Below are 72,089 nucleotides of genomic sequence, written 5' to 3'. Positions count from 1 at the left end.
CACATCAACATAAGTCGGTAATTTCTTTAAAGCATGACAAGAGTTTAGTAAAATTCATCAATTTTAATGATTTAAAATGTACTTTAAAGTAAAACTTTTAATTTGATATTACTAATTGCACTTTTTAAAAGTGTACTTAAGTGTTACTTAAATGTACTTAAGTGTGTTCAAAAAAAAGTCATGAAAGTGTATCTCTTTAAGTGCACTTAAGTGGCCTTTTATTTAATTAAAATTATATTATCTGCAAGTACAGTTTTTATATATATATATATATATATATATATACTTTTAATACTACTATGTTGAAGTACACTACAAGTGCACATTCGGTACAATTAAGCACACTTGTTTTTTTCACAAGGGATTATTACAGATTTCATCCTCAAAGTTGTTCCATTCATAAAATGAGTGTTTCTTACTTCGTTCCAGATGTGAACGAGTGTGAAAATGAGCTTCAGTGCCCAGGAAAAGAGTGTGTGAACTCGGTCGGTTCCTTCAAGTGTGTCTCCTGTCAGACGGGCTTTGAGCTTCTTGACGGACACTGCCAAGGTATCACTTCATGTGGATCTCCACATATAACATTTACAATTAGCTTACAAAAGTGAAAAATAAAGGGGAAGTGGTTTCTTTTTTTAAGTCTCCATGCAATTATGAGACACAATTATCAATCAGTCAACTTTTATTTCTATAGCACATTTAAAAACAACACAAGCTGACCAAAATGCTTTGCACTACCAAAATGACCAAACAGACTTATATTGCGAGATATAGAGTCACAAGTTTTATTTCCAATGCTACAATTTTCTATGTCATCATCATTCATTTGTTAACAAACATGTATCCATTACATCAATGAGCTCATTGATTCTGCCTTAAATTATCACATTGTTTAAATAAATACATTTTTAGATAGCTGTGATTTGTATATGTAAAGCTGCTTTGAAACGATGTGTATTGTGAAAAGCGATATAGACATAAATGTGAATTGAATTGAATTCTGAGGTGGAAACGGGCCCTCTCTCCAAAAGTCAAGTCACATTTATTTGTATCGTGCTTTTCACAATACAGTATAGATTATTTTAAAGCAGCTTTACAGAATACCGGTATGCATGTTTGAATGTTACAGTGTGATAATGTCATAAAGTTTAAATGTTCTATGTTCTAGAAATGTTCTAGAAATGTCAAAAATGTTCTAACTGGCTGACTGACTCCCTTTACACTTTTTATTTGTATTGTAACTGAGTCTAGTTCTGTCACAGAGACAGTTGTAATATCTCAGTTCAATCATATGCTGTATGTCACTGATTAGGGACATTTTATGTGTTTGTTAAAATACAGTATGTATTCTGTACCATTTCTTGTATGATGGTTAAGATTTTAATCGGGTTATTATCGGTACTCAAAACTAAAACCATAAAAAAAAAAAAATCATTACTTGAAATAAAATTAAATGTATATATACAAATATTTTAGCTAGTTGTCAACATTTTAACTAAAAACTTTAACTAAAATTTAAATGAAAACCGAAAATATAAAATGCAATCTAATTCAAAATATTAACAAACACTATAATATGGTGCGTTCAAGTTCTCCTGGGAAATTCGTTTTTACGACTTGGAATTTTACAATACTATCGTTTTTTTGTACATGCAACTTAGATAGTTTTATTGTTAATAATAATAATAATCTAATTAATTTCAACAAATGCACCATCAATACAGACGCTGCATTCATTGCATGCTTCATGTTTTCTTATTGACACGCTCACAACTCTTTCATGTGCATAAAACCTTCTTTCTGACTTGATCACACCACTAGACGTCAGATTAGACCGCATATTGAATTTAACATGGATGAAAATAAGTGTTTTATCGTTCATCAGCTGAAAAAAATCATCCTGAAAGTGATTCCAATGATGTCTTTTCTCTGTGCCGTTATCATTATAGTTGTGGTGCAATTCTTTTATATTTAAGATGATTTTTAGAACTATATCATTATAGTTAGTGTCCTCGGTGTGAACGTGCCTGTACAGTCATTACAGTGGAAAACAAAAAGGATTTTTTGGGAGTTTTTCTCCACTGAAAGTTTTCTCAGAAAGACAATCAGATTGTTGTTAAACTCCGGTACTGTATTTCTATCCCTCAAAGTCTCGTTTTCATTCCTGTCAAAAATTAAATATGTGTTAGTGCTACTAATGTTACTAAGATAAGTCTGATTTGAATGCCTATTTTAATACATTTGTGTGTGTTCAGACACAGATGAATGTAGTCTCAACCCGACGCGCTGCACTAATGGCGAGTGTAGAAACACTCCCGGCAGCTTCAGATGTGTGTGTGCCGTGGGCTTCCAGCTACAGGACAGCGCTTGCACAGGTACGAGAACACACAGGGCTGTCAGTTCATCCTTTTATTTCACTTCATCCAGTAGCATTTACATAAGCTCTACATGTCTTCCTTTATTAGACATTGACGAGTGTTTGGACGCACTGCAGTGTCCCGGCCAGCAGTGCCTGAACTCTCCGGGCTCGTATAAGTGTGTTCCCTGCAGAGACGGGCACAGCATGCAGAACGGACGCTGCACAGGTTAGACGAGCTTAACCTCCAACCACAGGCGTTTCCGACATCTGACTCGCCATGTCGGGTTTAATCTTCGTTAATACTTGTTGTGCATACTTTCAAGTCATCTTGCAGTTCCCTGAGTGCAAACAGCTGCTTCTCACCGCACAAGTCAAGTCAAGTCAGCTTCATTTATACAGCGCTTTTAAAAATATAGATTGTTTTAAAACAGCTTTACAGTGATAATAGGAAATTATAGTAACAGAGATTGTTTGGGCTTTACAGCAGATCTAGAATAAAGTTATTGTCCAGCTAAAGTTTAGTTTTGATTGATTCACTTCCGTTGCAAAGATGATTGGTAACTTAGGGGCCGCAGAAAAACCCTTGGGGCCCTATCTTGCACCCAGCGCAATTGACTTTGTACAGCGACGCATGTATCATTCCTATTTTGCACCCGCGCACAGCGGACTTTTCCCTCCACAGACGCACGTTGGTAAACTAGGGAATGAACTTGCGCTCCCGGGGGCGGTTCAGTGAAAAGAGGAGGCGTGTTCCAGCGCAAACGTTCCCTGGTGCTATTTTGCAGTTTCAGAAAACAATTCCGCCACTGACCAGGAGAAACCTCATCTAAAGTCAGTGGCGAGTTGCGCATGTTATTCATATGCTATTTTAAGGGCTCATGCTTGGCCATAATGTAGCGTGTGCACAACGCGCATGCACTTTGCTTATCTCATCTACACACAGAAGCAGCAGTTCTCATTTTTGCAAATCATAGGCTACATTATTACAAGGAAAAATATTACCACACGAGGGAAATCATTGTTGTGTCCATGAAGATGTGAAAAATAGGCATAAATCTAGCTTACACATTTACCCAAATTATCATACGCCTGTTTAACCGAAGCTAATCTGGGTGTGTTTCTCCATCCCCAATGTCACTTCTCTGTGTTTTACGGGCCTGACGAGAACGTCGGTCTCCTCGGCTGTGAACCGCTCCTCGCGTGCGTCTGGCAAATCCGCCGTTATAATAGCAATCCGCCATGGAACAAGCGCGCCTGCTCTTAAAGGGAATGTGAGATGTCGCTCTGATTGGTTTATTTCACGTTACACCCAAACCACACCTATGAGTAATGACGCTACTTCAGACCAACACATTTTAGATTTGCATCGGGCGCAAGAGTTTATCCCGCCGGTATAATAGCAACAGAGATCCGTCCACAAAGTTATTTGCGTTTTGCGTTTGATACTTGTGTTTCAGATCGTTAAAATAGGGCCCCATATGCGATCCGGCTACTCATATGCACAAAACAGTGCCTGGTGGCTCGAGAACGCAAACCATGAAATAGGATCCAAGGTACGAGCCTTGAAAAATATAATACAACTTTTTTTTATCGCTTCCGCATAGCCACGCGAACCGGAATTATCCCGACAACGTTTTATCTGTACTGAGGTAAAGGGAAGGAGGCCTGTACAGGGAGAGACTAGCTGACACTTCAGCACTGCGTTGTCGTCATGTTCAGGCGCAGGTCCTTCATCAGATCTGGATACGGCCTGGATCCGGCGGACTGCGGTAAACCTCCGGATAAACAGAGAGACTAATATTAGCGTAGACACCATTCTTCTTATGATGTAACGAGTACATCAGGATTTATGGGGAGTGTTCCCAGTTCCTGCTGACCTGATCTATGCAGCCTAACATTGAATTACAGAAGTCTATAATGTGTTATGTGTATGGTAGGTTAAAGAGATGTGTTTTTAGTCTAGATTTGAACTGACAGAGTGTGTCTGCTTCCCGGACAATGGTAGGAAGACTGTTCCAGAGTTCTAGTGCTAAATAGGAGAAGGATCTACCGCCAGCAGTCGATTTTGATATTCTAGGTATTATCAACTGGCCGGAATTTTGAGATCGCAATAGACGTGACGGACTATAATGTGTTAAGAGCTCGCTCCAGTACTGCGGAGCTAAACCATTTAGTGCTTTGTAAGTAATCAGCAATATATTAAAATTGATGCGATGTTTAATAGGGAGCCAGTGCAGTGTTGACAGAACCGGGCTAATATGGTCATACTTCCTGGTTCTGGTAAGAACTCGAGCTGCTGCGTTTTGAACTAGCTGTAGTTTGTTTCTTAAGTTGTTTAACAAGTAAAGGATGATGTGCAGAAAGTTGGCTTTGGCAAATAACGGCATCATGTGTGTGAGAGCTTCATTCCTCCTTCATGGTCTATCTCTCTCTTCCTTCATCTCTCTCTGCGGTGTGAGAGGAGGCATGTGGCCTACAGATGGCAGGACTCAGATCTCAGCCACGTGTTCTGGCACAATTATCTACATCCGCCTCGATTGTGTGTTTGAATCATGTGGAGAGAGAGATAAAAAGTGGCCAGGTCGAGGGAGGGTTGATTCGACACATCTGTCTCTCAAAACCCTCTAAAACCTTCAAAACTATATTTATAATATTATATATACAAATTATATATATAGACTAGAGCACACTTGCATAGAAAAATTAAATATTAGTAATTAAGTAAAAAATATTTAATCAAAAATAAATCATGAAATGTCAATACAGTTTACAAATATTTTTTTCAATAAATAAAACGTTAATTAATAATTCAAACATGAAATGTTTCAATAAATAAATAAATAATAAAACATGATAAATATCCTCATAAATAAATACAACAGGCATTCAACAGGTGATGCCGACATTTACAGTATTTATCAAATTTCATTTGATTTGAGATTCATTTTATTGACAGATTTCATCATTTATTGATTTTTAAACATTTATTTCTGGTTACTGACATTGCATGATTTTTTTTTTAAAACATATGTATTTTTTTATTGAAACATTTCATGATTTATTTATTTTTTAAACATATTTATTTATTTTATTGACACATTTCATGATTTATTTATTTTTTAAACATATTTATTTATTTTATTGACACATTTCATGATTTATTTAAAACATTTATTTTATTGGCATTTAATTATTTGTTTATTTATTTATTTTTAAACATACTGTATATTTATTCATTTTATTGACATTTCATGATTTATTTATTTTTTAAACATATATTTATTTTATTGACACATTTCATGATTTATTTAAATATTCATTTTATTCACATATTTAATCATTTATTTATTTTTTTAAACATTTATTCATTTTATTGACACCTTTCATGATTTATTTGAAACATTTATTTTATTGGCATTTAATGATTTTTTTTTTTTTTAAACATACTGTATATGTATTTATTGTATTGACATTTCATGATTTATTATTTTTTTTTAAACATTTATTTTATTGACACATTTCATGATTTATTTAAATATTCATTTTATTCACAGATTTAATCATTTATTTATTTTTTAAACATATTTATTGATTTTATTGACACCTTTCATGATTTCTTTATTTTTTAAATATATATTTATTCATTTTATTGACACATATTATGATTTATTTATTTTTTTATTATTAAATTAAAAAATTATAAATTAAATTAAGTTATTAAAAACAATATTATTCCATTTAAATATTTACTATATCGGTTTTACCGAATTACCTTTTGACACTTCAAAATCTTTAAAATACCTTTATATGTAGTAAAATATAATTAAAACCTTTTGGATTCAGTAAAAGAGATCAAGTTGTACTACCTTACATACTTTGAATGTTATATATTTGTTTTTTTTATTATTATTAAGGCCTTAGGACAAAAAAATGACCCGTCACGTCATTGACCCATTTATTCATTTTATTGACATTTCAACATTGACATTGGGGGTGGTGGGTGGGGGGAGGGGGGAGGGGGGTCAGAGAGATGGGTTAAAATGGTCATTAAAACTAAATTATGACTATATTCTTGCAAAAAGCTTGATTGACATTAAAAAAGAGGCTGCAAGGAAGAAGATAAAGTATGATTTGATGATATGATGCTTAGCGTGGCAGACTCAAGCACATTAATACAAGCACAGCTTTTATGATTCTGCATTGTCACAAGCTGTTTGTTTCCCCTTCAGACATTGATGAGTGTGCGAGTCCTCGCGTGTGTGGGCCGGAGAGTGTGTGTGTGAACACGGACGGGTCGTATCGCTGCGACTGCTTGCCGGGGTACAGAACAGCTGGTCCACGGCGCCAGTGTCGAGGTCAGACACGATTCAAAGAAAACACTACATTCAATTCTCATTCAGTTCAAAGAAAAAAACACACACTTTCATGCTCTTTCTCGCTGCTTAGAATATGCTTTTCTCAAATATGAGTTTGTTTTTAACTCATTTCTCCCACTATGGCACGCTGTCATCCACTGGCTCAGACATTAACGAGTGTCTGGAAGGAGATTTCTGCTTCCCGAGCGGAGAGTGTGTGAACACAGACGGCTCGTTTAAGTGTGTTTGTGCGCGCGGCTACAAGAGCGCCGTTAACGGGACGTCCTGCCAAGGTATGACACCAGTCCTCATATATATATATAACCAACATCAAGCTGCCATTTTACATATAACGTGTCGGGAAATATAAAAGCTATAGCGTGACGAATGTTTTTCTTCCCGACCTTGGATTTGGATTGTTTTTCTGAATTCTTCAGTTGTCATTAGGGAGTTGTTTTAAAAGAAAATCTCTCAAGTGTGAAAAGTTACTTAACTCTTGGATGAATTGATTCTCATAACTGCATTACTCAAAAGCCTGAAGTAAACATTTCTCCTTTCGACACGTCCACCACACGCTCTATTAGATAAAATCAAGATGCAGGATAATTACGCAGCATGTGATAGAGGAAAACATCTGCACTCGACTCAAATCCTGTAGTCAACCTGATTATATATATCAGTTATTGTATGTATTGCATCATTGAAATGTATATTGTAAGTGCGTATAGTTTTAATTGCGTATTATGTTATTTTAAAGGTTCATAATTTTGTTTCCCAAACAGATTTATGTGCATCCAACGTCAAAAACCCTTTAATTTCCTCATAATATCCATCACAGCATCAGCTGTTTTCTCTCAGTGTCTGAAACGGTTCGATCAAGGATTCAGTCTCTCTAAACCCCGCCTCTCTGAGAGCTGCTCTGCTCTGATTGGTCAGATGGTCCAGTCTGCTGTGATTGGTCAGAAAGCAAACGCTCATTATCATATCTGAATCTCAGCTCTTGATCACAGTGATACGAACAGTAACGATGGCGTGGGTTTTACCGTATCAATCTCAGAAAACAGCGTCTTCTCGACATGAACAACACGAACCAAACTCTTCCAGTCTCAGATAAACTGCAGTGTTTGAGGGCGGAGCTAAGAGACATGGCTCAGCCAATCAAGATCATATATGGCTGGCATTATGCAAATTAGTTACAAACCTACACAGGTTCAGTGGGAAGAGAGACTGGAGTCACTGACGACTCGTTTCAGGCAGTTCAGAATCTTTGCAGAGCTTTACATTCACAAACAGCTTTTTTACACACTGAATCTCAGCACACTGACAGGGGTACAAATGTTTTGAGCCTGAGCATTACTGATGACGATGATGTCATGCTGGTGTGTGTGCATGTGTGTGTATGTGTGTGTCCAGATGTGGACGAGTGCAGTCAAGAGGGAGTTTGCCAGGACGGCCGCTGCGCCAACACTGAGGGATCGTTCCTGTGCCACTGCCAGACCGGCTTCACCACCAACCCAGAGAGAACCGCCTGCCTGGGTAAAACACACACACACACACACACACACACACACACACACACACACACACACACAAACTCACACACGTCTGGTTCACTATCTTTGTGGGGACTCTCCATAGACGTAATGGTTTTTATACCGTACAAACTGTACATTCTATCCCCTTACACTGCCCCTGCCCCTAAACCTGCCCATCACACACACACACACACACACACACACACACTGCCCCTGCCCCTAAACCTGCCCATCACAGGAAACATTCTGCATTTTTACTTTCTCAAAACAACTCATCCTGTGTGATTTATAAGCCTTTTGAAAAGTGGGGACCGCTGGCTGGTCCCCACAATGTAGGTGATCTGAGGTTTTATATTTCTAATGTAATATAAACAAGGGCACACACACACACACACACACATACACATGTGCTCATACACACTTACACTTAAGGCCTATTTATACTTCTGCCGCCGTAGCTACGTCGTAGGCTGTGTGTAGCGCGCGTACCCTTCGGCGTACCCTGACGTGCACCTCTCCAAAAATGTAACAACGCGCCAATTCTACGTGGACGCAAGCGCTGTGATTGGTCTGCCAGAACCCCTCCCTCGGGGTTTCACATGCTCCCTAAGTGCGCGTCAACGCGGACAACGACGCAGAAGTATAAATTAAAACCAACACGTTGCCTACGGCGTATAGGCTCTGGCGTATGTCCGACGCAGAAGTATAATGAGGCCTTTACACCCACACACTCACTCGCACACGCACACTCACACACGAACGAACACACACACATACACATGTGCTACACCCACACACTCACTCGCACACGCACACTCACACACGCACGCACACACACACATACACATGTGCTCATACACACATACATTCACACACACGCACACTCACACGGACACACACTCTCATACACATGTGCTCACACACACACACATTTTAATTTTACTTCTTTAATTGAATGTACAAAAAATGACCTTTAGCTCAGCTGCTCTCAGAATATGAAGTAAAATTAATTGTATTTCTGGTTGTTAAACTAATGTGGCCTGGCTCTTAATTAGCATAAAACTTTTTCTTTTTTTTAACAATGACAACAGTATTGGGGACAGTAAAATATAAAAAGAAAAAGAAAATTATTTGATTAAATTAAATTATTGAGATGGTCATATACAATACTAGACTTTATAACTCGCTATTGCGAGTTTATATCTTGCAATTCTTAGGAAAAAGTCACAAATTACCTTTTAGATTTGTTTATTCAGTGGCGGAAACAAGCGTCCATAGACTCATTACAGAGAAAGACATTGAAAAGTGTTTATGATGACACTTTACAATAAGGTTCATTAGTTAACATTAGTTAATGCATTAACTAACATGAACTAACAATGAGCAATACATTTGTTACAGTATTTATTAATTGTTGTTAATGTAAGTTAATAAAAATACAGCTGTTCATTGTTAGTTGGCTTTTTCATATCTAAGCCATGAAAGAATAAAAGCTTTTTGTATTTTTCTAAAAGCTAATTACTCGAGTGCCTTGGATTGTTTTTTCTTATAAGTGAAACCATCCCTACACCCAAAGAGCACGAGATACTGAAGTTACACCCCGTGAAGCACTTCTTGCATTTATTGTATTTATTAATTGTTTTTAGATCGTTTAAAGCTTTATTTGTGGATAAAATGTGAGGTTAACAGGAAAAGCACCCATACGGAGAGCTCAAAACAAGGCGAAGGCCTGACTCTGTCACAAGCGAGGACATCACGCATGGACGAGTGTGTGTGTGTGTAGGGCAGATCTCAGCTGAAGCGTTTCCTCCTGCAGATGTGAACGAGTGTATGGACTCAGAGAGGGGTGTGTGTGGATCTCAGCGCTGCGAGAACACCATCGGCTCGTTCCACTGTGTGGCGTCCTGCGACCCCGGATACCACATCACTGCCACAGGAGAGTGTGTGGGTGAGTCTGACAAAGATCACACACACTTAAAGGGATAGTTCACCCAAAAATGAAAATTAGCCCATGATTTACTCTCCCTTAAGCCATCCTAGGTGTATATGACATTCTTCTTTCAGACAAATACAATCAGAGTTGTATTGAAAAATGTCCTGTCTCTTCCAAGCTTTATAATGGCAGTGAATGGTGGTTTATGTTTTGAAGTCCATAAAAGTGCATCTATCCATCATACAAGTGCATCTATCCATCATAAGAAAGCATATATCCATCATAAAAGTGCATCTATCCATCATAAGTGCATCTATCCATCACAAAAGTGCATCTATCCATGATAAAAGTGCATCTATCCATCATAAGTGCATCTATCCATCACAAAAGTGCATCTATCCATCACAAAAGTGCATCTATCCATGATAAAAGTGCATCTATCATCATAAAAGTGCATCTATCCATCATAAAAGTGCATCTATCCATCATAAGAGTGCATCTATCCATCACAAAAGTGCATCTATCCATGATAAAAGTGCATCTATCCATCATAAGTGCATCTATCCATCACAAAAGTGCATCTATCCATGATAAAAGTGCATCTATCATCATAAAAGTGCATCTATCCATCACAAAAGTGCATCTATCCATGATAAAAGTGCATCTATCATCACAAAAGTGCATCTATCCATCATAAAAGTGCATCTATCATCATAAAAGTGCATCTATCCATCATAAAAGTGCATCTGTCCATGATAAAAGTGCATCTATCATTCATAAAAGTGCATCTATGATAAAAGTGCATCTATCCATCACAAAAGTGCATCTATCCATGATAAAAGTGCATCTATCCATCATAAGTGCATCTATCCATCACAAAAGTGCATCTATCCATGATAAAAGTGCATCTGTCATCATAAAAGTGCATCTATCCATCATAAAATTGCATCTATCCATCATAAAAGTGCATCTATCCATCATAAAAGTGCATATATCCATGATAAAAGTGCATCTATCCATCACAAAAGTGCATCTATCCATGATAAAAGTGCATCTATCATCATAAAAGTGCATCTATCATCATAAAAGTGCATCTATCCATCATAAAAGTGCATCTATCCATCATAAAAGTGCATCTATCCATCATAAAAGTGCATCTATCCATGATAAAAGTGCATCTATCCATCACAAAAGTGCATCTATCCATGATAAAAGTGCATCTATCCATCACAAAAGTGCATCTATCCATCATAAAAGTGCATCTATCATCATAAAAGTGCATCTATCCATCATAAAAGTGCATCTATCCATGATAAAAGTGCATCTATCATTCATAAAAGTGCATCTATCCATCATAAAAGTGCATCTATCATCATAAAAGTGCATCATGGATAGATGCACTTTTATGATGATAGATGCACTTTTATCATGGATAGATGCACTTTTATCATAGATGCACTTTTATGAATGATAGATGCACTTTTATGATGATAGATGCACTTTAATGAATGATGGATAGATGCACTTTAATGAATGATGGATAGATGCACTTTAATGAATGATGGATAGATGCACTTTTATGATGGATAGATGCACTTTTATCAGGGATAGATGCACTTTTATGATGGATACAGACACTTTTATGATGGATAGATGCCTTTGTATGATGGATAGATGCACTTTTATGATGGATACAGACACTTTTATGATGGATAGATGCACTTATGATGGATAGATGCACTTGTATGATGGACAGATGCACTTGTATGATGGATAGATGCACTTGTATGATGGACAGATGCACTTGTATGATGGATAGATGCACTTGTATGATGGACAGATGCACTTTTATGGACTTCAAAACATAAACAGCCATTCACTGCCATTATAAAGCTTGGAAGAGCCAGGACATTTTTCAATATAACTCTGATTGTATTCGTCTGAATTCGTCATATACACCTAGGATGGCTTCAACGTGAGTAAATCATGGGCTAATTTTCAATTTTGGGTGAACTATCCCTTTAACGAGACCCAGCAGTGAGTGACAGTGAGTTTCTCTCGCAGACATCAACGAGTGCACCAATGAGACGGTGTGTGGACTCCACGCTTTCTGCCAGAATCTGATCGGCACATATCAGTGTCTGTGTGACCAGGGCTACGAGTCCACCGGCGACGGACAGATGTGTGTGGGTGAGTTCAGCATAGAAGAGCTCTTTATTATGGAAATAATATACTTAACTGGGAGACAATTCATTTCATGTTATTTACATGTTATTAAGTTCAAATTGTAGTTTCAGTTTATTTTAAATGCAATTAGTTGAACTTATTAGTGACTTAAGTTGGACTTCAGTACATCTATATATGTAATTTAATAATTAAAGTGTGTAATAATTACTTCTATTGTCTTTGACCGGCGAAAACTGACAAGCATTTATGATGAACTAAAATAGACTTTAATGCCATTCCTATTGTCATGTATTTAAATATATTTGTAATTACTAGTGCTGTCAAATCGATTAATCACATCTAACATAAAAGTTTGTTTATATAATATGTGTTATATTCATACATATACATATATATTTGTGTACACACATATATATATTATATAAACACAAACTTGTATGTTAGATGCGATTAATCGATTTGACATCACTAGTAATTAGACATTTGTAATAAAAAAGTTGCCATTTAGAACATTTTAAATATATTAACTTTAAATGTAATATCAAATAACACACTGCAGTTCATATTATAATCAAGTACTTCACATGTGCTTTAGTATGTGAGTCAACACATCAACATAAGTGTACTTCTTTAAAGCACAACGTTAGATTATTAAGACTTAATGATTTAAAATGTACTTTAAAATTAAAAGTTTTAATTTGGCCTTACAAAGTGCACTTAAGTGTTTTAAGAAACATTTATAAAAATACACTTAATTGTACTTGAGTACATTAATATCATAATATCAGTTACAGTACCTCTACGATTTAAGTGCACATTCAGTACGATTAAGCGCACTTCTTGTTCGTGTTTTTACACTCCGCGTGTGTGTTTCTGCGCAGACATAAACGAGTGTGAGACGATGCAGGGCGTCTGCGGATCTGCACACTGCTGGAATGTGGAGGGATCGTTCACGTGTGAGTGTGAGAACGGACAGGAGGAATTCGACCCGCTCGCGAGGCAATGTGTGAGCAGAGAGAGCCCAGGTAACACACACACACACTCACACACACAACTCCAGCAGGAACATCATATCTCTGTTTCAGTGCTGCCCTCTACTGACAGTCCTACAATAACTGATAATAACAATAACAACTAGAATGTACATTTCCTGAAGCAAATGTGAGTGGTGCATGCAGTGGCAAAATTCGGCACGGTTGCTAGGGTGTTTCAAGTGGGTTGCTAAGGTGTTCTGGGTGGTTGCTAGGTGGTTACTAGGGTATGCAAGAGAACACTGACTTGCCTTTGGCAAACACCACTAATAATGGTGAAAATAATAACAGTATTAATACGTTTACTTCATGCTGCTCATAAAGGCGCTGAACATGAATGAGTGACTGAGTTTAACACTCTACATAGGCAGCGATTCTGTGTTGAACTAATAATGATTCTCATATAAAGAGATCCACATGCAAATATAAATAATCTACTTTTAGTTGGATTGAACTTTAGCGACACCTTTTGTTATCAAGAGTATTATCCCAAGTGAAAACTAAGGACACTTTAACACACTTTTTTTTTAGTAACACTTTATTTTACAGTATCATTGTTACATGTAATTACTGTAGTAATAACTATAAATTATGCATAATTACATGTGATTAACCCTAAACCAAACCCTCATCCAACCCTATAGTAAGTACATGTAGTTAATTATTAATACTGTAATACAGACACCTTCAAATAAAGTGTAACCTACTTTTTATACTTATATTTCATTGATATTATAGTATCAGCAAGTACAGTTTTTTTTTAAATATGCTTTTAAGATTTGAAGTACACTACAAGTGCACATTCAATACAATTAAGTGCACTTCTTATTCATAAGGGATTTTTAAAATGGGGATTTCTCTTGCTTTATCCTTCATCTCTGATGGCTTCTAGTTTTTCACTGCATTCTTGAGTTCTGAAAGTTTAATGATATTTATGTGTGTGTGTGTGTGTGTGTGTGTGTGTGTGTGTGTGTGTGTGTGTGTCCTGCAGGTCGCCCGAGGCCGTCTGGTGGATCCTCCTCGTCGTCGAGTCGTGGTTCGGGTGGCTTCTCCGGGTCCGTGTCTGGCTCTCTTCCACAGACTCGACCCGGAGAAATGAAGGAGTGTTACTACGGCGTATCCGAGCCGTACTCCTGCAAGATATTGTCTCGAAACACGACCCTGCAGGAGTGCTGCTGTACGGCGGGCCAGGGCTGGGGCCTCCTGTGCCAATACGACATCTGTCCTGAAGCTGGAACAGGTGAACACACACACACACACCAGCACTGAAGACATGCTGTGTCTAATGAGTTTACTCCTGTGAAAAACAAGTGTACTTATGCATACTTTTAACTCTTTCCCCGCCAGTGTTTTTTAAAAAAGCCCCAGAATATTTTGTTGTATGAATATCTAAACATGCAATATATCAAACGAAAGAACAGCGCCTCTACTTTTAAACAAACAAACAAACAAAAAAACACATTTTTTTCTAGCTTTATGCATTCTTTTTTTCCTCAACACTTGAATGTGGGCAAGTTTCATTAAAAAAAAACTGAGAAAATCGTGTTTTTGTCAAAGACTACATCTAGATCGGATTGAGAACGATGATCCAAACACACAGATGGAGTCGATCGAGTCCATCAACGCCACCAAAGCTTCACAGTCCTGTAGCTCGTCCTGGGTCGACACTTCATTCAGTAACATTAGGCAGTTTTGATTTATATGCTGTTTAATGTTGATGATCGCGTTGATGTACAAATGCACCTCCTTACATATGATATCGCTCTATATTGTTTCTGCTTCTTCTCCTGAGTTTTGATCAGGAGAGTCAGTACTCTTTCAGAAGATGTGTAATAGCGCCCCCTAACCCTATAACAGTGAAAACATGGAAATCCGGAAAATTTCATCAATGACGGGGAAAGAGTTAAAAGAGTGCTTATGGAAATAATTTACATGAAAATAATATACTTTAGTGTGAACTGAATGTAATGTTTTCGGACACTTAATTGCATGTAATATACAATTAAATTCAAGGTTATTATGGTTTAAGTTTATAATAGTTGAACTTTAGAGTGCTTTTGACCCACTTAAGTTGAACTTAAGTACATCTTATGTAATATCATAATTGTCTTGGTTGAATATGGTTAAAGTGTACTGAATGTATTGACAAGCATTTATGATAAACTAAAATATACTTTAATGCAATTTCTATTGAAACTTGTATGTCATATATTTTAAAATATATTTTACACATTTGTAATTTAGTCCATTTAAAATATATTAACTTTAAATGCAAATACTTAACGTGTGTTAGTATGTTAGTCAACACATCAAAACAAGTGTACTTTAAAGCATGACAAAAGATTATTAAATCATAATGATTTAAAAACACTTTAAAGTAAAATGTTTAATTTGGCATTACTACAAAATGCACTTTTTAAAAGGGCACTCAAGTGTTTAATAAACAGTCATGAAAATGTATCTCTTTAAAGGGATACTCCACTTTTTTTGGAAATAGGCTCATTTTACAACTCCCCCAGAGTTACACAGTTGAGTTTTACCGTTTTTGAATCCATTCAGCCGATCTCCGGGTCTGGCGGTACCACTTTTAGCATAGCTTAGCATAGATCATTGAATCGGACAGGACCATTAGCATCTCTCTCAAAAAAATGACCAAAGAGTTTCGATATTTTTCCTATTTAAAACTTGACTCTTCTGTAGTTACATCGTGCACTAAGACCGACGGAAAATGTAAAGTTGCGATTTTCTAGGCTGATATGGCTAGGAACTATACTCTCATTCCTGCGTAATAATCAAGAAACTTTGCTGCCGTACCATGAGTCCAGCAGGCGTAATGATATGAGTCCAGCAGGCGTAATGATATGACGCAGCGCCTGAAAATAGGTCTGATAGAAAGTGAGAAAGTGAAAGTGGTCTATTCACAGCTATATTCATATCTGAATACTTATAATATTTTAGATACATTCCAGTCAGGTTTTAGGACCTGTCATAGTACAGAATCGGCACTGCTCAAGGTTACTAATGATATATTATTATCGTTGGACTCTGGATCACATGTTGTTCTGGTTTTATTGGATCTGAGCGCTGCCTTTGATACAATAGATCATGAAATTCTTCTCAGTCGTCTGGAGTGTTGGGTTGGTGTGCAGGGTATAGCTCTTCAGTGGTTTGCTTCGTATTTAAAAGGCAGGACAGTTGCTGTGAATCTGGGAGACTTCTCTTCCACATTGGCCCCTTTAGTTTGTGGTGTCCCTCAGGGGTCGATTTTGGGACCGTTGCTGTTTTCGCTCTACATGCTTCCTTTAAGCAGTGTATTTCGAAAGTATAGCATTTCATATCATTGCTATGCAGACGATCTCCAATTCTACTTTCCTGTGAGGCTAGATAAAACCTGTTCGTTGGACAAAGCACAGGAATGTTACAGTGACATTAAACTCTGGCTATCTATCAGCTTTCTCCAATTAAATGAGAGTAAAACTGAGGTTTTGATTGTAGGCTCTCCCGTCTCATCTAGCTTTCCTGATCATTTGGGTTCTTTATCCCTAAAGACTGAGAATCATGTAAAGAGTTTAGGGGTAATCATGGACTCATCACTTAACTTTAAGAAACAGATTGGTGCCGTTGTCAAAGGAAGCTTTTTTAACCTGAGATCAATTGCTAAAGTAAAGCATTTTTTTATCCAGTAAGGATTTAGAAATTGTAGTTCATTCTTTTATTACATCTAAGCTTGATTACTGCAATTCTTTATATATCGGTCTCCCCCAGACTCTGCTTGTCCGCCTACAGTTAGTGCAGAATGCAACGGCAAGGCTTTTAACGGGGGTGCGAAAGAGAGAACATATTACTCCGGTACTGCAATCCCTACATTGGCTTCTGGTCAAATTTAGGATTGATTTTAAAATTCTCTTGTTTGTTTACAAGGCATTGTCAGGCCTTGCCCCCCAGTACATTAGTGATCTTATAGTTCCTTACTCTCCTTTTAGAGTTCTCAGGTCCTCCGATCAACGACTTTTAAAGGTACCTCGTTGTAATTTAAAATCAAAAGGAGATTGTGCTTTTTCCGTGGTGGGTCCCAAACTCTGGAATAGTCTCCCATTCCATGCGAGGTCAGCTCCATCGATTACAACTTTTAAGTCTTATTTAAAAACTTATTTATTTTCTTTAGCTTTTGAATAAAGTACGTTTGTTTTGTTGTATGACTTTCATGTTATTATTTTGGAAAGCACTTTGGGGCAACGTCTGTTGTTTAAAAAATGTGCTATATAAATAAAGTTGCTTGCTTGCTGATAGGTTAGACAAACTTAGTCCCGGTCACGTTGGAAGTTACCGAGCTGGGGACTATTTTCAGGCGCTGCGTCATATCATTACGCCTGCTGGACTCATATCATTACGCCTGCTGGACTCCTGGTACGGCAGCAAAGTTTCTTGATTATTACGCAGGAATGAGAGTATAGTTCCTAGCCATATCAGCCTAGAAAATCACAACTTTTCATTTTCCGTCGGTCTTAGTACACGATGTAACTACAGAAGAGTCAAGTTTTAAATAGGAAAAATATGGTCTTCTATATATCTTTGGTCATTTTTTTGAGAGAGATGCTAATGGTCCTGTCCGATTCAATGATCTATGCTAAGCTATGCTAAAAGTGGTACCGCCAGACCCGGAGATCGGCTGAATGGATTCGAAAACGGTAAAACTCAACTGTTTAACTCTGGGGGAGTTGTAAAATGAGCCTATTTCCAAAAAAAAGTGGAGTATCCCTTTAAATGGCATTTTTATTTAATTAATATTATAGTATTTATACATATAAGTACAGTTTTTAAACATACTTTTAAGATTTGAAGTATACACTGCAATTGCACATTCAACACAATTAAGAACACTTCTTTTCCCCTCCATCATCCATAACTCTCCATTTAGCCGAATTCCAATCACTGTGTCCCAGCGGAAAAGGGTACGTCACCATGGAAACGGGAGCATTCAGCTACAAGGGTAAAACAAAAAAAAATGCCACACAACAAAAAAAAAAAATTCCCATAAGTCTCTCAGTGTGTGTTGTTTCTAATCTGAGTGTGGTTGTTCCGGACAGATGTGGACGAGTGTAAGCTGTTCGATACGGAGGTGTGTAAAGGCGGTGTGTGTGTGAACAACATTCCCGGCTACGCCTGTTACTGTTCCAACGGATACTACTACGACATGGAGCTGCTGGAGTGCATCGGTCAGGACACACACTCATGCAGTGATGCTCGATGGGTAGAGCGTGATGTTGTGACACTGTCTCTGTGTCTCTGTAGATAATGATGAATGCCAGAGCGAGGACACCTGCGCTGGCGGTGTGTGTGTGAACACACTGGGATCGTTTTACTGTACGTGTGAGTCGCCGCTAGTGCTGGATGACACGCGGCGCAAGTGTGTCAATGCAAGTGGCCTCGCGGAGTGTAAGAGATGCAAAAACACACACACAACTATTCAAACACAGCATTTATTACCCAGACAGCAACATAGTGTCGGCCCGGATCCGGCCCACATCCGGAACAGGCGCGGTTCTAAGGTCAGTGGATATTCAGGGCTTTAGCCCAAACTTTAAAATAATTAATTAATTATAAAAGCGATTTAAGGGAATAAAGAAAAAGAAAGGCTTATTGTATTAGTGAAATAACTGTAACTATTTGCAAATAATATTTGGTTACACTTTATTTTAAGGTGTCATTGTTACAGTGTAATTATATATTTTAGTGCTGAGTAATAATAATTAACTACATGCACTTACTATAGGGTTAGGGTAGGATTAGTGTTTGGTTGAGGGTTAGTTGCATGTAATTATGCATAATTTAGTGTTATTACTATGGTAATTACATGTAACATATGTAACAAGGACACTGTAAAATAAAGTGTTACCTAATATTTTATTTTTAATTATGCATGCCTTCTCTCTAAATGAATCAAGGAAATTATAGCATATTTTCAATTCAAAAAGGCAAAATTTAATAAATAAATTTAAAAAAGTTGAGTAATTTGCGTCACCGGATACTGTCGCTAGTTGAACATTTCTATTGTAAAATAGTCAAATGTTAAATGTTTATCATTACATTTCACCAGGCATTCGTTCACTTCTTTAATCATTTTGACATTGATGAGCGAGACCGCTGAACTTTTAGTCTTCCTAACAACCAGTGTTGGGGAGTAACGGAATACATGTACCGGCGTTACGTATTCAGAATACATAATTAAAAGTTTTAATTTGGCCTTACAAAGTGCACTTAAGTGTTTTAAGAATCATTTGCTCTATGAGAAAGACAAGGTAACAAAACATTCGGGGCTTAAGCCCCCTTAGCCCAGCCCTAGCGCCGCCCCTGATCTGGAACATGTGAAATCCACGCGGATCTGGGCCGAACTCTTTTTATTTTAATATATATTTTTGTCCTTTTGATAAGGGAATTATGTTTTATTTTACTACTGTATATTTTTAAATAAATGATAGCCTATGTTAAGCTTCATTTTAAAGGGATTGTGGACTGTACAGCTCACTCAGGGGAGGAGCTAAGATAAAAGGGCGGAGTCCTCCAGCAGTCGTGGGCGGGGCTTGTGTAATGTGACATCACACATCACTCTTGTTCTGAGACACTGCTTATGATTTATGGGGATTAAAACAGAGGAGTGGGTGGATGTTTACCAGTATACTGGTGGTTGTGTACACACACTGCAGACACACATTTATGGTCAAACACCATGCAAAAGTGAATTTTGCATGTTAGGTCCCCTTTAAGAAATGTGCATAAAGTTTAATTATAATATCAGCAAGTCTCAAGCGATATGTCAGTAAATATGTTAATGGATTTGTAGTATACTCTGTATGTATTTTAAATACATTTTGCTATATGTTTTTTTTTATTTTTCCCCCACTATGGATGTCATCCCAAACACATGAGAATTTAATTTATCTTCGAAAAACACAAATGAAGATATTGTGAATGAATCCTGAGAGATTTCTGGCCCTCCATTAAAAGTCTATTTAACCAAAACTCTTACAGTAAAAAACCCCACAAAAAAAACCCCACATTTAATAGGTAATCCATATGAACCGAGCTGTTTAATCCGTGTGTTTTGAAGAAACACAATGGATTTACTTTTTTTTTTATTTAATTTAGGCTTTTATTCACCCATAATCATTGATAAACACATATATAGATTATAGCACTTGAGATATGTTGTTCAATGGAAGCTCAAGCATACTTGGGGTTTTAAAGACTATTAATATTCAGTAATATTATCATTTAGATGCACTGGCACTATTGAGTGAGAACAAAATTTGAACTGAATTGAGCTGAAATTGAATTTGTTTCATAATTTTATAACATTACCATTATTTTTCTGTTTATTAATGTAAAGCTGCTTTGAAACAATCTGTGTTGTATGAAGCACTATATAAGTAAATATGACTTGCCTTGCGTGACCTGCAACAACAAACCTCATTAGTTCTTGCGGAAGCATAAACATGATTGTGTCGTGCAAATTTAAGCTTCAGTTTCATTAAAAATATCTTCATATACAGTATGTATTAATAAATGAACTGAAGTCTTATCGGTTTGGAACGACATGAGGGTGAGTAAATAATGACAGAATGTTCATTTTTGGATGATCTATCCCTTTAAGAATGCCAAAAATGTTTTTACTAGATGTGTTAAATGACCACTTTTAATGTGTATCTTCCGTCTTTCTTTCTATTCATTTCTCAGACGAGAACTTGAACTTCTGTTGGCGTCACGTCACAGCTAGTCTGGAGTGTCAGAGTCCTATGATAGGATCTCGGCTGACCTTTACAGAGTGCTGTTGTTTGTTTGGTGAGGCTTGGGGTATCCATTGTGCCCTCTGCCCCCGCAGAGATGAAGGTACACACGCACACACACACACACACACACACACACACATGTGCCCAACGGTGATGCACACATTCAGCTTCACAGTTTAACTCCGTCATATGTGTTTTTGCCTCCTGATTAGAGGCGTACGAGGCTCTGTGTAATGAGCTGGGTCCTCCTCCTTACTCCCCGCGTTATTATGAGCGCTTCGGCCCGGGAGGAGGAGGAGGAGGAGGAGGAGGAGGAGGAGGAGGAGGAGGGGGAGGGTACCTGCCACCGTACGTGTACCCCGAAGCCCAGCCGGGACGCCCCGACTACATGCCCACTGATTACGATGACTACAGCCCAGGTGGAAGGAGGTCCGGGCTGAGAGAAAGACCCCCCGGTTCATACGGGCTCCCAGACGCCCCCTACAGGCCCGCCGGGTGAGGCTCTTCAACAATACTCTACTGACAGCAAAGACAATAGAAATTACAAATAAAGATGTATTGAAGTCTTACTTAGGCTCAACTAATTGCATTTAATTTAATATATTTTTAATATGTAATTTATACTATAATATAATACAATTTAATAGACATGCAATTAAGTGTCTGGAAACATTGCGTTCGGTTCACACTTATAGTCCCCCTACAGTCAATAATTGTATTCCTTAAAACTCATCTTTGATCACCAAAATGACATATTTAAAAGTTTTTTTCTTTGAAAAAAAATTTGTCATGCGTTAAAATAGCTTGAATGTAACTCGACCTATACCACATTTAGTATACGTGGTTCTATGAATATGCAAATGAGCCCCGCCTCCACTCACTCACTCAGCTCAGAGATCCACTGGTTGACGATCACACATTGATCTGATTGGTTACAAGGTAGTTTGTGACGTCAGAAACACCAGCGATTTCAAAGCGTGTTTTTGAGACTGTCTTTGGTTCACTGCAGTTTTAAGGAGGAAATACTCAGCAATGCTGTCGACTTATGAATTTACACATGGTTTGTCTTAAAGGGATACTCCACTTTTTTTGGAAATAGGCTCATTTTACAACTCCCCCAGAGTTAAACAGTTGAGTTTTACCGTTTTCGAATCCATTCAGCCGAGTTTCTGATATTTAGAAGAATATCAGTAACCAGACAGTTTCTGGTCTCATTGACTTCCATAGTATATTTTTTTTCCTACTATGGAAGTCAATGAGACCAGAAACTGTCTGGTTACTGATATTCTTCTAAATATCAGAAACTCGGCTGAATGGATTCGAAAACGGTAAAACTCAACTGTTTAACTCTGGGGGAGTTGTAAAATGAGCCTATTTCCAAAAAAAGTGGAGTATCCCTTTAAAGCGTATTAAAAACACAACATAGACACATAAACAACATTAAAAGCTGGATTCTCACCAAAGGGGGACTTTAAATATACTGTTTTATTTCTGTAGTAAGTACTCTTTTTAAAAGTATGCTGCTACTTTTTCACAATTTGTGTGTAATTCTACTCAACTCGTTTCTAGTGGAAGTCGTTACTATGAGGAGGATGATTATGAAAGCGCTCCCGGCCCTCCCTTCGGCCTCCCGGATCCTCGCGGCGAGCGAACGTTTGATGCCCGACCCCTGCCGCCCCGTCCTGACGGGCTTCCACTGAGTCTGGCTCCTATTCCCGAAAACTCCCGGTACCGCGAGAGTGAGGGGGAGGAGTCATGGAGAGCCCCGCCCCCTTTCCCAATGTTTCCTGACAGGCGGGAGGGGCCACGAAGAGTCTATGAGCGTGAGTCTGAGTGACTGAAAGTGAATGTAACTCTGCTGAAAAACACATCTGGTCTGTTGGCTGATTTTAGGAGGGTTTTTGTCCACTTAGATCATCTTAATCCGTGAAAATAAAAACAGAAAAAAAATAGCACTTGATATACTTTATGAGAAAACACTTTTAAAGAACTGAATGTAACGTTTTCAGAAACTTCACTGCATCTTATTCACAATTACATGAAAATGTATAATATTTAAAAAAAATTGTTTACAAGAGTATGTTTTTGACTCAATTAAAGTACATATTTATGTGTAATTTAATAATTACTAAGTATTTATTATGATGAACTAAAATATACTTTCAAGTTTCAATAGAAATGGCATTCATTTAAATAAAAATATATTTACACATTAGTAATGATGAAGTTGCAATTTAGCACATTTAAAATACAATAACTTTAAATGTAATATCAACTAACCCACTACAGTTAAAATTATAATCAAGTGCTTTACATGTGCTTTAGTATGTGAGTCAACACATCAAAATGAGTGTACTCCTTTAAATCATGACAAAACATAAAAAAAAATCTTTTTACATTATTACAGTGTACTTAAGTGTGTTAAAAACAGTCATGAACATGCTTTTTATTTCATTATTCATTATATCAAATCATATTATATGCAAGTACAGTTTTAAATATACCTACAGCTTTTAAGATTTGAAGTGCACTACAGGTACAATTAAGCGCACTTCTTTTTCACAAGGAAAGCATCTTGTAGCAAAGCAGAACCTGCGGCTCTTGTGTGTTTCAGGGAGATATGATTCATACGGCAGTCTGAGTTCGGAGGAGTGTGGGATCGTCCAGGGCTGTGAGAACGGGCGCTGTATTCGAGTCGAGGAAGGGTACACCTGCGACTGTTACGACGGATACCAGCTCGACATCACCACCATGACATGCATAGGTATCACTCCCTCCTTATTCCCATGCTTTTCTCTTTCTTAAAGGGGTGGTTGATTATGATTTGACTTTTCTAACTTTAGTTAGTGTGTAATGTTGCTGTTTGATCATAAACAACATCTGCAAAGTAACAACACTCAAAGTTCAGAGCAAAGGGAGATATTTGCTTTTAAAGAAATCGCTTTTTAAGGACTACAACAAACAGCTGGTAGAGACTACACCACATTCCTCCCGGGTTAGTGACATCACCAACCCTAAAATTTACATAAACCCCGCCCCCTGAACACGATTTATAGATTATCATGACAGAATATGCTAATCAATGACTATAAGATAACTACACATAAGCTACATAAATTCACCAACTAACGATTCAGAAATGTGCTGTTTCTTCTACATGTTGTCACTTCTTCTAGAGTCTCTCCATCATTGTCTGACTCCGGTTTGAGCATAATTGGCTAAAAGTTTTTGAAATTTTCAGTACATGTGTGTCTGAGGTAAAAGGACACCAGCTGTTGAAGCTCCGCCCCCTGTGCCGGGAGCAGCAGCTCATTTGCATTTAAAGGGACAGACACAAAAACTGGTGTTTTTGCTCACCCTCAAAAAGTGACAATTTTAACATGCAATATACTAATATCTGTGGGGTATTTTGAGCTTAAACTTCACACACACACTCTGGGGACATCAGAGACCTATTTTACATCTTGTGAAAAGGGCATTACACCACCCCTTTTAAAGATTAGTTCACTTCAGAATTAGAATTTCCTGATAATTTACTTAACCCCACATCATCCAAGATGTTCATGTCTTTCTTTCTTCAGTCGAAAAGAAATGAAGGTTTTTGAGGGAAACATTCCAGGATTTTTCTTCATATAGTGACTTCAATGGGGTCCAACTGCTTCAATGCAGCTTCATAGTCTCGACACGATCCCAGCCGAGGATTTGAGGAATAAGAGTCTTATCTAGCCAAACCATCGACTTATACTTTTGAACCACAAATGCTCGTCTTGCACGTCCACGACTTCACGCATTATATAATCATGTTGAAAGGTCACGCATGGTGTAAGCGGAAGTACAGATCTAGTGTTTACAAAGTGAACGTGCAAAGACCAAGTCAAACGCCCTTTACAAGAAAATAAAAATAAAATAAAAGGTGAAACAAAGATTTCAGACGATTTTGAAGTTAAAGGAGAAAATGAGATTTTCGCCCTACTCTACATTTTCCGCCTACGTCAAAAGTATATAAATGTTTATTTTTCTAAAAAAATGAGTGATGGTTTGTCTAGATAAGACTCTTATTCCTCGGCTGGATCGTGTCGAGACTTTGAAGCTGCACTGAAACTCACATTTGGACCTTTGATAATCATTGAAGTCACTATATTTAGAAAAATCCTGGAATGTTTTCCTCAAAAACCTTCATTTCTTTTTGACTGAAGACAGAAAGACAAGAACATCTTGGATTACGTGGGGGGAGAGTAAATGTTTATTCTGAAGTGAACTAATCCTTTATTAACCAATCACATGTGCTGTTGTATTAAAAAACAGAGCTGTTTAATTTTCCACACCAGCGATTAAAGATGCAGCTGTGTGTGTGTTTGCCTGTAGATGTGGATGAGTGTGAGGAGGAGGAAGACACACTCGACTGCATTAACGCTCGCTGCGTGAACACCGAGGGCTCGTACAGGTGTGTGTGTCTCAGGGGTTTCATCATGTCCCGAAGACCCAACCACTGCATCCTCGCTTGATCTCCATCGGTTCAGAGACTGAGAGACTTTTCCCGCCACATTGCTGTAAATTGTTGATTTTATGACTTTATTGACAATACCTGTGTGTATATCCAAAAGTCTAATACTGAAGCTTTACATGCTACACACACAAGACTCAATAATGTTGTGCTAAAAAGAAAAATGATATGCTAAATGTACCTGACCTGGTGTTTGTCATTGTTTGGCCTCGAACGCAGGCCAGATGAGCTTGAGTGTCCGTCATAAAGATCCACCAAACCACATAAACTAGTGCTTATTTTTTTAAATCTTCATATTTATACATCCATATCAATGAAGGCAACTCCATGTATACTATATATGAATATATTTACATGAATAATTTTTTGTCATATAACTGTCAGAGAATCTCACCATGTTACTATTTGATACTGTAAAATCTCTTTTTCTGCCGATCGTTTTCTTCTGTCTGTCACGTAACAAAATGCACTGTATCTGTGGGGGAAATGCGGTCCTGTGGGGTTTACACAACTGCTATTGTACAGTTTTAAGACATCTCAGATGTTTGTTACATATTTGTATGTGTACGTTTTTGATATCTTCTCTGACGAAGCTGTTTGAAAATATATTTGCACACATTCCATTTTAAGTGTTTCTTTGTTGCTGAGCTTCATCAGGCTTGTACTTCATTTGATTTTAAAGAGGATCTATTATGCTTTTTTTTCCCATGTTCATCTTTCTTTAGTGTGTAATGTTGCTGTTCGAGCAAAGTCCCTCCAGCGGGAGTTCTTCTCTATATCAGTGTCAGTGTTTCTGAACTCCCTGAAACGACTCCATTGTAGTCTTGAGTTTCTTCCGGGAACGAACACGTCGCAATATTCCTCATTTAAAGGGATACTTCACCTCTGCAAAGATGAATGTGTATTTAAAATTGGTCATTTATGTAGAAGAAATGTGAAATTATTTTTGAATTTGGAGCTTTCTAGACTGAGAAAATCCAGAAAATGTATTTTTGGCTTATGTGGATGAAAGACAACAACTCCCAGAATGCACTTGCTTCGCTGCCCTAGGAGGCCACACCCAAGCCACGCCTACCGGTAAGAGAGCGCAGTTTAAAACAACAAGTCTAGGCTACTAGTGAGTCTCCGTGACGAGTCTGCCCGAGATTTCGAGATCGCCCAAAATGTCCGGGATTCGGCTTTTGTGTTCTACAGTCGCCATTCATCATGTTTACTGTGGCGCGCAGGACGAGGCTAGGCTAAAACGGCGCGAGGCCGGTGGTGTGATTACTGTGAGACGCGCCGGTCTCGTATCTCTCACGGAGGAGCGGGAATTTTCTTAGCAATGTTAAAACGCACATCAACCGATCACTTGTTTAGCGTTCATGTAAACACTACATTCAGATTCACCAATCGGAATGAATTCAGTTAGATTGAAACAAAAGGTGTTCATGTAAACAATGAATGGCGACTGCAGAAAGCAAAAGCCGAATCCCGGACATTTTGGACGATCTCGACGGCCGGACATGTCCGGGATAAAGAGGATGGTAACCCCTACTACTCAGCTTTCTCCACAGAACAAGAGCCAGCTAGCTTAGCTTCCAAAGAAAGACGGCTGATACTATGTGTACATTCTGTGAGTGAGATCCCTCTATGGGCGGGTTGAACACATCCGGGACAGCTCCTCCTACTGGCTGTAGTCTCTCGCCTCTGGCCAAAAGATCCTCCAAAAGATTTAAAAAGGATTTAAATCTCTCGTCTCAGGGGGATATGAGGGTGGAAAGCACGGTAATTCGAAAATACTACAGGTTTTCTACTAATACAAAGCTTAATGCTAAATCCTGAAGTATCCCTTTAAATAATTCATACGCAGAATAAAGGGGCGGGGACTGGTTGAGTTAGTTAGTAGTGTGTTAAACTGGTGGTTATGGTAAGAGGCGGGACATTTCACAAACACACTCGAAGCACTCGACTAATTACAACACACTGCTCCAGCCGACCAATCAGAGCACAGTGTGCTTTTCAGAAGGAGGGGCTTCATAGAGACAGGAAGTAAACAGAGCGTTACTGACAGACTGTGAAGAGAGGAGCCGCAACAATGGAGAATATGAGGAAAATAATCAACATTCAAGCATGAAAAGATTGTGTAGAAGGACATAATATGGCCTCTTTAATTTCCAGCTGGAGAAAGATCAGTTTTCCTTGTCCAAGATTGAACCCTAAATATGTCTGACCCATTGTTGTTAATTTCTCAGGCAGTTTCTCTCTGCCTCCTCACATGCTTTGTTTGAGTAGGTTTGTAACCAGCTTATCTCTGCGTGGTCCTAATATGCCTAGTGTTTATATGAATCCAGCTCATAAGTCCTTTTATAGGCCAATCCGCCCACATCACACACCCAAGCCGATTAAAAGGGTTCACTTCGCTCCTAATGTACTTCGGTGGATTGCACTGACCAGCGGAATATCAGCTTTCACTTCTCAGTGGCTCAAGTTACAGCCAACAGTGTAGTGGAGGACTGCAGTTTTCCCCGTAAACTTCCTCTGATCCTCCTTTGTTGATAGTACTCCACTGTGTTCACTTTAAACACAGCCTGAACTGGACTGACATGAGTGCAAATCACTCACACACACACACACACACACACACACACACAGATGCCAAATCTGAATTGGCTGCCGAATGTTTATGGTGGAATTTTAGGTCAAAGTTCTTGGATTCAGTTAAGTTTCCACTGACGTCACCAAGCTGTGACACAACCATCGATTTACAAGCTGTGGTTTACTGTGATGGATAAATCTGATACGGGAGAATATTTAAGAAATGTCTGGGTCATAAGTAATAATAAAATAAAACACATATATACATATATGTATATATTCTATGTATGCATGTATATATATTTATATAATACCATTACCATTAAAAAACACTACCATGATGGGACAGTACTTCAATGTAAATAGTGTCACTTTTTTTATATATTTTTCAACAAAATGATGAAGCAGCACGAAAAAAAATAAAAACACTATATAGGCATAATTTAAAAAAGTAATAAAAGCTAATAAACTAAATAAAATTAACTACTAAACTAAAGCTTAATCAGAAATAAATGTATCTTGAGCATCAACTCATCATATTAGAGTGATTTCTGAAGGATCATGTGACACTGAAGACTGGAGTAATGATGCTGAAATACTGGATCACATTTTAAAACTAGAAAGTTTGTTGGGACAAACTCTTATGTTGGCCTGACAAAAGCCCAAAAGAAAGTTTTATAAGCTTCCTTCCCAGACAGCAACATAGTGTCGGCCCAGATCCGGCCCACATCTGGGACATGTGGAATCCACATCTGGGCCACAGCTGTGTCTGTCTGGGTGGCATGGTCATCATGTTGCACATCTTAGCATGTTTTAGCTCATTTTCTAGAATGATTTTGCAAGCATGTTTTATGTTTTTAGCATGTTGTTAGTTTTTTGCTAGCATGTTCCTAACATGTTTAGCTCATTGCTAGAATGATCCAACACCACTAGAAGTAGTAGATCATCCGGGGACTTTACAAATGTATTCGAACATAGGCTACTCTGTTTTTCGCATACTATATAGTAGGGAAGTATACGATTTCGTAACGCAGGATATTCTACATTGTTAACATATTATTATCATGTTTTAACATGCTGTTAACATGTTTAGTACATTGATAGCATGAATAAGCATGTTAAAAACTGCTATTGTAATAATATTACCCAGACAGTAACATAGTGTCGGCCCACATTTGGGACGTGTGGATTTTTTGATCAAATGAATACAGCCTTGGTGAGCAGAAGACATTTCCTTCAAAAAAAGTTAGCAAACTTTTGAACGTTGTGTAGCGCTATGGCGGTGAGAGGGTAATAGAATAGAGAAAGGTTTACCACACTTTGAACAGAAATGGCAATATATGATCGACTACGCCACCCCGGAAAACCAGGGAAATAGCCCTAAGGGCACAAAGGTTCGTTTTGAGTGGATGGGTGAGAGGACATGAGACATATATAGAAAAATAGAAAAGTTTATTTTGATCGTCAATGTTGAATGATAAATAGCTAGATATTTCAACGTTAAAAACTCACATTTGGCATTAATATAAATGAATACCATCAATTAGCATCTACTCATACACACAGTAAATAAACTCAATTTATAGAAACTCAACTAGGAGCAGAAAGATCTGGAGGTCCGGGCCAGCTGCCAAATTGGAAAACAAACCCGCCCAAATAATCCACTACAAATACCCACACACACACGTGAAGGGTTAAATGCCAGAAGACACACAGCACTAGGTGTGAACACACCACACAAATGGCAGCTTCGCCTTCACCCTCCAGAAACCCCCAGCTCCTGCAACAAAGAAAACAATGAGAAACACAAAACATGAATACAATCCAAGAAAATAAAACAAGTCAAATAATTCAAAGATATAAACCACTTGACATAATTAGGACTCAGTACCACATAAAAACAAGTTGACGTTGAAATAAACCAAATAATCAAACATACATTACCCACAGTTAAACATACATACAAGATGCTTCAAACCAATGGAATTCAATATAAGGTGGCCAGAGGAGACAACCAACCAGCTCGCACAGTCAGAGGAATACACAATACTCAATAGCAACTTGACAGAGTCACAGCAGTTAATAGTTGCTATTGTGATGAACGTCGAGGCAAAACAGCGACGCAGTCGCAATTATACGCAATCACAGTTCAGCATTGATACTCGATTCTCATGAATAGCCCAAGAGACCGTCAGTTACGCCGGGGGGCCTGCCGAGCAGAAAGATAATATTAAAAACAGAAGCAAATTATTAGCACACAAGACTAAAATCTTACATACCGCAGAATGATCCCGGCGCACAAACCGCTTCGCAGTCGCACACCATATTGCAGTACAGCAGCTCAGACAGGAACACATGCTATCAATGACATGCTATCAATGCCACCGAAAACAAAATGTAAGTAATCAGCCGCGGTCAATTTCTTCTTGTTATATAAAAAACGGCTACTCATACCTGTGAGGCGTGGGCAGCCAGCACACGAGGAAGCCAGCTTACAGTCCAAGCCTGCGGCAACCACGGATGACGTCACAAGGCCGATACCAAGACGCATGCCATGTGGCAAACACACATCCCTTATATCAAACAAGGGGCGGGGCTTAAATTAAGCACAGGTGAATGAAATCCCCATTAGTGGATTCAGTCACCCTGCTACAGTTGTATGATATGGTATTGCATATTATATCATATTTTTATCATAAATATATCACATCATCATAATTTCTTGTTTTGATTTCCGGCCTCTGCCATTTCTGGTCGGTTTCTGTGTTTATTGACCCGAGTTGAGTTTCAGTATGCGTGTGTTTCTCTTGTTGGAGAGTGTTTGAAGTGTGTGTGTTCCTGGTCGACACACTGGCACAGTCTGATCTCACACACACTGCCACGCTTCATCAACTGGAGACAGAAGCGCAGCGTCATTGATCCCGTGCATATGTGTGTGTGAGTGTGTGTGTGTGTGTGAAAACACTTGCACTATAGATGTTTGGAGACAGAAGTGCCGTGTCATTGATCTCGTACATGTGCATGATGTGCTATGGAAAGCGATCATGACGTGTGTGTGTGTGTGTGTGTGTGTGTGTGTGTGTGTGTGAAAACACTCGCACTATAGATGTTTGCCCAAACGACTGGTCTCCAATAGTTGCTGAGGAGGCCTTCCCTGGATTAAGGCCTGTGGGGAACGAGACAGGTGTTCCTCGCCGGCCTAGACGCTAATCCTCTCACCTGAGATGGACACCAGGCTTGCACTGGGTCAGTGTTCTGTAACACGGTGAAACAGGGTCATCACCTCACGCTCAAACAGGGTCAAGATCTCACTGCGTCTCACAGCGTAATATTTCTAGGAAGCGCTCTAATCCTCCTCAGCATACAGATATGAGTTATGAAAGTATAAAGATCACGGTCCTAGATGTTGTCGAAAGGACATGAAAATGCTGTAATCATTACGTAATGCATAATGTGCAGCTTTCAACCATCTGTGTATATTATCCCATGCTACTTAATAAATAATAATAATACATATTTAAATAATAATAAACAATCTACATGGAAGGGAAATATTGACTGCCGACAAATGAGATAAGAGCTATGCATAGTATAAGTGAGATACTGTTATAGTTTATATTAATATTTTCAAGAGAATTTTATCTTTTTTAATTAGATTTTAATATGTCTAAGTAGTTTTTATTTATTTTAGTTCAGTTTTAGTTATTTTAGAACATAAAGTTAAACTAAATTAAAATGAGAAATGTTTCCTTGGCAACTATTACATACATAAAAAGTTTAAGTTACACTTTATTTTAAGGTGTCCGTGTTGTAATTATACATTTAAGTACTGAGTAATAATAATTAACTTAATGTATAGAGTTATGGTTAAGGTATGATTTAGGGTTAGTTAAGCATGTGTCAGGGTTCCACCAGATTCACTCACTCCGCCCACCAGATTCACTCACTCCTCCCACCAGATTCACTCACTCCGCCCACCAGATTCACTCACTCCGCCCACCAGATTCACTCACTCCGCCCACCAGATTCACTCACTCCTCCCACCAGATTCACTCACTCCTCCCACCAGATTCACTCACTCCGCCCACCAGATTCACTCACTCCTCCCACTAGATTCACTCACTCCTCCCACCAGATTCACTCACTCCGCCCACCAGATTCACTCACTCCGCCCACCAGATTCACTCACTCCTCCCACCAGATTCACTCACTCCTCCCACCAGATTCACTCACTCCGCCCACCAGATTCACTCACTCCGCCCACCAGATTCACTCACTCCTCCCACCAGATTCACTCACTCCTCCCACCAGATTCACTCACTCCGCCCACCAGATTCACTCACTCCGCCCACCAGATTCACTCACTCCTCCCACCAGATTCACTCACTCCTCCCACCAGATTCACTCACTCCTCCCACCAGATTCACTCACTCCGCCCACCAGATTCACTCACTCTGCCCACCAGATTCACTCACTCAGATTCACTCACTCCGCCCACCAGATTCACTCACTCCGCCCACCAGAATCACTCACTCCGCCCACCAGATTCACTCACTCCTCCCACCAGATTCACTCACTCCGCCCACCAGATTCACTCACTCCTCCCACCAGATTCACTCACTCCGCCCACCAGATTCACTCACTCCGCCCACCAGATTCACTCACTCAGATTCACTCACTCCGCCCACCAGATTCACTCACTCCGCCCACCAGAATCACTCACTCCGCCCACCAGATTCACTCACTCCTCCCACCAGATTCACTCACTCCGCCCACCAGATTCACTCACTCAGATTCACTCACTCCGCCCACCAGATTCACTCACTCCGCCCACCAGAATCACTCACTCCGCCCACCAGATTCACTCACTCCTCCCACCAGATTCACTCACTCCTCCCACCCGATTTACTCACTCCGCCCACCAGATTCACTCACTCCTCCCATCAGATTCACTCATTTCTCCGACTCGCTCATCATCTCCGGAGTACTAATCATCTTCACCTGCATCTCATCATTCCACCACCCTTTAAATTCAGCTCCTCTTCTCACACTCATTGTCTGGTCTCGTCTCTACAAGACACACTGACTCTCTTACGCTACTTACCCGCTACTCACCTGAGATTCATCCGCCTTCCGTCTACATCCGAAGCTCCGTCTGCCTTCTTCAGTCTTCAGCCCTCTTCCTGAGATCTTCCAGCCGCCATCTGAAACAGAGACTCTGATTATTCTTCAGTTAAGTTCCTGTCTGATTATCATCTGCTTGCATACTCACCATATCTCCATCTGGTTCCGTGTTTCTGTTAATAAAGCTACATTTCACTTACCACCTGTCTGACTCCTGTTCCATCCGTGACAGCATGTAATTATGCTTAATTTATTTACTATGTAAAATGTAACAATGACACTGTGAAATAAAGTGTTACCAACGTTTTTTATATTTTATTTTGATGAAAGTTTTCGTTAACTATAAGTGGTCAGTTATGCATTGTATTAATGTGGTAATTGTATTAATGTTAATATTATTTATTTGTTGTATAGCATATTTTAACTTGTATAGCATTTTTTTATTTCATTGCAAGCATGTTTCTAGAATGTTTTAGCATTTTTCTACCATGATTTAACACATTGTTTACATTATTTTACATTTTGCTAGCATGTTTTAACATATTGCTATACTTATAATAGCATGTTGCTAGCACATTTCAAGCATGTTTTAGCATTTTGATAGCATTATCATAGCATGTTTCAACATGTTGCAAACATGTTTTACCATATTGCTAACATGAATTAGCATGTTGTAACACATTGGTAGCACAAATTAGCATGTTAGCACATTGCTAGCATGAATTAGCATGTTGCTAACACGTTTTTATCATGTTTTTAACACATTGAGAGAGAGATTTTTATTGAGTTTGTTTAGTAGTGTTTATGATTTTGATTTATTTATTGAATTTTAAATGAAAACATTTAAAACAAAGATTACCGTTATGCATCTTTTTGTCTATGAAGATTACAATGAATGATAAACATTTGCAATTCTAGGTCACTAATCAAATTGGTGGCACTGATCATGTGACTCTGCACGATCGTCAGCTTGTACACAAACGTGTGAAGTTCAATATTTCAACTTGTGCTGATATTATCATTTGAATATAGTAATGAAATTTGAAGAAAGGATCTCTAATAATGGAGTAATATTGTTCCTCGATACGAGTCTATTGCATCACAGAGACAGTAATAACACTCACAGTAGGTCAGTGTGTACGGTGTGTGTGCAGTGTGTGTGTGTGCAGCTGAACACAGAAGCTCAGCACTTTTACAGCATCAGTAATCGCCACAAATCCTGACCTACTGACCGAACATCCCACAGCTGCACTCAAACACACACGCATATCTGGAGAAATATCATATGCGTTCGTGTGGATTTAACGATGATTGACTCTCAGCTCTGACCAGAATGCAACAGATTAGCCATTATCTGAACAATAAGGTTTAATTTGTTAAAATGAGTTACTAATAATGCACAATACTTCTACAGTACTAATGTTTATTTTAATATTTAATAATACATTTTTAAAATCAACATTAGCAGTGCTATTTTAGTTTTAGTACTATTTTGAAATAGCTTTTATTTTTATATTTTTAGTTTTCATGTTCATTTTAGTTAGACATTATTTTATGTGCATTTTATTATTGTTTTATTATTATTATTTAATATTGCTGTTTAGGTTTCATTTATTTTTATTTCCATTTTAGGTAGTTTTAGTCTCTTTTTTCAGTTAATAATTTTAGTGTTTTTCTAAGTTTTTCAACTGATATTTATATTTTAATTTACTTCAGCCTTATAAATATTTTGGTAACACTTTATTTTACAGTGTCCTTGTTACATATGTTACATGTACTTACCATAGTAATAACAGTAAATTATGCATAATTACATGCAACTAACCCTCAACCAAATCCTAATCCTACCCTAACCCTATAGTAAGTACATGTAGTTACTTAGTATTACTCAGTACTTAAATATATAATTACACTGTAACAACGACACCTTAAAATAAAGTGTAACCAATATTTTTAATATTTTTAGTTAACGATCATAACCCTGAACATTAGTTAATGCACTGTGAACTAACATGAGCAAACAATTAACTGTATTTTTTATTAACTAACATTAAAAAAGATTAATAAATGCTATAAAAATATACACTGCATATTGTTAGTCCATGTGAGCTAATGCATTATCTAATGTTAACACTTTATTTTAGTGTCCTTGTTACATTATGTAACATGTAATTACCGTAGTACTAACAGTAAATTATGCATAATTACATGCAACTAACCCTAAACCAAACCCTAGTCCTACCCTAACCCTATAGTAAGTACATGTAGTTGCTTAATATTACTCATAACTTAAATATATAATTACACTGTAACAATGACACCTTAAAATAAAGTGTAACCTCCGTATTAAAGTGTAATTATGCATTTAAGTAATAATAATTAACTGCATGTACTTACCATAGAGTTAGAGTTAGGATTAGGGTTAGTTGCATGTAATTATGCATCATTTACTGTTATTACTACGGTAACTACATGTAACGTGTAACAATGACACTGTAAAATAAAGTATTACCAATAATTGAACTTTATTGTAGTAGCTGAATTAGCTGAAAAATTCTCTCCTTAACTTTACACCGACGTGGACTGAATTCAATCAATGAATGGAGTGGCGTGTGATTGGACTAAACCCGTCAGAGATCCTGTAATTCCAGTCGGAGAGCTCAAATTAGCGGCTGTTTTGAGGGTCAACAGTGGAAACAGGGAAATGAAGCAGACTTGATGTTGCGGGAGTGGTTTGTTGGTGTTTGCAGTCAACTGCAGAGAAGGAATGTCTTTATATGTATTTACACACAACACTGAGTATCTGAAAACTTCAGTGGACTACAAATGATGAAAATGTGCAATCACTGCTTTCATGATCGCATCTAAATAACTCTCCGTTAGAAGGCATCCTGTAAATGTGTTGTTTTGCAGAACAACTGGCCTTGATGGAGTGATTTGCAGTTGGCCTGCTTGTCGTTTTCGAGGATTTGACCTGTCAGTTATGAGAACCCATCAATAGGGTTTTAATCAGCATGCATCTGGATTAGACAGCTTGACTCCTCCCAGCCCGAGCATCACTTAAATAAACCTGCTCCCCCTGAGGTCCTGTTCAGTCTCTCTCAGTCTCATCCCGTTCAGATCTCGCTCACAGACGCTTCAAACGCACAATCCCTGGGGAAAATAGTGATGGACATGAAGGAGTTTTGCCTGAGTGAGAACTTCCAGTTTCTAAACCAGCACAAGTAAGTGTGGGACTATCATTGTTTCAAACTGAAATGTCTCTTTAAACCTGCGACACTGTAGAAAATGATTCATTATTATCTTTGTTTACGTGCGGTAAACTTCACAGTAATAATGCTTATAACTGTCACCATAATTTCAGCCTAAATTGAGTTTCATCTACATTTTTTCTTTTCATAATTTTCATAGTAATAGAGTTTTAAGAAGTGAAATGAACATGTGCAGGTTACCACTTTTGCAACTCTGATTTAACTGTAAAATGGCAGTAATTAAGCTTCAGTTTACTGTTTTAATGGGCTGAAATGTTTGTGGTGTGCTGTTTGAACATTGCATGTCATTACAAATATGTAAATAATGCTTCATTTTTCATTAGGTATCATACAATCACTATGCAATGCTTATGACAATTATTTGCTGTGACATGTATCTTAACTGTATACTGGCACGATAATGTTTGTTAGCGGTGCAATAATTCATTTCTAATAATTTTGTACTGACGCATTGATGCATCCTTTATGCATGTTTTAGCATAATTCAGTTGTTTAATTAATTCAGTTGGCATTATTCATAATTCATTTACACATTGTTGTGCCACTCTGATATAGCCTATATAAAGTGGCACAACTTTCATTTACGAAGGGTGTCATGATAGTCAATGATGACTAATCAAATATTTTGGTTACACTTTAGTAACACTATTTTACAGTGTACTTGTTACACATGTTGCATGTAGTAAAAACTACAAATGATGCATAATTACATACAATACTCTAAACCAAACCCTAATCCTAACTCTATAGTAAGTACATGTAGTTAATTATTAATATTCAGACCTTAAATCTATAATCAAACTGTAACTTGAACACCTTAAATAAAGTGTAACCGTGTTACACTGTAATTATACATTTAAGTGTCCTTACTCTAGGGTTAGGGTTTTGGTTTAGGGTTATTTGCATGTACTTATGCATAATTTTTAGTTATTACTAGGCCTATAGTGTGTAACATGTAACGTGTAACAAGAACACTGTAAAATAAAGTGTTACCGGTATTCTAGCCTCTTAGGTCATTACTTGGACGGTAACACTTTATTTTACAGTGTCCTTTGTTACATTACATGCACTTACCATAGTAATAACAGCAAATTATGCATAATTACATCCAACTAACCCTCAACCAAATCTTGATCCTACCCTAACCCTATACATGTAGTTGCTTAGGCCTATATATAATTACACTGTAACACTGACACCTTAAAATAAAGTGTACCCAAATGTAGTTCCAAACTAACACTTTAAACTCACTCCATCCTTGTCAGCCTCTTGGACCCGTCCACCTCTGATGACCCGCCGTCCCCGACCGATGCGCCGCTCAAAGCCGACCCGCTGAGCCCCTCGTTCGGCCTGGACAGCAGCGCGACCCCGTTCAGCCCCGGGAGCGCGTCGGACAGCAGCGGCTACAGCTTGTTCTCCCGCAACCCGTCTCTGAACCCGGACTCCCCGGTGAGCTCCAGCTCCATCTCCAGCACCAGCGCCCCGGCTCTCTTCCACCCGACGGGACACACAGAGTCTCTCCTCAGCGACTTCATCCCCTCGCTGAACCCCGGGCCCAAGCGCCTGTGTCTGGTGTGCGGAGACTTCGCGTCCGGGTACCACTACGGCGTGGCGTCGTGCGAGGCGTGCAAGGCCTTCTTCAAAAGAACCATTCAAGGTGAGCACAACCGCCACAAAACAGCATTACTATATTCACAAGACTAATAAAAGTCAGTATGAACTTATATGAGAATGCATGATGTTAATTAATAACTTAATGAAAATGAGAGTTGGAGTGTGTGAGAGAGGGGCTTATGCTGTTAATGAATGCATGCAATGATCAATATCACACGAGCTAACTATCTGTCTGACATTGATTTGTGTGTGAAGACTCAGTGTGCTGTTTTAATCAAAGCACCTCAGAAGCCGTGCTCAGTACATTTGACATGGTTTTGGTTATTGTTACACGTTACATGTAGTCACTGTAGTAATAACAGTAAATTATGCATAATTACATGCAACTGACCCTAAAACAAACCCTAATCCTAACTCTAACTCTATAGTAAGTACATTTTATTCAGTACTTAAATGCATAATTACACCATAATATGGACCTTAAAATGTGTAAATGTTTAGCCAAAAGTGTAACCAAATAATACTAAGTGAAAATGATGAGGTACTGTAAAGATAGAACTGTTGCCAATGATTAATAACTATCCAGTGGAATTTTTTATAAAATATAAAATAAAAAAATAAAAATACTTTATTATAAGAAAATACATTTTTATAATTAGAATAACGGCAAGAATATAATATTATAACAAATTAGAATTGTTACATATTGAATATATATATGGGATATAATCTGGCTGTGATATGTTGTCTTACAATATAAATCTTTACTATCACTTTTTATCAATTTAACACATCCTTGCTGAATAAAAGTATTAATTTCTCTCAAAGAAGAAAGAAAAAAAAAATGACTGATCCCAAACTTTTGAACGTTAGTTTATATTGTTACAAAAGATTTCTATTTTAAATAAATGCTGTTCTTTTTTGAACATTTTATTCATCAAAGAATCCTGAAAAAAGTATCACAGGTTATAAAAAACATATTAAGCGGCACAACTGTTTCCAACATCGATAATAATTCATCATATTAGAATGATTTGAAGACTGGAGTAATGATGCTGAAAATCCAGCTTTGATCACAGGAATAAATTATATTTTAAAGTATATTAAAATAGAAAACCATTATTTTTAAATTGTAATAATATTTCACAATATTACTGTATTTTTGATCAAATAAATGCAGCATTGATGAGCAGAAGAGACTTCTTTTAAGAGACTATAAGACTATAGTTTCCAACTTTTGACCGGTACTGTATATATATATATATATAAGTTGTGTTCAAAATAATAGCAGTGTGTTTAAAAAAGTGAGTAAAGCTCAAAATCCTTATAATAGCTTTTATTTCAATACACGCAAATGCATTGGGAAAACTGCACTTCTATTTGAAATCAAAACATGAAGAACAATTTATCAAATCTGTTATTACTTCATAGAAAGGGAAGAAAAAGGAATATTAGGCAGTTCAAAAAAAAAAACAGTCAGACATTTGCTGTATGAACTGAAAAATGCTTGAAGATTTATCTTTCTTGTGAATCCCTGAACTGATGTTTAGTTGTATAAGCTCTGTTTCTGCTCTCTGCTCCTCATGGAGTCGGCCAGCTCCCGTGAACAGGTGTTCCAGCCCAGGACGACTGCACTAGGCCACAGTTACTCTGCATTTCTTGGTTTTGCCTTAATAAACAGTATTTGTGATGTCTCCCCACAAGTCCTCTACTGGGTTAGGCTCCGGGGATTGGGCTGGCCACTCCATAACGTTACTCTCGTTGGTCTGGAGCCGAGACGCTGCGCTCTTATGGTGTGTTTGGGGTCGTTGTCTTGTTGAAACTCCCGTCTCAAGGGCATTTCCTCTTCGGCATCAGGCAACATGACGTCTTTAAGTATTCTGATGTACTCAAACTGATCCGTTGTATGCGATAAATAGGCCCAACACTAGTATGAGAAGCATCCCTATATCAGCATGGTCACTCTTCACAGCGTACTGTGGCTGGACATCAGTGTTTGGGGGTCGTCTGAACAACAGTCTTGCTTTCATCAGTCCACAAAACTCTTTAGGCCAGTCAGTAGGCGCGTTTCCATTACAGACTTGCACAAAACGTTTGCGATTTTTTCTAAATGTCGACAAAAAACTATTGTGAAATGACGGCGTTTCCATTAACCGATGTTATGCGACTAAAACTTCATTTTTCCTCTCGCGATCAGTAAAATCATTCCAAAAACCATTGCAATGGACGTTAGTAGGTTTCTGTACTATATCCCAGCCACTGCACTGGCCATTATTATTAATCGAAGGAGATGTGTGTGTGTTTTCAAGCATTAATGGTGAGGAACGACCCTTATTATACTTGTGAGCGGCACATATGAGGAGTTTCTGGGTGTTTCTCCCTCAGATCTGCTTCGAGGTCTTGATTGTGGCATTTATTTGCGGTTTAGAATCCATTATTCCTGTAATTCTTCTGTCTTTTATGAGTTTAATAAAGAACTCTATCTCGTACTCTGTCCAAACACACCGCGTCATCTACGTCAGGTGACTGTAAATGCACAAAAATTGCAGTTTTGTGAAATATTTATTTTTCGAATTGCCTGTAAAACCTCCTCGTGCGAGCGTAAAAACTTTTTTTTGCGATAAATGGGAGTTTTTGCGAAATTGACGTGTTTCCATTGGGCGTATTTTCAATTCGCAATTTCAATTTGCGCAATTTGAAGGGTAATGGAAACACAGCTACTGTGTTCTTTGACAGATTGTCCCCTCTTCATCACGTCGTATTTTCAACAATGGGACGTTGCGGGGACTTCTTGCCGATAGCTTGGCTTCACATATTATGCGTCTTCTCGTTGCCCCAGTGCTCTCGGGTAACTTGAGATCTTCTTCGCTCGCCCTGGAGCTGATCACTGTCTGAGTCTTTGCCACTTTGGCTATTCTTCGATCCATTCCAATGGCAGGTTTCCGTTTTCTTCCACGTCTTTCTGGGTTTGGGTTGCCATTTCAAAGCATGTGATATCATTTTAGCTGAGCCGCCTAGCATTTTCTGCACTTCTTTATACGTTTTCCCCTCTCGAATCAACTTCTTAATCAGAGTACGCTATTCTTCTGAACAATGTCTGGAACGGCCCATTTTACTCAGATTTTCAGAGAGAAATGCACTATAACCAGCATGTCCAGTCCAGGACGGCCTTCGTCCTGAGATAAGGGCCACTTGTTTGACACCAGTTTGAATAACCTCATTATTGAACTCCACACTACGACTCTTTCAATTAATGATTCAATTACACAGCATTTTGCATGTTGTGACGGTTGGGTCTGCTGTTTTTCTATTATGTACTTACTAGTACATTATTTGCCATGTTGAAATATAATTTCTACCAACAACAGTGATTGATCTGGTTAGTGATGTCGGACTGCTATTATTGTGCTTCTGACTGATGGATGATTTGTATTGGCTTTGGCCTTGGGCAGACAGAGCACAAGTGTAAGCAGTGTGTGTGTGTGTGTTAACATATCAATATATTGATAAAGTGTTCAATCACATAATGGATGCTCTAATCACACAGTCTTGTCCAGTGTTGTGTTTTACACACATCTATTGATCATTCTCAACTGTGGAAATGGGGGGAAAAAATGCAGGATTTGCTTCTCTGGCTTTAATGGGTGTTGAACAGCCGTCAATACACTCGCCTCTGGGAAAACACAAACTTTCTACGTCTTGCTATGATTATTAAATTATGAGGCAGTGCAAATCAATAGTTGAACTCTGTCTGGACTCCTATGGATTTCTGTGTGAAAGCTCAGCTTGTGAAGCGTGGACTTTATGTCTGATTAAACAAATGTATATATAATCTCACTCAGCGAGTGTTACAGCTCTCAGTGTTGTGCTTTTTATTACCAGTCCACTAACGGCGTGTCCTGAAGAGAAGGAGACTGCTGTAGAAGTATTCAGAGCCACTGAAGAAACCTTTGTTCAGAATATGACGAGAGTTTGATGTGTTGGTGTTTCAGGAAACATCGAGTACAGTTGTCCTGTGGTGAATGACTGCGAGATCACCAAGAGACGGAGGAAGTCTTGCCAAGCCTGTCGTTTCCAGAAGTGCCTGCGCGCCGGCATGATGAGAGAGGGTCAGTCCAACATGAGTCGGATAGATTTGAACAATGACTTTTATTTTAGCTTTAGATGTTTGCTTTGCATGGGTAAAAATAAGCCGTGCCCATATACTGGATTCCACACTGGCGGAAAAGCTCATTTTGTTATGCAATATTTCAAAAGATATTAGTAGCAAAACAATGGGAATATTTTACATTAAGCCTCCATTAGTCAACAATATCTACATTTGTTACTGTATTTAATAATTATTCACGTTGGTAAATTAAATACAGCTGTTGATTGTTAGTTCCATTAAATAATATTAACAGATGCAATTTTGGATTTATTAAGTAAGGGATAATGTATAGTGAGCCGGTTGTTATAGTGAATAACAACCCCGACAGGCTGAACGGGATCCCGACGCGAATACTTCGCAGCGGTCTGTTATCAAGAAATAACAGACCGCATTCTACATTGGAATTCAGCCAAGCCATGTAATAATAATAAATAAATGTTGAATTTTACATTAACTAGGATTAATAAGTCATTTTCATTGTTTTTCATGTTTACCAATGCAGTTGTTAATAAATAAAGTGTTACTACTTATATACTGAAATTGAACACAATCTTAAATCATTATTCTTCATTTTATGTAATGAGGTTTCTTTGTTTTGCATATACAATTTTTTTTTCCAGATTTAAATTAGATTTTCACTCCCAGATTTTTATGTTTCCATCCACCTATTTATTTATATTCACATTTTGGGATATCGCATAAATAAACTCTGGATGCATAAATTCTGAAAATGCACATAAAAAACGCAATAATTATAATTATTATTTACCGAATAAATCCCTCGATTCCCGTGACTTTGCCTCAGCAGAGGCTGTGATTGGATAACCGGACGAACCAGCGGACCAATCGCATCGCAGCATCTCAGATGTTGGTTTGGTGGTTCTGAAAATCCTGAGCCAAAGTGTGTGATCAGGATGATTTGTTTAATTCCCTCCAGAAGCATCTCACACGAGTGTGTTCCCGAACACACTGCTTTATTCGCAAATGCTTTATGCAATATTCCAATTTTGCGCACAAGTTAAATTCGCAACTTTTGATGGAAACTTTTGTGCATGTCTTTTTATTTTTTAGTAAAGGTGTCTTGACAAGAATAATAAACAAGTAGAACTATTGATTTAGCTTAAACAAGGTGTTGTTTGCCCGTACCTGTTCAGGTGTGCGCATGGACCGCGTGAGAGGAGGCCGACAGAAGTACAAGCGCAGAGCCGACTCAGCACTTTCTCTCTTCACCAAAACACCTTACACACATCCGAGCAAACCAATCAGTGAGTCTCAACACACACGGGTCCACATTCATTACAACAGCCTTTGCTAACCACTTTTACATCTTTAACATCAACAACACTAGAAACTGTCGTCAGTGGATTATGTGTGGTTGAGGGTTTAACATGATTAAGGGTTTAACTTCATCTATAAAGCATCATCTTTTCCCTTCCAGGAAACAAAGTGATCTCTCAGCTTCTGGTGTGTGAGCCGGCTCCTCTGCGCGCCACTCCTGACCCCGCGACCCCTGACAGTGACCTTAAAACACTGATGACCTTATGTGACCTTTTAAACAGGGAGCTCCTGGTTATGATTGGCTGGGCTAAACACATACCAGGTACACATTTAGATGTTGTTGAGCTCAGTATATCAGGGTTCGCACAAGGTTTCTTAAAGTGCTTGAGTTTGGCTTTTATGAAATTTAAGTCCTGGAAAATCCTTGAAAACAGTCATATTTATTAAAAGGTACTTTAAAAGTGCTTGAATTATTGAAAGAAAATATATGTGAAATTAGTGTTTAATTTTATTGATAAAACAATCTTTTCACGCAAAATGAACGCTGCCGCCCGTCTGATATATAGAGCCATTTCGCATGTCTATGACTGTGATGTTGCTCATATAAATATCCAAGTATATGATACAGCTTTCATTCTTCAGGTCACTCATATATTCATGAGAAAAAAAAAGCAATAATCCCCGCAAAGCCGTGTTTTACAGTGATTTTAGAACAGCTAAAACAAGGCTTCATGCTTTTATAAAACGGTTGCTTCATAAAAATATTCATTTTAATATTTATTTTATTCATAAAATAAACACCAGCAACAAAAAATATAACGTTATAACACATTTATTCCTCCGCCAAGAAATGTAGTTCCAAAGAGGTTGCTAAGCAACACATGTGCGTCACAGGCTTCGAACGCGGCTCAACCAATCAGAATCAAGGACCGGAACTATCCGTTTTATAAATCAGTTTGAATAAGAAAGCGATATCTTTGTCATAGTATCCTTTCAGTGGTTAAAGTTACCATAATCATTGCATCCGCTGCACTTTATTTGTACCATTTTGTTTTATTAGTTTATTTTTATTGATCCATTTACCTTTTTTTAGAATTTGAAAGATAATAAAGATATTATTTAACAAGAAGTCCTTTAAACCCAAGAAAGTAGTGCTTGAAAAGTCCTAGAGTTGTATGTGCCCGTGTCTGTCTGAACCCGGATATACCCCTGTAAAGCCGGCTCTCTCCGTTCCAGGGTTCTCCGGCCTGTCTCTGGTGGATCAGATGGCTTTGCTCCAGAGCGGCTGGATGGAGACGCTGGTCCTGAACGTGGTGTGGAGATCTCAGGCCTCGGCCGACGAGCTTCAGTTTGCGGAGAACCTCCGCCTGAGCGAGAGCCAGAGCCGAGCCGCGGGACTGCAGGATCTCTACACGGCCCTCAGACACCTGACCCTCAGGTACCAGCAGATGAGCCTGACCCAGGAGGAGATGCTCACGCTCAAAGCCATGGCCCTGGCCAACTCAGGTACACATCACCAATAACTCACACACTTCAACAGATGCTTCCGATAGATAAAGCCTAGAGTTGGCTTAAGCTTAATAATCAGCAATAAAAATAAAAATGTGTTATTCTGTATTATATATTAAATTATATATACAGGTGAAACTCAAAAAATTAGAATATCGTGCAAAAGTTCATTTATTTCAGTAATTCAACTTAAAAGGTGAAACTAATATATTATATAGACTCATTACATGCAAAGTGAGATATTTTAAGCCTTTATTTGTTATAATTTTTATGGTTATTATGGCTTACAGCTTATGAACATTTTAAAAATTTCCGAGATTTTGAATTTGGGGTTTTCATAAGCTATAAGCCATAATCATCAAGATTATAACAAATAAAGGCTTGAAATATCTCACTTTGCATGTAATGAGTCTATAGAATATATTAGTTTCACCTTTTAAGTTGCACGATATTCAAATTTTTTGAGTTTCACCTGTATATAAATTCAGTATTATAAAATATAATACAAAGCTAATTATAGATAATACATAATAAAAAGAAAGTTATATAAAATACAAAAATATTAATTACATTATTATGTATTATCATAAAATAATGCTATACTATGTTATATTATATTATATATAAAATACATAAATATTAATTATATTATTAAACTCAACTAAAAATATTTTTAAATACTAATGCTAAAGTTGACTAAAAAGAGGAATAAAAAAATCATCTTTTGGAAATTGAACTTAATGCCTTAATTAAAAAAATTAGGAAAAATCCAACCTTTAAGGACACCAATTTTCTTTGTGAATGAATAATGTATCGTAAATAAATAAATGTTCTTCCTTAAAATACAGGGTGCATAAGTTTGGATACACCTATGTTAAATTCCCATAGAGGCAGGCAGATTTTTATTTTTAAAGGCCAGTTACTTCATGGATCCAGGAGACTATGCATCCTGATAAAGTTCCCTTGGCCTTTGGAATTAAAATAGCCCCACATCATCACATAGCCTTCACCATACCTAGAGATCCATGAAGTAACTGGCCTTTAAAAATAAAACTCTGCCTGCCTCTATGGGAATTTAACATAGGGGTGTCCAAACTTATGCACCCTGTATTTTAAGGAAGAACATTTATTTATTTACGATACATTATTCATTCACAAAGAAAATTGGTGTCCTTAAAGGTTGGATTTTTCCTAATTTTTTAAATTAAGGCATTAAGTTCAATTTCCAAAAGATGATTTTTTATTCCTCTTTTTAGTCAACTTTAGCATGGGTGTCTAAACTTAGGCATAGCACTGTACATATACTGTATAATAGAAATCTCTCTCTCTCTTATATATATATATATATATATATATATATATATATTAATAGAAATGCATTATTATAATTTTATATCATTATACAAAGCTAATTATCTAATTACAGATAACAAATAAAACAAATAAAAAGTTATATTTTATTTTATTATTTTATATATAAAAAATACACAAAAATTATATACTATTATAATATTTATATTATTATACATGTTATAGAAGTATTATAATAGTTATATGAAACTACATATATATTCATAGAAAATCGTTATAATATAACATTATATTATTTTACAAAACTATTTTCAAGCACTGAAGCGAAGTCTGTAGATCAGAAGATTCTATATACAGTTATAAGTTCTGTATAAACAAATTCAGCACGTCAGAAGTGTGACTAGTTGATGTACGAAGAGGTTATGTGTTCATTAACTGTGTGGTGTGTGTGTGTTTATGGTTGTATTGATGCTTTTATGGTTGTATTGTGTTTATGGTTGTATTGATGCTGCTTAAGAAGCGTTCAGGGATTGCTTAAACTCTCTAAATCTGGTTTGTTTGATAGCAATTCATTCTACTTCATTTTAGTTCCCATTTCCAGTCTCAGACTCAAAAACAATCAATAGGGATCTAGCCGTGCGGAGCGCAGATCAATAAACCATTAGCCGTGTCTCCCAGCCTGCATCTGACCACAGGGCAGATTCGAGTCGGACAGCACTGGGAAACTATTGGACACAGAAAGATCTGGAGAGCGTGAGCAAACAGACGTGCTCTGCTAGTCCATTAAGCATCAACAATAGGAGTCGCCACAGTGTCATCGGCACTGATCCTCCACTCGTCTCCGCACTCCGACCTTCAACCAGATAAATATTCTGAATGTTTCAATCCAGTCTGACTTCTGACTTATAATGCTGCCTGAACCATAATCATAATCATAATCATACTCTGTTTGCTCGTTGGCCAGAGGAGAACTGAGTCTGGCTTCTCCAAAGGTTTTCTTTTCTCCATTCTGTCACTGATGGAGTTTCGGTTCCTCGCCACCGTCGCCTTCTCTCGCTTTTGTCTTTTGGCTTGCTTAGTTGGGGACATTCAATTTAATATTCATCGATATTATTGATGTGCCTGCATTGACACCATTAGCCTATATGAGAACTGAACTGAGCTGGACGATGAGAGTGGCTATAAATATATTCTAAATTAATAACTTTTTTACAACAAAAATGAACCATCACTGAACTTACTTAAGCTGGACTGTGACGCTTTTTTCTTCTGGAAATTCATTTCTTCTCATGCAAACTCTGTTGCATTATTTTCCTGTTATCTCTGTAAAGCTGATTTAAAACTATCTGTAGGCTATTATAAAAAGCGCTATAAATAAAGTTGACTTGACTTTAACACTCAATCGGATGTCGTACATGACCTTGCCGATGGTTGGCCAAATAGATGTGACTGGGAGAACTATTGTTTTTGCTCTGGACACAGAGAGATCTGAAGAGCGTAAGCAATAGCCGTGCTCTGCTAGTCCATTAAGCATCAACAATAGGAGTCGCGCGGTTTTAAGCAAACACAACAGAGTGTTTAACACTCAGTCGGATGTGGTATGTGACCTTGCCGATGGTTTCCTTCCAGACGCGGAGAACGTGGAGTGCGCAGACGCAGTGCAGTGTTTCCAGGACGGGCTCCACGAGGCGCTTCAGGAGTACGAGAGCGCGCAGAGGCCGGCGGAGCCGCACCGGGCCGGGAGACTCCTCATGACGCTCCCGCTGCTCCGACAGACGGCTCACCGATCCGCTCGCTGCTTCAGCCGGATACACACGCAGGGACGCGTGCCCATGCACAAACTCTTCCTGGAGATGCTGGACGCCAACATCTAGACTCGCACACTGTGGACTGAGAAGGGGCGCCGATAGACAGTGAAAGAATATGAGGATGGGCCCGTTACACCCGTTCCAGTAATAAAGCCGCGTTTCCACCCGGAACAATTTGTCCCGGGAACTTTTTTCCCCCCCAGACCTGTTGCTGTGTTTCCACCGCGATCTAAAGTACCTAAAGTAATCTGAAGTAAAGTATGATTATCTTTAAAGGCTGCCTGTTTTACTTTTGGCTGGGGGACTACCGATGAAAATTAGCACTTTTGAGCTAACTCAGGTATATTTACATTGTTTTAATGTTGATTAATGTACACTGTCCCCTTTCAAATAAAGAATAAATGAAAAAAAATAAATGAAATGTACCGTGAAGATTAGGCAAATTAGTCCGGCGACTTTACAGTTCACGCTGGATTTCATGCGCTGAATTTAAAGGTCTACTAAAGCATAAAAATACCTTAATATGTTTGAGAAAACATGCTAAGTTCACACACTCGTTTCTCTGAAAAACACGTCTACAGCCAGCTATTTTACTTTGAAACGTGCGTTTCCGGGCTGGAAAGTTTGTTTTTGTTTTGGTCTGTGTTTCTGCACCCAATTTTCATTGTCCAATGCGCTCGTTCCTGTTGCGTGTGCTCAAACTGGCGACCCGAGTGATCGCCGTCGAGTCTGAGGAGGCGGGAGAAACAACGATCTCGGATATTTTGAGTTTTGACTGCAGTACCTATTTCGACCACTAGTTGTTATTCTTAGACTGCACCTTTAAGCTTAATAAAGCCTGAACCTCGTCATCGGTCCAGCAGTCGTATTTTTTAAACTCTATTGTTGATTCAAATAGCAAACAACTGTTACTGCACGAAACCAAGTCAATCAAAATGCGGCATGAACTCGACCAATCAGCATGTTCGGTGTTCGGGGCACTGAACATGCTGATTGGTCGAGTTCATGCCGCATTTTGATTGGTTGGTCGAGTTCATGCCGCATTTTGATTGGTTGGTCGAGTTCATGACGCATTTTGATTGGTTGGTCGAGTTCATGCCGCATTTTGATTGGTTGACTCCACGCAGCATTTTATTTCAATAACAGTTGTTTGCTATAGACCTTATTCACTGCAGCGCCATCTTTGATTTTTAATGGGAATGACAGCGAGGCTGTGAGGGACAGGCATGCATCTCTTCAATGGGCTGTACTGTTATTTCATGTGTTTTGGGATTGTTCTGCTCATGAAACACTGGAAAAATATCTTCCCAAGAAATTTCAGTTAACGAAAAACTCCCGACAATATAAGCCGTGGAAAATTGCAAGTAATCTAGGAGCTTTATACCGCTTTTTACAGCGGATGCCATTGGAAACACGGCAAGTCTATCCCTCACAGCCTCGCTTTCGTGGCGCTGCTCTGAATAAGGTCTATTCAAATTAACGATGGAGTTTAAAAAATACGACCTATGGGCCGACGACGAGGTTCAGGCTTAATTAAGCGGATGAAATCCAGCGGGAACCGTAAAGTTCTAGACTAATCGCCTAATCTTCACGGCAACAGGTCTGCGAGGAAAACAGTTCCTGGGACAAATTGTTCCGGGTAATTTCGGTGTAAACGCGGCTAACGCGATCTCTGGGGGTCCAAAGTGCGAAAGCCCTTAGAATAATCCTAACGTCCCTTAGCGGCGCTCCTGATAAAGCTCTGGGATGCTGTTATAAAGCAGAAGAACCTTCACACAGAGGTCAAGGGTCACGTTTAACACAACAAAGCAGCTCTTCGGAGTTTGGCAGCTAAACTGCACTTGAAGACGAGAGGTTAATATCTCTCTCTGTCTCGCTGAAGCACAATCTTTTACTATTTATTTGATATGAAATTCATGGAGATTATCGTTTTATAAGGTGTTGGCGATAGTTTAGATGACGCAATTTCTTTTTTTTTTAGCATTTTACAATGATATATCAATATTTTTCTTTCTTTTTTAATATAATTCTGTAGTTTTTTTTTCAGTCTAGATTTGGGAATTTGGTTAATATCGAAGACGCTATATTTCTGCATTACAGTTCCAGCGCTCAGCATCATAAACTCTCACCATAACACAAATGTAGTCGGCAGGACATCGTCAAGCTATGGAGCCTTTCTATTTATTGCCTAATTTATTACAAGTACCATCTGCTGTTATTTATATGAAAATAAATTATTTTTTGGGGAATTTTCAAGAGTGCTTTTTTCCTGATATTGATAACTGAATGAATGCATTCACATACAATAACATAAAAAGAGTTTTATTCAGTGTTCTAGGAGGAATACAGTAAAAAAAAAAGTAATAACTTATCAAATGGTTCATGTTCAACACAAGATTCATTGAATTCACAGCGTCATTACAATCATCACCATTCAGTTTACATTTAGGGATCACAACTATAACAGAATTATATCTGGTATTGATACCACATTTTCAAGCATTACCATAAATGGGGTAAAATACTGAGGTTTTTAACAAAGAAAATCTGATAATATGAACACTGATCATTCAGGACTGCAGCTTTCTGCATGTTTGGGGTTCATATTCGGCCACAATCAAATTCAAGCCGACTTTAAGGAGTAATTGATGATTTTACTATAGTAAAAGCCCATTTCATAGGCAGACTGATCCTATACAGCAGTGAAGACTGTTCACATTCACCCAGAACACACTCTCAGGTGTGACACAAGCTGCCAGATCAGCTGGATCAAGCGTCGGACTGGTGGAAATTGCACTGAATGTTTGCTGAATATATAATATATATATATGAATATAGATTGTGTTGTGTGTGACAGAGCTGCTCACTCCAAGCATTGCTTACACTATTACCGTCCTCATTAACTCACGTCTACACCGGCTTACACGTGGTTGTTAGTTATTGACATAAATGCATTTTTTTGTGGTAACACTTTACAATAAGGTTTCATTTGTTCACTACTTTAGTTAAAATTAATTAAGAATGAACAATACTTCTACAGCATTTATTAATATAAATTAATGTTAATTTCATTTCATTACTAATAAATTATTGAAATTAGGGCTGCACGATATTGAAGAAAAATGCGATAACTCATTAAATAATGCGATATGCGATATGATAATGCTTAAAGTATGAACACCGCCGTCGGTGTATGAATGAGTGTGTGAATGGGTGAATGTGAGGCTATGTAAAGCGCTTTGGTGGCCATAGGTCTGTGAAAGCGCTATATAAATGCAGTCCATTTACCATTTAAAGTGTGTAAAATAAACTTAAATTATCTTTAATATATATTTAAAATTATATAACCTACATGTGTGTTTCACATTCTTTATGTGACTAGAAAACATCCCTACAGCTTCTGACAGTGAACAGCAGTGTTTTACTGTGGTATAAGAAGAGTAAACCTCTGGGTTCAGGTTATTAAACAGCAGAAACTGAATAATCAAATGTAAAAATAAAAACTGCTTAGTTTTCACTGTATGAATTAAATATATCCTGATTTTTATTAAAGCAACAAAAGTTATTCAGCCGAGAGCAGCGATTTTCTCTTCGTCTTATGCTCATGTTATTGTAAGCGGTTGCGATATGCATATCACGATATACACATTTACAATATTTCGCGATATTTCGATATATTGTGCAGCCCTAATTGAAATCAAAATTTGTTTTTGTTAACATTAGTCAATGCACTGTGAACTAACAGACATGAACAACTGTATTATTAATAAATACTGTACAAATGTTTTGTTCATTCTTAGTTAACAAATGAAACCGTATTGTAAAGTGTTACCATTATTTTTACATATTCAAATAAATATGTATATATCATTTTTTTTAGAAGAACTACTTATTCCAGACATAAACAAATTGTTTGATATTTTATGATTTTCGTCATTAGACAATATAGTGTCTGTTCCAGATTTGACCAGTGGGACTTTTTCTGTTTACAGATACTTTTAGTGAATTTTTTGTAACTATTACATAAAATAAGTTCATTTAAATTCATCTGTTTTGTACATCTTATTTGCTACCATTATATATTTATATATGCCCACCCTGCTCAATAGATATCAGTATTAGCATTGACTATTAAAAACAAAATTAGCAGTCGAGCACAATTGCATAACCCTGTAAATCTGAACAATGTTCACAGATATCTGATATAATTCAGAGGCTGAATAGACACACCCCTGATCTGCCATTGGCTGGCTAAACACACAGTCCCGCCCCCAAACTCACTCGATTGGTAAACGGGAGCTCTAGAGCCACAGTGTTCCTACGTTTCAGTGATTTTCAGTTGTCTTCGCATATTTACGCTTGGGAAGTATATAATCACGAAAAAACATAATAATCAGCTTTAAAGCTTGTCCATTTTTGTATAACAAGATTAAACAATCCTGCCTTCACATTAACATGACCAAAAACTGTCAGGAGTAAATATAAATCACTTCCATGTTGCTTTGTTCAAAAGAAAAGGTTACGGAATGTGAATATTCCCCTCATTTACATGCGATAAACATAATCTCATAACTCCACATTCAATATTATAAGGCAGGCACCCTGTGATACTGATATTTTGTAACGTATAATACATGTCTCGCTGAACGCCCTCTCAGAAGCTGGTTTCATTCATATGAGGTTTAGGGCTGGTGGAAGGAGGAGAGGCGGGGCTTTCTGGCCCGGGTGCGTTCTCATTGGACGGGCTCTCGCTGGTCGGAGAGGTCAGAGGTCGCCTGGGAGACGTGGGCGTTTGTGATCTAACTGGACTGAGGGGTGAAGGAGACGCGTTTGGCGCCGCCGGAGCTGGTCTTCTCATGCATGGTGCTGATGATGATGATGAAGATGAAGATGGTGGTGGTGGTGTCGATGATAAGCATGGCGCTGGCAGGGCTGAGAACGACGACGGTATCCTGAGTCCGAGCCGAGCCTCGAGCTCGCTGCACACCGCTAAGCTCCGCCTCCCCGGGTCCAGGCCGCCCGCGTCCGAGCACTTGGCTCGCTCCTGACAGCGCTCCACGAAGCTGCCTCTCCGGATGGCCCCGAGCCCGTCCCGGTCCCGGCCCGGGTGAGGGCTGCTGCTGGCGCTGCTGGCCAGAGAGGACTGGCTGAGGCCGAGGTGGGCCGGCAGCTCGCGGGGTTTACTGAAGGGAACCAGAGGGACCTGACGAGGAAGACTGCCAGAAAGAGGAATCGGGCCCCGGAAACCAGCGCCCGCTCGAGTGCTTTCACTTAACTGAGACTGGAGGCTGTGGGGAAACACGTGAGAGGCGAATAAGCAGATAGAGCCACGTACTTTTGTATATTATTAATGTGTCTGCATTGACACCATTATAAACAGTTAATTGGTTAATGGAAAGTTCCCTAACTCGCCATATGGTAAAAAACTGTATTCGATCTAATGGGATATTTTAAGTAATTTTACAGCAAATACTATTAAATGCATAGACTTTGGAGGTAAAAACATGCTTGCTTATTTGGGGACACTTAATATTCAACAATATTATTGATCTACTGCATTGACACCATTATATGAGAGCTGAACTGAGCTGGACGATGACATCATTGTTATATATATATATACAGACCCTTTCCAAAAAATTTGAATATCATGGAAAAGTTTATTTATTTCCATAATTCCATTCAAAACGTTAAACTTCCATAGATTATAGATTCAGGGCCCACAACTTAAACGATTTCAAGTATTTAGTTGTTTATTTGTACATAATTTGGGCTTCCAGCTCATAAAACCCACGAAAACAGGATTTCAAAAAATTAGAATATTACATGAAATAACACAGTAATTACACAGTGATACCATGGTCATTGAAGCAGGTTTTGGTTCTTAAGTATAAATTAAATGGTTAGCTCACTTAAAAATGAAAGTTCTGTCATCATTTTCTCATCCTCAAGTTATTTCAAACCTGTATGAATTTCACAAAGGAAGATATTTTGAAGAATGTCGGTAATCAAACAGTTGAGGAAAAAAAATACTCTGAAGTCAATAGCGGTCCATCAACTGTTTGATTACAGACATTCTTCAAAATATCATCTTTTGTGAAATTCATACAGGTTTGAAATAACTTGAGGATGAGAAAATGATGACAGAACTTTCATTTTTAAGTTAACTCTTCCTTTACTGAACCCGGGTAAGTGTGGGAAGGTGTGTGTGTACCTGCACATAGAGTTGCGAGAGGAGTGTGTGAGAGAGGCCGCAGGACTCATGTCTGGCGTTCGGGTCAGAGCCAGATCACACTGGTCCAGAAGCTCCAGAAGCTCCTCTTCAGTGGGACCGCCCAGAGCTTCAACACACACACACACACACAAACTTACAGCACATACACTGCATTTCACATTCATTATTACACGGCTCTGTGGAATACTTGATTCTGATTGGTCAATCGCGTCATCCAGCGGTGTGTTATTCCCAGATAACAACCACTGAGAACAGAAACACAGGCTAGGAACGGGTTTTCTTCGTGGAAGTTTTGCTTTTGGTGAGCTAATAAAATATTAAAACTCAGTCGAATCAATATTTTGTGTAGTTATTTATTATGCCATGCAGTATCATGGACTCGCTCTCTCTTGTTTCATACAAACGCAGCGGCGGCCATTTTGTGACTATTGTTTTGTACACTGTTGGATTATAAGATACAAACAGGAACGATTTTAAAACGGTTTAATCTGAAATCAATATCTCTAATCTCCATGATTATTTTATGTGTTGAAATGCTGTGTAATAAGTGTATGACTGTATGACCGTATCTCTTAAATGTCCGTCTAGTTTGATCTCGCCGCTGAAACTGCTCTCTCCGCGGAAGCTTTGCGTTTAAAGAGCTAATAAAATATTTCAACTCAGATCAATATTTTGTGTCTAATTATTTACTGATGTGGCAAGTATCCGTGTAATAAGCGGGATAGTGTACATCCAGCTGGTTGTTATCTCAGAATAAACCCCTTCAGGTGTGTGTGTGTGTGTGTGTGTGTGATCTCAGAATAAACCCCTTCAGGTGTGTGTGTGTGTGTGTGTGTGTGTGTGTGTGTGTTTGTTTGTGTGTGATCTCAGAATAAACCCCTTCAGGTGTGTGTGTGTGTGTGTGTGTGCGTGTGTGTATATAAACCCCTTCAGGTGTGTGTGTGTGTGTGTGTGCGTGTGTGTGTGTGTGCGTGTGTGTATATAAACCCCTTCAGGTGTGTGTGTGTGTGTGTGTGTGTGTGTGTGTGTGTGTGTGTGTGTGTGTGTGTATATATAAACCCCTTCAGGCTGATGAAGACCCTGCGGATCACCCTGTCGGGGTTTATTCTGAGATAACCACCGGCTGGATGTACATTAACGCTCCCATGCTCACCTTTGATATCCACTTTCCCTGCGATCTCCATAGCCGTGGTGAGGTCCCACATCTGGATGCTGCCGTTGCTGTGTCCGCTGAAGAGATACCGACGGGGCCTGGAGCCGATGCGACTCGATCCCTCACACTCATGCACCACAAACGCTGTGATGGACGTCCCGTCAACTGAGCGCACCTCACACACCCTTCAAAGGGGAGATCACGTTTAGCACTTCCCACAAGTGTTGCTCAATACGCAGTCCAAGGATGTCTTCTAATCAATTCATTTAAAGCGTAACTCTTGCCAAAATTGAACCTAGGCTCTTTTTGTTAATCTACCCGAGGCAAACTTTCGTTTAAAATCATAATTAGAATGAAAACGCCACTTTTAAGTTTGACTGTATTTTAGTTTTCGGTCAAATTGCCTTGTGAATGGGAGTGCTTGGGGCACGACTATGATAGCATCAAAATCACTATTTTTAAAACACTAAGAAGGCTCGACACAACATGAAACTCTGCTGGAAGTCTCACCAGAGGCTCTACACATGAACTCCAGCATTGAGAACATTGTTTGTGTACACAGAGTTTACTAAAAAGAAAGATTTTGAACAACTCACTGTATCTGTGTCCGCCGGCATTATGACAGTCAAAAATAGTCGATCTCCGAATGCAATGTAACAGGGAGGAGATGGAAAGCTCCTAAAGCTTAGTTCCATATAAATTCACTGATAATTTTTTTATCTAAAAATCATGCTTTTCATTGAGATTACAAATTCATGACATTTCCTCATATGGAGCATTCGGAGATCGACTACTTTTGACTGACAAAATTCCAGCCACCGGAAACACTAACTGATAAAGTGAGTCGTACAAAACCTTTCTTTTTAGTAAACTCTGTGTACACAAACACTGTTCTCAATGCTGGAGTTCATGTGTAGAGCCCCTGGTGAGACTTCCAGCACAGTTTCATGTTGTGTCGAGCCTTCTTAGTGTTTTAAAAATAGCCATTTTTGATGCTATCATAGTCCCAAGCACTCCCATTCAAAAGGCAATTTGACCGAAAACTAAAATACGGTCAAACTTAAAAGTGGCGTTTCCATCCTAATTATGCTTTTAAACGAAAGTGTGACTCGGGTATAGTCACAAAAAGACCCTAGGTTGCATTTTGTTGAGAGTTACGCTTTAAGCAGTCAGAAGTGTTACTGTTGGACATGTAGTTTGAGTAGAACAACAGTTTAATGGCGGTTATATTAAACTGACCTCTTCCCATTGGAGGAGAGCCTTACGTAGAGTTTATCAGTGTCAGGAACCACACGCTGGATGAACACCTGCTGCTCGTCGCGCTCCCCGTACGGCCCTGCAGGAACAAGCGGCAGGCACACAGCTGACCCATGACCAGTGCAGCACATAAATACATATACACTACCCGTCAACATTTGGGAATAATACGTCTTTGAAAGTGTCTTCTGCTCACCAAGACTGCGTTAATTTGATCAAAAATAGAGAAATCAGTAATAGTGGGAATTTGTTTTATATTATTTATTTTAATATATTGAAAAATTGAATTTATTCCTGTGATCAAAGCTGAATTTTCAGCATCATTACTCCAGTCTTCAGTGTCACATGATCCTTCAGAAATCACTCTAATATGATGATTTGCTGCTCAATAAACATTTATGATTATCAATGTTGAAAACATTGTATGAACTTCATATTTGTATGAACTGTGATGCACTATACAAGTTAAAAGTTTGATATAAGATGTTTTGTATAGGAAATGAACACTTTTATTCAGCAGGGACATGTTAAATTAAATAGATCAAAAGTGACAGTAAAGATTTTAATGTTACAAAGGATTTTGTGTTTTTAAATAAATGTCGTTCATGCAACTTTCTATTCTTTCTATTCTATATATATATATATATAAAAATGCAAAACCGGTTTGCAACATTGATAATAATAAGAACCATTATTAATAATCGAGTACTGATCATAATTGATAACTGAGCAGCAAATCATCATATTAGAGTGATTTCTGAAGGATCATGTGACACTGAAGACTGGAGAAAATGCAGCTTTGATCACAGGAATAAATTACATTTCACTATATATATCACAATATAAAACAGTTGATCTAAATTATAAAAAATAATCAAATAAATCCAGCCTTGGTGAGCATAAGAAACTTCTCCTGAAAGATCTTAATTCTTCCACAGGTTTGGTCCTGAAGGAATGAGGCTGTTTGAGAATGGTCATTTCACCGTACCGATTTCAGTCCCAGCAGCGCAGCCTCCGTGCCCGTCGATGTCGTCCAGTGAGAGGATCTTAAAGGAGGTGAGAGGAGTGGAGCCAGGCTGGGTGGAGATCATGCCTCGGAAGCGCGTCACCGTCCAGGTCCGGACGTGATTGTTGTCGGCACACACTGCATGGAGGAAGACATATTCAGGGGTTCAAGCATGAAATGCTGAACAAAATGGATATGTAAAACTGATCGTGCAGGACAAACCGTAAGGCCTAGAGACTTGAAACCTGGTGATGGTTGGCCTCAATTTGGGGAGAACCTATCAGAGTATGACCCCGATTGGCCCATAGGTGGCACTACAGCAACCAAAATCGCTCATAACTCTTAGACCGCTTGACCTAGACTCAAGTGTCTTACACCATTGTGATCCCTGGACAAAATGTGTATCTCCAATTTTGATTTAGAAAAATGTTCTGCTATGTCGAATTTTGTCCAAAACCTACTTTTGCGAACTAGTCCCTGGTCCCGATCGGAACCAAACCAGTCTAGGACAATTCTCTGTACTCTCTAGATCAGGGGTTCTCAATCCTGGTCCTCGAGGGCCACTTTCCTGCAGAGTTTAGCTCCAACCTTGATCATACTCACCTGCCTTTAGCTCTCTAGTAAACCTGAAGAGCTTAATTAGCTGTGTTCAAGTGTGTTTGATTAGGGTTGGAGCTAAACTCTGCAGGAAAGTGGCCCTCGAGGACCAGGATTGAGAACCCCTGCTCTAGATCAATAATTATCGAAAAAAAAGTTGAACTTTTGCATTTGGGTAGCTAACATTTTATGGAGATCGGCCCATAGGTGGCGCTATAACTGTTAAAAAGCTTTAAAAACCACATATTTCATTAGTAAATTGCCTTATCTGCTTAAAGGCCTTAAATGCTTGAACCCCGATAAATGCTGCTTGCTGCTTTAATTCTACTAGTGATTTTACACCTTCCATCCGCACTGTATTCTGCATATGTGACCCTGGAGCACAAAACCAGTCAACAAGGGTCAATTATCTGAAATTGAGATTTATACATCATCTGAAAGCTGAATAGATAAGTTGTGTGGTTTGTTAGGATAAGACAATATTTGGCCGAGATACGACTATTTGAAAATCTGGAATCTGAGGGTGCAAAAAAAAAATCGAAATATTGAGAAAATGGCCTTTAAAGTTGTTCAGTTATGTTGGCGATTGTGCTGCATTCACTCACAAAAATATATATTTTTTATCTATTTTCGGTAGTAAATTTACTAAATATCTTCATGGAACATGATCTTTGCTTAAGGCGAGACACGGCAGGCAAAAACATTGTTTTGTTTTTTACTGGTCAATTTTGAGATTTTTGTATATTTGTCTTCAATATCATGTCTTCTTTCAGACTTGTGGTGAAAAAAAGTCCGAAATACACATTTAGGTTTTTATTTTAAACACTTTTTCTGTTTGCGTCTGTAGATTTCTCATAAACTCAACAAAAGTTGGCGTTCTTAATCAACACACTGCTCCGCGATCTCTGTCTGCTCCCTGTCATCACACACACCGTTAGAAAACTCTCTCTCTCCTGTACAATGCTGTCGGATCCAAATATGGTAATTTCCTTTTTATCAGCAACCAATCGTGAAAGTAAAAGGGCTGAATGCGCAATCTCATTGGCTGATGATAAATCTTTAAAGGTGCTGTATATATGTAAATATATGCAAATTAGCACATATTTAATTAGATACAGCCTAATTTGCATATTTAAACATTAAATTACAGAAAACTTGTAATACATTTTTTTCTCATCTTAATGTAGGAAATCAACTGGGAAAGTTTCATGGTGATATCTGCTAGTTAAAAATGTCACCCTATTCACCTCTAGTGTCTCGCCTTAAATATCCTCATGATTTTTGGCATAAAAGAAAAATGGATAATTTTGACCCATACAATGTGTTGTTGTTGGCTATTGCCACAGATAAACCTGTGCGACTCGAGACTGGTTCTGTGGTCCAGGGTCACACATGAGCGAGACACGGCCTCCTCACCAGAGATGAGGTGTTTCTCCGACAGCATGATCTTGGTGACGGGACTGCGGTGAACAGAGAAGGTCTGGAAGAGCTGTGGACCGGATCCCACCGTCTCCGGATGCTGGACTATGACGCGCACTGAGCCTGAGCTGGTGCCGTACGCGATCTCGATCCAGTTCCCACTGTCACCTGAACAAACACACTCATCACACACATGACACAGCACGGTGAAGAACAAGTGTGCTTAAATGTGCTGAGTGTGCACTTGTGTTTCAAATCTTAAAACTATATATTTTCCAAAAACTGTTCTTGCGATTAATATAATATTAATGAAATCACTTTAGTACTCTTCACTACAATGATAAAGATAGTTCTACAAATCATTCTTAATATAAAAGAATAGCAGAGTCCACAGCACAACTATAACGATAATTCCCAGATAAAAACACTGACAGCCAATCAGAATCCATCCTGCTTTATAGAGCTCGAGCATTTAAAGCGGCAGACGACACAACTGCAGTGTGGACGCTAATATAGTTATCAACATGGTGTGAACGGGCCTCTGAGGCGGGTGTGTGTGTGAGTGTGTGTGTGTGTGAGTGTGTGTGTGTGTGTGTGTGTGTGTGAGGATATCTGAGGCTGGTGTGTGTGTGTGTGTGTGTGTGTGTGTGTGTGTGTGAGAGGATATCTGAGGCTGGTGTGTGTGTGTGTGTGTGTGTGAGAGGATATCTGAGGCTGGTGTGTGTGTGTGTGTGTGTGTGTGTGTGTGTGTGTGTGTGTGTGTGTGTGTGTGTGTGTGTGTGTGTGAGGATATCTGAGGCTGGTGTGTGTGTGTGTGAGGATATCTGAGGCTGGTGTGTGTGTGTGTGTGTGTGTGTGTGAGAGGGTGTGTGAGGATATCTGAGGCTGGTGTGTGTGTGTGTGTGTGTGAGTGTGAGGATATCTGAGTGTGTGTGAGGATATCTGAGGCTGGTGTGTGTGTGTGTGTGTGTGTGTGTGTGAGGGTGTGTGAGGATATCTGAGTGTGTGTGAGGATATCTGAGTGTGTGAGGATATCTGAGGCTGGTGTGTGTGTGAGTGTGTGTGAGGATATCTGAGGCTGGTGTGTGTGTGTGTGAGTGTGTGTGAGGATATCTGAGTGTGTGTGAGGATATCTGAGTGTGTGTGAGGATATCTGAGGCTGGTGTGTGTATGTGAGGGCGTGTGAGGATATCTGAGTGTGTGAGGATATCTGAGTGTGTGAGTGTGTGTGAGGATATCTGAGTGTGTGAGGATATCTGAGTGTGTGTGAGGATATCTGAGGCTGGTGTGTGAGTGTGAGGATATCTGAGTGTGTGTGAGGATATCTGAGTGTGTGTGAGGATATCTGAGTGTGTGTGAGGATATCTGAGTGTGTGTGAGGATATCTGAGTGTGTGTGAGGATATCTGAGTGTGTGTGAGGATATCTGAGTGTGTGTGAGGATATCTGAGTGTGTGTGAGGATATCTGAGTGTGTGTGAGGATATCTGAGGCTGGTGTGTGTATGTGAGGGCGTGTGAGGATATCTGAGTGTGTGAGGATATCTGAGTGTGTGAGTGTGTGTGAGGATATCTGAGTGTGTGAGGATATCTGAGTGTGTGTGAGGATATCTGAGGCTGGTGTGTGAGTGTGAGGATATCTGAGTGTGTGTGAGGATATCTGAGTGTGTGTGAGGATATCTGGATATCTGAGTGTGTGAGTGTGTGTGAGGATATCTGAGGCTGGTGTGTGTGTGTGTGTGTGTGTGTGTGTGTGTGTGTGTGTGTGTGAGTGTGTGTGAGGATATCTGAGTGTGTGAGTGTGTGTGAGGATATCTGAGGCTGGTGTGTGTATGTGAGGATATCTGAGGCTGGTGTGTGTGTGTGTGTGTGTGTGTGTGTGTGTGTGTGTGTGTGTGTGTGTGTGGGTGTGTTAGTTACTTGTTTTGGGCGTCAGGTAGACACTCAGAGCAGTTATAGCATCTTCAGTGGGATCTCGGTACAGTTCGGTCACCAGCAAATCATTATCCTTCATCCGCAGCGGAAACTTCTGGACATCTGAAAGAGGATGGATGATGATGTCAGTGATCAGTGTGTAAATTGTTATAAATAAATTGTTTATATTTTATAACCCTGTAGAAATGCCTTTATTAATGATTACATGTGAATAAAAGCCTAAATTAAACATGTTAATCATATAAAGCGATCGTGTCTCTTCAGAAGGCTTGAGTTAAACCGTCATAATTCATATGGATTTATTTTACAATTTCTTTATGATTGTTTATACTCTGATATATTATTCATTTAACATATCAAAGTGTTAGATGCTAATCAGGGTATGGTCTTGTTTTATAATGTTAGTTGTATTATTTGTATTGGTCTTATACTCTGTTAGTGCTTCGGGTGTGAGAAAAGCGCATTATAAATAAAATGTTTTATTTTAAAATGTTAAAATTATTATTATCTTCATTTGTGTTTTGAAGATGAGCGAAACTCTTACGGGTTTGGAATGACATTAGGGTGAGTAATTAATGACATTAGATATGCATCAAAACTTGACAAACATAAAACAATAGATTATTCCGGTTTGATCGTCACTTTACCTATATAGTAAATAGATCCATTATTACATCCCAAAATGAGGAAAGATCCGGCTGTGTCACAACTGTTGATGGGAACAACATCCTGGTTCTGCACAGAATGGTGAAGACATCATGACGTGAGCACTTCCCTCAGTTTAGATGCATGAGACATAATGTGAACAAATGCAGAAATCATCAATCTAATCCCGAACAGTCCTGGAGCGCGACGTACCTGCCAGTGTTTGGTGACGGCGTTCCAGACTCCCACTTTACCCGTGTGACTGGTGGCAATCAGCTGATTTCCCACGAAGAACAAAGCCTCAACCGGCACATTCAAGCTGAACACACCTGTGGATCAGAACACACACACACACAGATCAGAAACTCTGCTTAACATTTACACATAAAAATAAATAAATTTATGAATATAAGAATGTACCAATTTCATTGCCATTGCCATCAGGGCAGATCGCCCACAGAATGATCTCAGTGCCCGACGCCACAGCAACCATCTTATCGTTGTCTCCCAGTGAGCCGCCCATGACCTTGGCATTCAGAGCCACCCTGTCAATCACCCAGTCCAGTCGAGGGCTGGTGAAGACCTGCTGCCATCCAGTGGACTCTTTAACCCTGAGCGTGAGGGATGCCGTATGTTAATGTGTGCCCAAATCATTTCTACTGGTGACGTGTCGTTCACACAGAAACCCTACCTGTAACAGACCACAAACTGGGCATAGCCCACAGCGATCCAGTTATGATGACCACATATGATCCTGACCATGCCTGGATCCGAGACCGGACCTGAACAAGAGCACACGAGGACAGAAATGATTAGAAATTAGCATTTTATACTGGTATGAACTAAGGGTGCACACCTTAAAGGGGTACTTCACCTCTGGAAAGATGAATGTGTATTTAACATTGGTCATTTATGTAGAAGAAATGTGAAATTATTTTTGAATTTGGAGCTTTCTAGACTGAGAAAAGCCAGAAAATGTATTTTTGGCTTATGTGGATGAAAGACAACAACTCCCAGAATGCACTTGCTTCGCTGCCCTAGGAGGCCACACCCAAGCCACGCCTACCGGTAAGAGCACGCAGTTGAAAACAACGAGGTTAGGCTGCTAGTGAGTCTCCGTGACGAATCTGCCCGGGATTTCGAGATCGCCCAAAATGTCCGGGATTCGGCTTTTGCGTTCTACAGTCGCCATTCATCATGTTTACTGTGGCGAGCAGGACGAGGCTAGGCTAAAACGGCGCGAGGCCGGTGGCGTGATCACTGATGAGCCGGTCTCGCATCTCTCACGGAGGAGCGGGAATTTTCTTAGCAATGTTAAAACGCACATCAACCGATCACTTGTTTAGCGTTCATGTAAACACTACATTCAGATTCACCAATCGGAATGAATTCAGTTAGATTGAAACAAAAGGTGTGCATGTAAACAATGAATGGCGACTGCAGAAAGCAAAAGCCGAATCCCGGACATTTTGGACGATCTCGACGGCCGGACATGTCCGGAATAAAGAGGATGGTAACCCCTACTACTCAGCTTTCTCCACAGAACAAGAGCCTGCTAGCTTAGCTTCCAAAGAAATACGGGTGACACTATGTGTACATTCTGTGAGTGAGATCCCTCTATGGGCGGGTTGAAAACATGCAGAACTAGCTCCTCCTACTGGCTGTAGTCTCTCGCCTCTGGCCAAAAGATCCTCCGATGACGCAAAATGACGATTTTTGCGTCATCGGAGGATTTTTTCCAGAAAAAAATACATAAATCTCTCGTCTCAGGGGGATATGAGGGTGGAAAGCACGGTAATTCGAAAATACTACAGGTTTTCTACTAATACAAAGCTTAATGCTAAATCCTGAAGTATCCCCTTAATGCAGCCCCTGAAGTATAAATGAGTCAAATATAATGGATTAAACCACAGTAGAATTGAGAAAAACAGAATGCAAATCAGAGTAGAAATGAGTAGAGTAAATCAGAGTAGAATAAACTAGGGTAACAATTATTTGAGTAAAATAGAATAGAATAAACCAGAGCTGAGAAGATAAGAATGACTAATTGAGTAGAAATTAGTTCAAATAAAACAGAACTGAATACAATAAAATAGAATAGAATAGAACAAATCAGAGTAGAAATTTGGAGAGTAAAATAGAACCAACCAGTAGAATAAAACAGAATAAAATAACTCATAGTAGAAATGAGAAGAACAGAATGCAAATCAGAGTAGAAATGAGTAGAGTAAATCAGAGTAGAATAAACTAGAGTAAAAATTATTTGAGTAAAATAGAATAGAATAATCCAGAGCTGAGAAGATAAGAATGACTAATTGAGTAGAAATGAGTAAAATAAAACAGAACTGAATATAATAAAATAGAATAGAATAGAACAAATCAGAGTAGAAATCTGGAGAGTAAAATAGAACCAACCAGTAGAATAAAACAGAATAAAATAAAGCATAGTAGAAATGAGAAGTATATCCAGAGTATAATGGAATAGAACTGATTAGAGCAGAACTGAGTAAAATAGAATAGAATAAACCAGAGATGTAGGACTGAAGAGTAGAAATGTGTAAAGTAAAACAGAAATGAGTTGAGAATAAAGCAAATCAGAGTAGAAATTAGGAGAATGAAATAGAACAGAATTGATTAAACTAAACCAGTGTAAAAATGAGAAGAACTGAGTATAATGTTACAGAACTGATCAGAGTAGAACAAAATCAAATAGAATAGAGCAAATCAGAGTAGAAGAGCTGAACTGAGAAGAGAAAAACAGACTAAAAAAAAGAATAGCCAGAACAAAGTAAAATAGAATAAAACAGAACAGCATAAACCATGCATAGAAATTAGTAGGATAGAATGAAAGTGAGTAGAGTTAACCTGAGTAATGTGGAATGATAGAATAGAAATGAGTAGAATCTAGCCAAATAGAATTGAACTGAGCAGAACAAAGTAAAATAAAATAGAATAAACCACAGAATAGAGTAAATCAGAGGTGGAAAAGAACACAATAGAGCTGAGTCGACCACAGTTAATCAGCAGAATAGAAAATAGAATAGCTAAAAGTAAACAGAATAGAACAAAGCATGTCAGAGTAGAATGGAATATAACATTATGTGGAACAGGGGCCATATTCACAAAGCATTTTATCTTACCACTTGGAGTACTCCTAAATCACACTAAAATATTTTAGCTAGGAGTTTTCTCTTAAAAGTTATTCACAACGCCTTTCAGACCTACTCTTAGTAAAGGAAAATGACAACTCCTAAACTAAGAGTGAGTCTTCGTTGCTATGGATGACGTCATTACTCATGCACGAGCTTGACTGAAGTGACCACTTTGATTGGCTGATGATTGTAACGCGGGAATGATTCCAAACTCCTCCCCTACGATGATGAGTGACAGGTGACAGGTCTGAGAATGCGTGCGCTACACAAGTAGTGCGAAGGACGGAAGATGATGAATAACTGAATAAATAGCCTAAATGAATAAAGAGTGAGGCAAAACAAATAGCCTATAGCCTAATGAAACATATGGATTAATGCAATATCTTTGCAACATTATTGAATTAATCTGTCACTATATGCCTCTGCCTATACGTTTGCAAAGAGAAGAACATTTTAATTTGATTCACAATGAAACGTTACAATTAGTTTACATGCAATGAGTAGCCTAGTTTTGGTTGTTGTTGGTGGCGTTATTGCATCCCTAGTTATGCCTAAAATGCAGAATTGTTCCCTCGCGATTGGAAGCTCCTGTAGCCGCCGCATACGCATTTCAAAACATCGCCACGTGAAATGCCACAAAAAGCGGTTTGTGAAGGTCTTAGTGAGTTAGGAGTCCTCTCGACTTCTTTTAAGCTGTCCCAGGCTTAGGTGCTACTTTTAGGGCTAAAATGCTTCGTGAATTACTCTTAGTCAAAAAAATTAGGAGTCCTAAAGTTACGAGTGACGCCCATTATTTTTAGGAGTTGCTCCTAAATTCACCAGTTAGGAGCTGCTTTTAGCCTTAAAATTATTTGTGAATACGGCCCCAGAATTGAATGTTGCAGTAGAATAGAACACCTGGCACTCGCTCCTCGATGACCGCTTTACCCAGAATGCCAGCGTTGCCCAGGTTTGGAGGCATGGTGTTGCTCCTCCTCACAGGGGCTCTTTCCACCGGCGCCGAACGGCCACCCATGAACTGGGGTCCTGCCACACTGTGCCTGTTCCTGCGCTTCACTGGGTACACTGTAACACACACACACACACACACACGTGTTCATGACTGAAGGATGCTGTCCTGTTATACGTCGTCAGAGCTGGTGTGTTCTGTACCTGGAGGTGGCAGGTATCCATTAAACAACACGTTCCCACAGGAGGAGCGATCCAACTCATCACACAACTGCAGCTTTCTCACTGAGGAGGAAAACACACACACACACACACTAAACCTTCATTTCCTTTAATAAACATCTGGATAAAACCATGAGAATGACGGCAGCGCAGCCTGATCTTACCCAGCGGCGTGATCCCATAGAACTCTGCCTCGTGCATTAATAAGTGAACCTCGATGGACCTGCCATAAAAACACTTTCTATTATAAGAGACTTCATTTCACAGAGTTAAATAATCCATATCACCGTTAACAGACTATCTGACACACTGTTTTACCTGGGGTGAAGCTCTTTCGTGCGCAGGAAGTTGAGAATGGGCGCAAACAGAGATGGATCTCTGTCAATGAAAATCTGAAAAGACACATTTTACATAATGAACATTTCAATGGCTCAAAGAGTAGAACATTTGTAAAGACAGACTGATCTGCAACATTTATTATTATAATATCAGCATATGAACGGAAGAGAGTAAACCTTACCGCTCCTGTCTCATCTTTCAGTGTTGATATCCGTCCACTTAATAAACTAGACAGAAAATAACAATACTTATTTATTATGTATGCAGCTGAAAAAAGCAATCAATTTTTAATTGTCCTAATGAGACCTATGACAAAATAAAAATCAGTAAATTAGTGTGGTCATTTGTTATTATTATAAAACCTAATTTACGCTATAAAAGCCCTTACATGATCAGTATTCATAGAGGAAGGAAGGGTTTGATCAGTTTTAGCTTGATCTGACACACAAACCTTGAGAAAAAGGAGTCGGGAACCCAAGTCAGAGTCTGTCTGGAGGTGCTGAACCTGAGTTTGTATATTCACACAGAGAAAGAGAAAGAAAAGCGGTTTGAGGATTACAGATCAGGCCTTTCTGCTGCTTCTGGAGGTGTGCAGATGTTCATTACTGTCTCAGTGAGCGGGATCATGCTGAAACGCCGCTGCAGACTAAGTTAGGCCTAGGTAGGTGTTATGAAGACTACACTAAAGTGTCTAACAGTTCTTAAGTGTGTTAATGAAGTGTGTGGCTTGTTTCGAGCAGGATATACAGTTGCTTCAATACACAAACCTTTTGCCCCCGACGTTAAGATGAATGATTTCTCCAATCCTCGCCATGATCGTCGGTTTCAAGGCAAAACATTCATATTGTATTGGATATTTAAGTAGGTATTTATAATTTCTTCATGATAAAAGCTATTTACTTGTACTAGCCGCCGTTGTAAGGAAACAGCGAAAGAGCGGATGTTGCAAATTACTTGCGGAAGTGGAAAGGCGCTGTATGTATTTCAAAATAAAAGTCATAATATAAACCTCATATGCCTTCAAAGAGACTGATCTGCAACATTTATTATTATTATTAGCATATAAACAGAAGAGATAAAAGAAATGTAAGTAAATATAATTATATATGATCAACTAACAAAAAATTAATTAAAAAATAATTAACCTAAATATTACATCGTATGAGTTACTTTGTTTGCAGCTGGAGCCTCAACAAAAGCCCCTCGCTTTCTAAGGTGGCTTTTGCAGACTTGCAGCATCTGTAAAAGGGTATTTTAATGTCTGCTTTCCTTTAAAGAATTCTATTTTTGTTCCCCTAAATATTTGCATGACTTCAGAGGGGCAATACTCTTCATATGTGTGTTATGAGTTGCTCACAGATCACATTTCTCATGCATAACAAAACAAAGCACTGCTCTTTGGGCATTACGGTATTCACATCTTTTGTGTTTTTTTATTTATTTATTTTAATTTTATTTTTTTGTGTGTTCAAAGAACTTCGTGAAGAAATGAATGCATCCAGATGTATTAAAATGCAATTTATTAGTATCAAAAGATGATGCATGGAATTTATTACATTTACTTTGCGTAGTGTTTCAAACTCCACAAGAGTGTAAATGGTGCAAAAGTAAAGTCATGAGAGCTACATAGTAACTGAGAATGTGAGAGACTTGTAGGCCTACATTTTATTTTCAATACTTGCCTAATTTAAAGGGGCATGTTTTATGTTTATGAAGAGATTTCTTATATAAAAACACATGCCATCCATTTATGCAAAATACAAACCCATACTAAACTTGATAAAATGCAATATATTGAAACATTTTAATGCCTGACAAATGCTAATATTTATGACCAAAAAGATGAAGTTCTGATGCTTGTAATGTGAATAAATGAGATCTTTATAACAGTATAGCAACAACATTAACTAAGATATAAGGTATATGGTGAAGAAGTGACAGCTGAAATTTTCTTCTAGAATGATAATTTTTATCAATCAATTTTTATCTTCTAGAATGATATATTTTTATATTTATTTTATGGTGTCATTTAAGTGAAATTACTGAACTTAAATATACGAGCTTGATAAAAATTATCATTCTAGAAGAAAATTTCAGATGGCACTTAGAGGCTTTTGCATCTGAACTCTTTTTTTTTTTTTTTTTTTTTACATGACTAGTGTTATAAAGCTCTGTAGTTTCAAAACATATAACACAATGCAAAACAATGATTGAGAGATGAAGAAATAAACCTTCCTCAAAAGCCTGATGACCATATTTGAAACATATTTTAAAATGATTTTCAACGAAAGCTGTGCGGAGAACAATGGGGTTATAGACGATGAAGGTGTCTTGACATTAAGGACTGCTTGTTTCCAGAATTGTAGGAGTCCAGAGTGAATCTCTGCGGTTTGCTTTTATTAAGGCAGTTCAGGATGGAGAAAAAGCCTGTTACGATTAAACGTTTTCAACTGGAGTTAACAGCACGTTTATGAATTAAAGTTTGTTAAATCTGTGGTTGTTGTTGTTTTTTTGCTTGTGTTTGTTGTTAAAGCGTAACTCTCGCCAAAATGCAACCTAGGGTCTTTTTGTTAATCTACCCGAGGCAAACTTTCGTGTAAAAGCATAATTAGGATGGAAACGCCACTTTTAAGATTGACCGTATTTTCATTTTCGGTCAAATTGCCTTTTGAATGGGAGTGCTTGGGGCACGACTATGATAGCATCAAAAATCACTATTTTTAAAACACTAAGAAGGCTCGACACAACATGTAGAGCCCCTGGTGATCCTTCCAGCACAGTTACATGTTGTGTCGAGCCTTCTTAGTGTTTTAAAAATAGTGATTTTTGATGCTATCATAGTCGTGCCCCAAGCACTCCCATTCACAAGGCAAGTTGACCGAAAACTAAAATACAGTCAAACTTAAAAGAGGCGTTTCCATCCTAATTATGCTTTTAAACGAAAGTTCGCCTCGGGTTAACATTGGAGCAGTCATTAACCTGTAAAATTATTACTGACAAACTACTATCCAAATGTGCAGGTAAACTGAAATTCTTGTATCGCAGAACAAGGCATCTAGATTTCTCTATCAGGAAATGACTGGTTGTATCATTGATTCAGTGTCATTTTGATTATGCATGTTCTGCATGGTACTGTGGATTATCAGTTCAACTTAAAAACAGTCTGCAAGTGATGCGAAATAATGTTATCCGCTACCTGTTAAATGCACCCCCTCGGACTCATGTTGGTAGAGCTGCTTTTAAAAGGGTAGGACTGCTGCCATGTTAGAGTGGAGCAGTTAAAGTTGAATCACATGTATAATGTTATAAATGGCTCTGCTCCCAAATATTTACACACCCTTATAAAAATGGTTTATACTCAACATAATCATAATACTAGGGCTAGTGTCCGTTCTTGTAAAGTGCCCAGAGTCAACAATGCAGCTAGAAGTTCTTTTTTATATACAGGTATAAAAGTGTGGAATAGTTTGCCGCTTTCCATTAAAATTGTAAATTCCAGATGGGCTTTTATACAACAGTTAAGGCTTTCTTGTGGAATAGAGTAGCAGACCTTTTCAATTAGAGTAGAATTTAATATTTTATGTGATTTAAGATTCTCTGATTTTAGAATGTTTTTTGAACTTTGGATGATTTGTTTTAAATGTTTTTGTCTTCGGCTTGTAGGTCTTTGTTTTATGTTAAATGTTTTAACACCAAGGACCATGTTGGAAATAAGTGTTTACACTTTAACATGTTATCCTTTGGATTATGTTGTCTAATCCAAAATAAATCAAATAAAATAAAACAATCGGGTAGATTAACAAAAAGACCCTATGTTGCATTTTGGTGAGAGTTATCCTTTAAGTAAACTGAATTAGATAATATTGTATTATCTGTATGATGATGTTCAGTTATCCATCCATGACCAAGAGAATTACTAACTTAAGAAGATTTTACTATTCTACATGAATAAAGGTGATTTTTGGTCTTTTATCATAGATTTTTCACTTTCCCACATTGCAGATTGTCTCAGACGACTTGCACTAAGAGCACTAATATGTTTATAATTCCTCTTATGAATGTGTTATCTGAATTTTCTCTTTTGATTTGATTAGGACACATCCTGGGGTTTTTAAATGGGTGCGGATTTAATGTTTTAACACATCGCAATATGTCACAGAAGTCTGAAATGTCCCACATTAGGGCAATTCACCCTATAGTAAAAAGCGCTATAAACAAAGATGCCTCCATAGTGATAAACTCAACTATTTTTGCATATTAAAAGTGTTTATTGCTGGAGTCTCCATCATGTAGGCTACAGTACAACGCTGTCAGTTCACAAAAATACCGACAACCTCGTTAAATCACAGGTATGTGTTCTCAATCACCACATCTCTGATCATCTCCTCTTCACTCTGAGGCGCTGGAGAGCAGGGTTTCTCCTCCTGGACACACACGGGTCTCTGCGCCTCGGGAATGTGGGAATCATCGTCCGCCGGTCGTTGGGAACAGCAGAGCTTCTCCACACACTCGTTCCCGCAGCGCAGACTGCAGCCTGACCCGCCGGAGGGTCTCCCGGGCCCGGAGAGGAGCTCGGGCTGCACGGTGCAGTGCTCGATGCCAAACACACCCAGCACTTCTTTAATCTTCGCTATGAGATCGTCGCACTCCGTCGCGGTCAGCGCGTCGGGACAGTGCACGTGCAGCGACGCGACCAGCAGCGCGTCAGACATTTGCCACACGTGCAGCTCGTGCACCGAGAACACACCGGGAACCGCGCTGACGCACCGACGCACCTGATCGACGCACACGCGCCGCGGCACCGCCTGGAGGACCAGCAGCCCGTAGCGGTGGAGCTTCGGCAGGGCCGCGGA

General features: G+C 38.6%; 4 protein-coding genes across 5 annotated transcripts in view; 2 read left to right on the top strand and 2 right to left on the bottom strand.

The window, feature by feature from the left end:
• Positions 1 to 26,153, top strand: part of ltbp4 (latent transforming growth factor beta binding protein 4) — a 100,785-nt gene extending 74,632 nt beyond the window's left edge. For both annotated transcript variants that reach the window (XM_079873329.1, XM_079873330.1), the window contains 18 exons: positions 430 to 549; positions 2,253 to 2,372; positions 2,463 to 2,582; positions 6,586 to 6,711; positions 6,879 to 7,004; positions 8,125 to 8,247; positions 10,063 to 10,194; positions 12,244 to 12,369; positions 13,248 to 13,391; positions 14,389 to 14,637; positions 18,316 to 18,387; positions 18,485 to 18,613; positions 18,690 to 18,833; positions 21,132 to 21,284; positions 21,397 to 21,679; positions 22,754 to 23,007; positions 23,799 to 23,948; positions 25,550 to 26,153. In XM_079873329.1, coding sequence (XP_079729455.1) covers positions 430 to 549; positions 2,253 to 2,372; positions 2,463 to 2,582; positions 6,586 to 6,711; positions 6,879 to 7,004; positions 8,125 to 8,247; positions 10,063 to 10,194; positions 12,244 to 12,369; positions 13,248 to 13,391; positions 14,389 to 14,637; positions 18,316 to 18,387; positions 18,485 to 18,613; positions 18,690 to 18,833; positions 21,132 to 21,284; positions 21,397 to 21,679; positions 22,754 to 23,007; positions 23,799 to 23,948; positions 25,550 to 25,689 — 2,711 coding nt within the window. In that variant the 3' untranslated portion in view covers positions 25,690 to 26,153. The remainder of the gene's footprint in view (positions 1 to 429; positions 550 to 2,252; positions 2,373 to 2,462; positions 2,583 to 6,585; positions 6,712 to 6,878; positions 7,005 to 8,124; positions 8,248 to 10,062; positions 10,195 to 12,243; positions 12,370 to 13,247; positions 13,392 to 14,388; positions 14,638 to 18,315; positions 18,388 to 18,484; positions 18,614 to 18,689; positions 18,834 to 21,131; positions 21,285 to 21,396; positions 21,680 to 22,753; positions 23,008 to 23,798; positions 23,949 to 25,549) is intronic.
• A 10,331-nt stretch (positions 26,154 to 36,484) lies between these two features.
• Positions 36,485 to 50,577, top strand: esrrd (estrogen-related receptor delta). The gene is made up of 8 exons (XM_079873380.1): positions 36,485 to 36,613; positions 37,927 to 38,318; positions 42,268 to 42,384; positions 43,580 to 43,690; positions 43,864 to 44,025; positions 44,940 to 45,209; positions 48,153 to 49,157; positions 49,859 to 50,577. Exons 1-7 carry the CDS (start codon positions 36,558 to 36,560, stop codon positions 48,395 to 48,397), a joined length of 1,353 nt encoding a protein of 450 aa, XP_079729506.1. The 5' UTR covers positions 36,485 to 36,557; the 3' UTR covers positions 48,398 to 49,157; positions 49,859 to 50,577.
• Positions 50,578 to 51,914: 1,337 nt separating this feature from the next.
• Positions 51,915 to 68,200, bottom strand: shkbp1 (SH3KBP1 binding protein 1). Its single transcript, XM_079873353.1, has 18 exons — positions 68,004 to 68,200; positions 67,688 to 67,741; positions 67,418 to 67,463; positions 67,216 to 67,289; positions 67,062 to 67,120; positions 66,880 to 66,960; positions 66,625 to 66,792; positions 63,267 to 63,357; positions 62,996 to 63,186; positions 62,789 to 62,904; positions 62,578 to 62,665; positions 61,916 to 62,032; positions 59,996 to 60,166; positions 57,965 to 58,120; positions 56,959 to 57,055; positions 55,720 to 55,904; positions 54,546 to 54,672; positions 51,915 to 53,619 (listed from the first exon to the last, which is right to left on the bottom strand). Exons 1-18 carry the CDS (start codon positions 68,048 to 68,050, stop codon positions 52,986 to 52,988), a joined length of 2,502 nt encoding a protein of 833 aa, XP_079729479.1. The 5' UTR covers positions 68,051 to 68,200; the 3' UTR covers positions 51,915 to 52,985.
• Positions 68,201 to 71,370: 3,170 nt separating this feature from the next.
• LOC307159899 (uncharacterized protein) overlaps positions 71,371 to 72,089 on the bottom strand; it is a 3,195-nt gene continuing 2,476 nt past the window's right edge. Inside the window, exon 3 of the mRNA XM_079873597.1 lies at positions 71,371 to 72,089. This exon is cut by the window's right edge and continues 203 nt beyond it. Within this exon, the coding sequence (XP_079729723.1) occupies positions 71,580 to 72,089 (510 nt within the window). The 3' untranslated portion in view covers positions 71,371 to 71,579.

Source organism: Squalius cephalus (genome assembly GCF_949319135.1).
Source record: "Squalius cephalus genome assembly, chromosome: 6".
Classification (NCBI taxonomy): domain Eukaryota; kingdom Metazoa; phylum Chordata; class Actinopteri; order Cypriniformes; family Leuciscidae; genus Squalius; species Squalius cephalus.
Note: the sequence above shows the minus strand (reverse complement) of the source record. Positions and strands in the feature narration are given on the sequence as shown.

Bases quoted from the DNA above. Each gene is read 5' to 3' on its own strand.
- esrrd (XM_079873380.1), top strand. From the start codon at position 36,558: ATGGACATGAAGGAGTTTTGCCTGAGTGAGAACTTCCAGTTTCTAAAC. The intron at 36,614-37,926 runs GTAAGTGTGGGA...CATCCTTGTCAG, and splicing joins CAGTTTCTAAACCAGCACAA to CCTCTTGGACCCGTCCACCT. The intron at 43,691-43,863 runs GTGAGTCTCAAC...TTTCCCTTCCAG, and splicing joins ACATCCGAGCAAACCAATCA to GAAACAAAGTGATCTCTCAG.
- shkbp1 (XM_079873353.1), bottom strand. From the start codon at position 68,050: ATGGCGAGGATTGGAGAAATCATTCATCTTAACGTCGGGGGCAAAAG. The intron at 60,167-61,915 runs GTAACTAACACA...GTGTTTGTTCAG, and splicing joins CTACCTGACGCCCAAAACAA to GTGACAGTGGGAACTGGATC. The intron at 57,056-57,964 runs GTACGGTGAAAT...TTGTTCCTGCAG, and splicing joins CGCTGCTGGGACTGAAATCG to GGCCGTACGGGGAGCGCGAC.